This window comes from Amblyomma americanum, chromosome 1, assembly GCF_052857255.1.
Source record: "Amblyomma americanum isolate KBUSLIRL-KWMA chromosome 1, ASM5285725v1, whole genome shotgun sequence".
NCBI classification, from domain to species: domain Eukaryota; kingdom Metazoa; phylum Arthropoda; class Arachnida; order Ixodida; family Ixodidae; genus Amblyomma; species Amblyomma americanum.
In genome coordinates, this window is record NC_135497.1 from 62,700,846 (window position 1) to 62,772,686 (window position 71,841).

Genomic DNA, 71,841 nt, shown 5'->3' on the forward strand with positions numbered 1-71,841 from the left:
TCGCTCCTGAGATGACAAGTGGCAGCCGCCAAACCCACAGGCTTGTGTCGGCCTAATTTTCGCCTTTACCTTTGGTCGTCCTCGGCCTCCCGTATTAGGGAAGTCGGCGCCTGCTGCAAGTTCAAGAAAGGTCGACTCCACTTCAAGCTCGTGAGCGACACTTTTAATAATGCTAGTAAAAGTGCTGCGAGGCTAAGAAAAGTGGCATGGACCTTTGCTATGGAGCGATTCTGTTCCAACCACAAGAGGAGAGCTCGAATAAGTTATTCGTCGCCGCTGCAGATGAAAATCCAATTTATGCGCCAACACCTGCGTTACGGGGCTTTTGGTATAAGTCCAACAAAATACAGAGGCAGGGGAGGAGGGTGCTATAAAATTGAGTATTTCGGAGAGTAGATGTAAGTGCAAAATGAATTTGAAGAAATACTTGGTACAATCTGGGACGGCTCATAGATGGTGGAAGCCACACACAAGACTTTAGGAGCTTCCGTCACCAGCTACATTTCGGAGCCGCACTAGACTTTCGTAACCTCCATTAGCCACATTTCGCAGCTGCACAACACACATTAATTCGGCATCTTTCCCGCTTTTGTGGCGAGAGCTATATTACGCTAGCATTTCTAGCCTTTAATGTGGCTGCGCCGTGGCTGGTCACTAGGTTTGTCACGTGGAGCGGAGCCGCTGCCGCTGGCGCGGCGCGCCGGCCAGAACCGAGTGGGGGGGGGGGGGGGGGGATTTTTCTATCTGGCGCGCTTTTATTCTCTTCGGAACAAGTGGTCATTAGAGGCAGGCAGGGTTTAATAAACGGACGGAGTGTCGTGGGAAACAGTCTATTCCAGAGCAAGATAAAGAATGAGTACACAAATGGTAGACACGAGCCAAAACCATGATGGTACTGAAAGGCTCAATACAAAGATAACTGCGTTCCTTAAAAGCAGATATGAATAAATTTACAAAGGGAACACAAGACATAGTCAACACATCTCTTGTGCTTGCAGAAAAAAAAAAGCTGGACGTCCTGAAATGCTTCGCAGCTGGCGCGCAAAGTGAAAAATAAATGGGGCTCCAACGGTGGCAGGCCGATTGCCGCTTTTATGCACATCCTAGTCATAAGTTTAGAGCATAGTGTGGATTCTCAGCCGTCGTCAGTGGCCCAAATATCATGAAGGAGAAAGGAACTGCAGTCCTCACTCCTCCGTAAAGCCCTTTAAGGGTTTCAAATACGCGCCTGCGCAGCAACACGGCGTGCAGTGCGTTTCAACAAGAGAAAAACAATATATCCGCAACTGTCGGGCAATAAATAGGCCCAAGGTTTCCGTGAATGCGCAAGGCTTTGACCTGAAACTGAACCGTGCAATGAGTGCATGCTGTATTGATTCGTGCTCTGGCCCTCCATGCCCACCAATCAGCTACCACTTACTTTTGTAAACAAACCGCCCACACGGGCGCCGTACGCCATACGCCGTATGTTACCAGCTCACTGCGATGTGAAAACAACAATAGCTGTGCTGACTCTTTGGGTCTCTTATTTCAAAGAGCATTGCTTTAAAAGCGTCTCCCACCTGTTGTCCAAAGCGCATAATTTGTTTTGGTGCAAAAGTGCAGACGATTCGTGGTCTGGCTTGACCATGACATTGTATGGCTTCGAAAGGCTCGTCGATGGCAAAGATAGAGAGGCACCGGTATGTTTCACAATGCATTACATATTCATATACAGGGTGTCAAGGCTAACTTTAGCCAAGGGTTAAAAGATAAAATATTTGAGGTAGGTCGGGCAAACCACTTACATACAGCTACCAACCGGCTTGCGCATCATAGGCAATTTTTGTTTTGCAATTAATTAATCAGAAATTAAGATAATATTTCTAAATGCATAAATATTGACTTTAGACAGCACATGTGAAGAGCAAAGTTGTAGAGCGCCTTCATGAAGCCTCATTTTATTTATTTGCGATAAAGAAAGCCTCACCTATATCTTTTTTCCGAGCTCCAAAGAAAGCCCGTGAAATGCAAAAACAAACTAATCACGTGACTGGCGCATTAGCGCGCAACGATTGTGCTGCTCTCAATCCTGGCTTGAGTGAACAAAATCAGCTGCTGGTATGGCGCCGCGACCCGATTGCTCCGGCAGGCCGATATTTCGACGGTGGTTGCGACGCCCGAGCGCAATTTGCACCGTCGTACTAGCAGACTGGCTCGGGCAGGCGTTGCAACCACCGTCGACATATCGGCCTGTCGGAGCAATCGGGTCGTGGCGCCATACCCGCAGCCGACCTCGTTCACTCAAGTCAGGATTGAGAGCAGCACAATCGTAGCGCGCGATTGCGCTACTCACGTGATTTTTTTTTTGTATTTCGTGGGGGTTCTTTGGTGCTCAAAAAAAAGATATACTTGAGGCTTTCTTTATCGCAAAAAATGGAATGGGGGTTTCTAAAGGTGCCCCGCCGCGGTGGCTCAGTGGTTAGGGCGCTCGACTACTGATCCGGAGTACCCGGGTGCGAACCCGACCGCGGCGGCTGCGTTTTAATGGAGGAAAAACGCTAAGGCGCCCGTGTGCTGTGCGATGTCAGTGCATGTTAAAGATCCCCAGGTGGTCGAAATTATTCCGGAGCCCTCCACTACGGCACCTCTCTCTCCCTTTCTTCTTTCATTCCCTCCTTTACCCTTCCCTTACGGCGCGGTTCAGGTGTCCAACGATATATGAGACAGATACTGCGCCATTTCCTTTCCCCGCAAACCAATTATTATTATTATTATTTTTCTAAAGGTGCTCTCCAACTTTGCTATTCACATCTGCTGTCTAAAGTAGACATTTACGCTTTTAGAAAAATAACCTAATTAATACTTAATTAATAGCAACACAAAAAAATTCCTAGAAGGGCAAGCCTGCTGGTAGCTGTATGTAAATGCCTTCGCTGGCCTACCTCAAATATCTTATTTTTTTAACTCTTGGCTTAAGTTATCCTGGACACCCTGTATATTTCTTCCATCCGTTGAATTCGTTTGAGAAGTTACGTTAGGACTGCGACTACAAATCTTTCAGTGCACATCACGTGGTATATGCCGAAATAAATTATATAAAGAATCTTTCTTCTTTGGCCCTCCCAATTCATCTTTAGTTACAGTGTTGCAACTGAAACAAGCAGAAATAAATGCTGGCAACTAGGCTATGTGACTTCAAAATTCACCAGCTCCCGTCGGTATGAATTGGACATTATGCGGTTTGAGTAAACGCAACTCTCAGTCAATGCAGTCTGTGTAGCCCGACGCAGATCGAGCTTGATGCTTGTTTTGGCAGAGAACGCACGTACAGCCCTGCGGCTGAAGGCAATGAAAAAATGTGGCAAAGGTCGCATTGCATGGCATGGTGACGTTGCCACAACTCTGCGACGTGGTGAGTACACTTCCACACTTAAGCAATCTGCATAATGAAGTATTTGATGGAACACCGTCTGGCGAGGAGCCAAGATTGCTGAAGTAGCACATGTACGCCAGACAGCATTTGGGGAAAAGAAAACAAGATGTTTCGACGGCCGTACGGTTCCTTGAAAATTTGGGCAGTGTAAAGAGTCGATCACACTTGTCCACAGCGCTCGAGAGGTGCCGTCCAGGGGAAGTAAGGCGACATTCTAAAGCAGGTGTTCTCTTTCTCTTATCATGCTTACGCTCGAGAGCAGCCCAATAGACACGTGAACCGCACAGGCATCAGCGCCTTAAACGCTAGCAAAGCAGTTGCGAAAAGATTTCACTTCATTTGCTCCGCAGCACTCCGCCCGAGCACTCTAGACAAGAGTGATCGACTCTGTACGTTCAATATTTTTGAAACGCGTGCCGTCTGAGGAGCGCTACGGACGACGAGGTATGCCCGTAGCAAGCAAGCATCCTTTCATCAATATGTTAATTTCCTTCCACCAGTCATTATCGCCAATGAAGCATCAACGCCTCTGTAACGCGCGGTTTTAAAAGTCCGTATGTACGCGCGAACATATTGCGTTTCTTTTCTCTTACAACAGATGGCGCCACGATACAGAGAGTGAGTACACGCTTAACGGCCATATGCAAAAGGGCCCAGGATTGAGCTTGGGTATGGACCTCCTGCATGTTTGTAAACAAACGAGGTGGCGCTGCTAGCGAGCTCGTGGTAGGCAAAAGGTCGGGGAGTGGCTTCGCGGATAGGTGTTGAGCGCGGGTTTTCAAGGCTTGTAGGCGCGTTTCCAGTTTCTGCGAATCATAGCAATGGTCGATGCTTCCAACATAGTAATTTGTTGAAGTACACGAGCTCGCGTTGTCCACGTGCGGCCTATAAAGATAAATTGTTTACCACTCTGTATTGTATATATGGTTAGTAGTAAACATGTAGAAAGCGTTCCTGCCGTTTATTTATGCGCTAGGCATTGAATAAAACAAGTTTTGACACTCTGCACTAGCCGGAATGATTTTACTTCGGGACAGTAGTGAGGGGAAGTGCTGGCGTTGTTTCGTCGGAGCAGACATGCGCTCATCGTCTGCTGACATACGTACGTGTCGCGCTGCGCGAAAAGTGGGGACAGCGTCGTGTCCCCGGTCTCCTGTCTCGCTTAGCGCTGTTTTTAGCCGCATGACCACGCACCAGCCAGGCCGACTTGTCCTCTTGTTAAGCTGGTCGATTTGATGAAAATTTTTGATTTCTAGAAATATTTTCTTTCCTAGCCCTGAAGTCTAGTTTCGTGACGAAAAATTATAGCAAAATATTGAGTACAAATTTATAAATTACGCTTTTTAGAAGTGTGGTCGTCAAAAATTGTGAGGTAATTTCTTTGATTTCAGTGCCGCATTTCTTTGACCAAAGCGAAAGCGAAGATGCCATAAACGAGGGAATAAACTTTAAGGTTCGTTTTCTGACCTCTCACATTTTCTGCGACTGGATCACTCACCTTCGTAATTCGCATGAAAATCAAATGATTCCATTTGTCGCAAACTATTCCTGAGACGTTGAGGAGCCTAATAAATCTCTCGAATTTTTTCCCTACACGTGCAGTATTGTGTTAGTTATTTTTTGTAAGAAACGTTTTCATGTAACTATGCATGCATAAGTACTGATCATATAGAAAAAGAACTAATCGCGTCATCACACAGAACAGGGCTTTATGCACATGCTGGCATAAAAAAACTGCGCACTATCTACTCAATTATTTGAGAACTACCTTGGGGGGACTTGACGACGGTGTTAATTATAATTACCCAGAACAGCACCAGGTATAGCTATAAATAAAAGGAATGACTGAAACTAGCGTAGGAATTTCATATTTGCACCAAGTTTAATTACATATTGCATGCATGAATAATGAAAACACTTTTCATGCCGCGTCCCCTCTCAATCTCGCCACGTGTCTGTTAGTAGCACGCTTGCGGCTGCTTCTTTCCAAACAAGCTTCGCGATCATGTACTACCTCATGAAACATGACGCATGCATGATGCAATGAAAAAGCATATGGCGTTTAGCACACTTAAGGTACGTTATTCTAAGCACACCAACGCGACCGCGCAAGATTGACACAACTTACCAGACTTCTTTCTACTCGAATGAAATAATTACGTCGTCATATCAAGAAATAGTTTCAAGTAAATAATAAATGTCACAAAACGCGCCATTTAAACATGGTGTGCTATTAACAAAAAAACGCATTCCTTGGGGGCGAGTGAACCTGTCTGCGCCCCGTGCACTCCGGCTCAAGGTGATAAGTACGTGTGCAGCTACATATGTCTTTTTTTTTCCTTGAGCAATTATCAGCCTACTATCCTGAAGTTCAGGTGAATGAACGCAGTAACTTGCATGCTATTAAGTGCATTGAGTGGCAGTGCCTATCGACTCCCAGACTTCGCGCTTTACTACCGTGGCCCAATGCCTGTTAGCCAGTTTCCGAATGCGGCATTTATGCGCGAGAAACCGATCGAGGCTAATATAATATTATTTATGCTACTACGCGTATCCAGCAGTGACGTAGCTGGTCAATATATGCTGCTTCCGCAGTGCACAGGCTTGAAGCAGCCGCCGGTAACTGCGGCAGCTGCGGTAGGCACGCGCAAGCGGAACCTGTTTTGCCTACCATGCGAAAGTCGCTGCTAACATCAGCGCCACCGCATCTTCGTGACGTCGCGGGGTGAAGGAGGTCCATAAACGGAGTATGCGTAGTATGTAAAACAAAATATCGGGTATCGTGCTATTCAGATTTCAAGTAGCAAAAATCTTGCGTAGTTAGAATGAACGCATTCATAATCAGCTTGCTGTCTAGTAAGCATGTAGCTCCGCACGAACATCATACGTATTTTAGGCATGAGATACTTTTATCTCACTTTTTCGGAAAATTAATGCGAGCATCTTGGGGAAATAGCGGTGAACCTGAAGCCAAATATAAGGAAGAATTTATGCAAAATATACCGAAATTTTCCGTCCGAATAATACCAAGCAGAGAAAACTTCAGCGCCAAGCGGAATTAGAACCATCGGCGTAGCAAACAGAGCCGCTCTATTTAACCGTGTCTTTGACCAGCGGCCATCGCCGCTGCCTCTCGAGCTGAGTTTGAAAGTAGTTTAATGAAAAGAAAGGTGAAGAAGTCGGCCGGCGGTAAGGTGACCCTGGCCTGCTACTGCACACTGGGAAATGAGGAAAGGGAGAGTAAAATGAGATGTGAGGGTGCGAATGGAGGAAGATAAAGCCATAATACAATGAATTGCTTGGAGTGGTCTTGGTTACAGAGTAGCCCACACACACACACAGGGTTACACTCACCTCGCGAGAAGACATGCAACACATGGAGTGAACGTCTTCCTCATGCAGCATGTCTTGCCCGAACACACACACGCACATTAGCACGCACGCACACACACACGCACGCTCACACACACCCACGCACGGAGACACTGGGTGACACTCATCTCGCGAGACGACATGCAACACATGGAGCGCATGTCTTCCTCATGCAGCTAACGTCTTATCCGCGCAAACGCACACACACACACGCACGCACACACACACATGCACGCACGCGCGCGCACACACATACACGCGCGCGCAGACACACATGCACGCACGCATGCACACACACACACGCACACACACTGGAGGACACTCATCTCGCGAGACGACATGCAACACATGGAGCGCATTTGTTCCTCATGCAGCATATGTCTTATCCACGCACACACACACGCACGCACAAGAGCGCGCGCAGCTCTGCACATTCTCGCTTCACGGCACAAACGGGTGTGCACTGTCATCGCGCGCTGTTGCTCAGAAAGCTGGAAGTACAAAGACACATGTCCCTGTCTATAAGACACCTAAGGATTTGTAGTGGGTCGCAAATGGAGTGGCTTGACCCTCAATTGTGACAGGGTACCACGCCATCACCTTTCGTGTAAAAGCTAGCATGACGCATTTAGTTGGCGATAGCTCAAGCCCCTGACGATGCAAGTACGCAGACACATGGACACTGGACGGTAAAATCTCGCTTGCACTTTGGGATGCGTGACACTTGATGCCCATATGCAGATACTGTCTGCGTACGCGTATACCGAAACTGTGTTTGGCAGTTGTATGAGTAGGTCGATTAGAACGCGACGAAATAATGTTGGACTTAGCGCTACTCGCTGAGGGACACTGTGGATGAGAAGATGATCTGTCGTGTCACCTTGATCAGTCACCATGTAGGCTGCCCGGTTTCTAAGGTAACTTGCAATCCATTGATGTAGACGTCCGCCAATTCAGCATTTGTCGAGGCCGTCTACAGACCTGTAGCTCTCACAAGTTGCATTGGCAAAACAATGGAACGCATGATATTAACATGTCTCGAAAGGTTTCTGGGAAAATGCAACTTACCTCCAGGCGCAATGACATGATTTTGCAAAGGCCGCTAGGCTATCGAAAGTTTAATTGATCTGGTGTCGACGGTAGAACACGAGAAATGTCGCCACAGGCTGACTGCTGCTTTCTTCCTTGATATCAAGGGCACATTCGACATTGTTCAGCACGATGCAAACTTTCACGACTTCAAACTTTAAGCTTTCAGTGTGAGCCCTCTGTCCATTTGTCATAGTGGACGAAGGACTTGTGGAAAACTAATTTTGTTGCCGCTCCTTTTTTACTTCTTTTTTCCCTAGGAGAGAGCTCAAACGCATCACCTCCACGGGCGCTTGGACCGGGAGCTCGTACTACGCCAACGACGCCGCCAACGACGCTGCCAGCGACGCCATCCTGAGCACTTCTAACGCCACCTCGACGTCGGCTACCGGACCCATGCAACGCTGCATCAACACGGAACCGTGAGCACGAACGCCGACCGCTAACTGTAGAACGCTAGTAAGAGACCCTAGTAGCAGTGTTCCCGGGTAGTCTTTATTTATAGTATTTGGGTTAGTTTTGTTAGTTCTGTGTGGTAGTGTTTGTGTCACGTAGGGTGCGTCTGTGTGGGTGCACCTGTCGCCTAGACCATTTCTTCGGCCCGAGCGTTCTCCGGGGATCCGCGACAATGACGCACTCCAAGCTTTTCAACAATGCGTAAAATATTTTTTTTTGCTTTCGTTTGTTCATTTACACACCCGTGTACGCTTACCAGAAATATGTACCAGGCAGTGCTTTCCACGCGAGAAAAAGTTTCCATCTCACTTCGGCTACCAGTCGAGTCCGAGCTGTCATTTTCCAGTGTTTGTCGCTTCTGCGGGGAAGCTGGGGGCTCGAACGTATACGGAGAAGCGCAAAGATGTCTCAGAGAGCACAGAGATTCCATAGCCACCAATATCTGTCGATAATTAAACTGTACAGCTGCGAAAACCAGCGGCTTCTCCCAGCACATGAAACGACAACAGCCGAGATGGCAACTATGACATCCATCAGCTTTCGTCCAATCACGAGCGGAGACTGCCCGTTTGAAATAGCCTGCGGCGATTGCTGCTTATTTCTTGAATATAAATGTCCATGTCATTGTTTTAGGGCGATTTAAATACCATATTCAAATTCACAGGGCACAAATCTATAGAATACCGCTTGGAAATCATTTTTTAAACCACTTAACCTTCCCTTTAAGGAAAGGAAATGACGCCTGCATCACATATATCGGTGGACACCCGTACCAGGTCGTGAGAAAAGAAAAATGAAATGAAATATGGTTTTAAGGAAAGGGAAGGACGCCTAATAATAATAGTATCTGTCTCACATATCGTTGGACACCTGAACTGTTGGACACCTGAACCGCGCCGTAAGGGAAGGGATAAAGGAGGGAGTGAAAGAAGAAAGGAAGAGGGAGGTGCCATAGTGGAGGGCTCCGGAATAATTTCGACCACCTCTGAGACCGGCCTCATTTCCATTCCTTAAAACCATGTTTATTTTTCCTTCCCTTACGGCGGAATCGGTACCTTAAAAGCAATTTTCATTTCATTTTCGGGTTCTTCGGCGGGTGCTCGAAGCGAGCGGACGTGTTTTTTTTTGCTCTCCGCTCCTTCGGACGCTGGGCCTAACTCTTCGCGGCGCTGCGTCGTCTCCCCATAGAAGCGACAGACACCGTGAACGAGCGACGGCTTGTGTTCGGCTGTGACGATGAGCAACGGCAGGCCGCTCACGCTCACGATCAAGGAGACGAGCGCCATCCAGAGCAAGGTCGTCCAGCGCCATTCGGAGGATGCAGGCCGAGATCGCTGATCTGCGGGACACGGTGAGGTGCCTGACGGCGGCGCTCATCACCACCTCGAAGAACCGAGTCGTCATCGGGACCTTGGACGTGTCGCCGGCGGACCCACGCGTTCTTGCTTTGGGGGACGCCATGGCGCTTGCTCACCAGACGCAGGACTCAATGGCAGCTCCCTCTCCGCCATTTCTGGCCACCCCTGCGCCTCCCGCCGCCATTGCTACTTCTGGGGAACCGGCTGTGATACCCTCTATCCCTGATGATGATGGTGCTGCTGGCTCCCCGCAGACGCCTGCAGCCGATGAGAACATGTGCACCCCGATGGAGGAGTCTGTTCTCCGGAAACAGCGTCGCTCAACGGGGTCCGAGCAGGACAGGGACGCGGAAACCAACAGGGACATCGCGGTGGCCAAGCGGGAAGCTCGAAGCACCCCCCCCCCCTCCCCCACCGTCACTGTGCGGACGAGATGGTCACATGCGGACAAGACGGTTCCGAGAAATCCACCTTGGCTGTCGGGTTCCGATGCTTCAACGACGTCAACCCGGCGTGACATGCAGACAGACGCGTAGTGGCCCTTTTTGTGGCAGCCCCTGCATACCTGCGTCCACGCTGGGCAGAGTGAATGCGGGTTCCGCTGCCGCCAACAGCGGGCGACCCATACCAGGCAGCCAGAAGACGGCTGTGTGGAACCAGTTAACGCGGGTGTCGTTCTTTCCTACACAAAAGACACAATGACGAACGCTGTCAGCTGGACTCGGATGTGGCCTTGATTTAAAGTGCTCTCGACTAACGCTGACGTGAGTAGCGTTGGTAGGGTGCCTGACTGGCTTTTGCCTGATGCAACTTTGTTCACGGTCAGCGTTTCGGGGTGAAGACCTGCTTGCTGCTGACGAACGCTTTCGACCTGCCGGATATTCTCTAGCGCCTTCTGAAGAGCAAGTTCAGCGTCTAGTTGCAGTCTCGCTGACAATGTCTGGTCTTGAATGACGAATACCAGTATGTCTTGAACCAGTTCCTTTCGGAGGGTGCCGTACTCACAATGGTTGGAAAGCGTGTGAAGCGCAGTTACCAATTCTTCCATTGATTCGCCACCGTTTTGGACCCTCGCGTTGAAGCGTGCCCGTTTAAAAATGACGTTGCGCCGCGGTATGATGTAGCTGTCGAACTGATTTAGGACGGCTTCCAAGTTCTCAGCGTTCTCACCGGATTGTTTGAAGGTTCGGAAGACGTCGTCGGCCTGGTCGCTCATCAAGTAAAGGAGCGTGTCGACCGGTGTGTCCCTGATTTGTCGCAGAGACCAGAAGCCGTGTAGAAACGCTCGAACCGCTTCCTCCATTTCGGCCAGTCGGTAGGAGACGTGAAGCAGAAGTCCTCGGGCGGTTGAATGACAAAGCACGCCTTGTACTCGCCGCATAGTCCAGGCCATAGACGCTGCGGTGACGTGTGCCGCTGTCGATGAATATCACAGTGAGAGGACGCATCCCTGGCTGGGCTTACTGTGGGAATCCCGTTACTTCTGACACCATGTTGGGTTGAGGAAAACGAGAGCGTTGAGACGCCAATCGGACAGCTTTATTCCAGCCCTGCGAATGCCGGCACGAGTACGAGAAGCGCCAGCCGCCGCGAGCCTCACACGGTCGCGCCGACGCGTAGCCAAGCTAAGCCACGCAGACGGCCTAAGCACTGCATGTGGCTACTGCCTACAAAAGAGAGGACGTCACGAACGACGCTTCCTCGCCGAGGACACGATGCTACGGCGAAAGATTCCGAGGGACAATGCTGCTCCGCTTCCTCGCTGTTGCCACGAACCAAGCGGCGGACATTGGGGCTTCGCGTTCGGAAAGCAACCTGGCCTGCTCGTGAGCCTTACCTATATCTCCATCGGCACCGGCGGAAATTACAGGTAGGACGTCACCGCTGACGCTGCTCTGCCGAGGACGCAACGGTACGAGGGAGGATCGCTTGAGACAGCACAGCACCTTTTCCTCGCTAGTGCCACGAAGCAAGCAGTGGACTTCGGGGCTTCTGGGGTGGAAGACCAACCTTCGCCGATGAGCTGGTGACTCTGAGGGGAAGCCAACGCGCAAGTCTAGGGCAGGACATTGCAGGCTTCGGCTTGGCGTAGCTTTAAATTGTTTGTTTTTGTTCTTGAGCACGCTTCAGAACTTCGAACTGATAGCTCTGCTTTTCTTAGACTCTGGACAAGACTGCATGCGATCGTGACAGTGACTGCACAAGCCGAACAATTTGTGTGTGCGCGCGGACAGATAGCGCAATGTTTACTACCCTCGTGCTACCTGCCCACCGAAGACATTTTGTGGTTAGCACGTTTAGCCTTTGACTCGTGTTTTCGAAATTTTCTTACCTTTCTAGCTCTTGCGGTGATTTCATAGCTCATGCCCACCAACCCCCACCTTTCACTTTGAGTTGTGTTTTCTGTGCAATGAGTTTTCCGCAATTTTCTCGCACTACTACACGTACTCTTCTTGCGCAGGTGATGCCGGTGCAGCTGTCCTCAAGACGTTAAGTTTGGGATCCTATTTGGACAAAAGTATTGCTCTGTCATGCAAACGAGACCGCTGTGGCACACTTTAGCGCAGAACGTTCCCCGTATATACTGAGTTTTGCCCTTATCCCTATGAAGGTTGCGTAATTTTTCCACATTCTAACATTTCTACCTCTTTTTCTGAAGGCGCTGCCGACACGAGAGCTGTTTTCCCGACGTGATCGTGTCTTTTTTGAGGCATTATTTCGACATAGCTTTCACTGTACCATACTCACGAAAACGTTGCTGTTTGTTCTTGCAGGAGACTGGCCATGCGAAGAGCACTTGGTGCTTGCGGGACACTCCGAAAGCTTGATCTGCATCCGAATATTTTTGAAAGCTGAAGAGATTTTATCATTGAGTAGTCGCCGAGTACCGGAGCTGCTGTGTCGCACCGCGAGAACTCTAGATTGTGGCCAGTCATTTGTGCTTTGCATTCAGTGCAGTATCGAGTATGCCTTTACGAGCCAGAGATTTGCAGGGGGGGGGGGGGGGGTAAGACGGGGTTGTGAGAGTGCTTCCAACTATTTGACATCCCGAGTGTGTTTTCTCCGTTCTTAAAGCGAGCTAACGCCTCTCCAACATGAGTGTTGCGTGACGTTTCCCGTGTGGATAAGTGTGCATGCGTATGCCGTTCGCAGTGTGTGTTTATTCGAATTTCGCTATCTATTTTGTGTTTGTAAAATTATGCCGTTGCTCCACCCGCAGTGCTTGTGTTGAGTATAATCAGTGCCGATAACTGTTCCCAAATTTGCTTTTTGTTACCATTTACGCACCATTTATTAAGGTCTCGCTTATGTAAAAGAGAGCTAATGTGTCTTTGCTGTCGCTGGGTCTCAGATCCCAGGGCCTACATCCCGCCATACCCGCACTACCACCAGCCCCACCATCAGGTCAAGACCCTTCCGGTAGAGCCTTGTTTCGTGGGGCCCCCGAAGCCGGAGCCTCAAGGGGTTCCAGCGGCGGCGGCCGCCGGCCCTCCGGGTCTCGACGCGGGAACGGGCTTCTCGTGCGACCTGTGCGGCAAGGTGATCGTGCGTCGTCAGGCCCTGCTGTCGCACGGCCGCAGGAGCCACGGTATCCGCCGCTTCGTCTGCATCCACTGCGGCGCGGCCTTCCAGCAGAGGGGCCACCTCTCCAAGCACACGCGCACGCACACGGGCGAGAGACCGTTCCCGTGCCAGATCTGCCAGAGCCGCTTCACCCAGAAGGTGCACCTCGTCGAGCACATGCGGACCCACACAGGAGGGAGGCCGTACAGGTTCGTTCGCCACGAGCGTGTTTCTGTTCCTTCTTCCTCTATCCTATGGTTATACTTGGTCAGAAGGAGCGCAGCTATCATAAAATTTTCGGGGCAACGAACGGTCCTGCTTACACCAATTTATTGCTGCTCCACCCCAGCGCAACTTGGCAGATGCCGCCTTCCCTGCTTGCGAAGTCTGAACGCAGGTGCATAACTCTCAGCTAACGCCAGAAAGCGAAGTGAAGCAGCTGCGGGGGAATGTGACACGTTGGGAGGGAAGGCACGTTCCGATCACACAGGGGCTAGGAAGGTGAAGTTATGCAGCGCGTAGTAGTGCGAAGAGATGGAAACGCGTAGGGAAGACACCAACGAAGGCGCATGGAGGCCAGCCTTGTAGCGCGCGAAGGAAGTGCGTGCGCAGAGCTACATTGCCTGTAGTGAGCCCACTTGTTGGCGATGCAGCACTGCTGAGCATGAACGTATCTCAGCGCGCTGTGATGCTTCGCCAGCACTGCACTGTAGCGCGAGGCTAGCTGGGAAGTGCACAGAGTGTGTGGAGTGACTGTGTAGCGCACTCGGAAGAAGCGGGACAGCGAGAAAGAGAAGCAACGCGAGAAGCGCAGCGCCAAATGAGGGCCGCGAGGTAGTTGTAAGGTTGTGATGGCCTTTTGCCTAAAGTGCAAAGGTGGCTGCTGCCACTTTTCGTATCGGAATGCCATTAAGATGGACAGAACGTCACACCTTAAGCCCGAATTCTAAACACACTTCCGCCGCGCGTCACCGCGCCAGGCATCCCGCGCATCAGCCAGAACCAATCTGCGCATGCATGTGGCGCTAGACGCGAGCCTCCTGAGCCACTGAAACCGCCGAATCTACCAATTCTTCCCTACAGCGGATGGTAGAAAAGCTCTGGCGCCAAAATCAAATTCTTACCAGTAAAATTCAGGAACTAGAAAACAAGCACGCCGGGCCGTCTGAGCCCACGCAAAACACTGAGCCAGCAGGGAATGGCACTGACGAATCCTCCGTATAATCTTGCCTTACTAGCGTCTCGCGGCTGACCGCAAACACGGTGATCGATTCGACCTCCGTTGACGCTCGCCGCTTCGAGGCCCTGGAGCGTAGAACCGAACGGACGAAGGAGCGGGTGGCAGCCATTCCGGACCAAATCATGATTACGGTCCGTGAGTCCTTTCAGGATATGTTGAGGTCCGGATTTGCTGAAATGCTTCTAGACATTGCGGCCCAGGCGACTGACTCTGTCCTTAAGGCGGTGCAGTCCCAGGTTTCCTCTCAAATAAAAATACCCTCTGCTGCGACACCCTGCAGCTAAAGCGCAAAACAGCTGCCCGCCAGGCAGCGGAAGAAAGCGGTTCCGGCCTGGCGGCGGCGGCGTTGGTGCAGCCCTTGTCTAGGGCTGCGCCGGCCTCTGGTACGAGTGGGTACCTAGAACAATAAAAAAAATCAATATGGCTAGAAGATCTTCGCGGAAAGCTAACAGCTAGATTAGAACGATTCCAGATCATTCAATAGAACTGTAGGGGCTTCAGAGCCTGGACGAAACGGTCACACTTCCAGTTCTACCAGCACTCCCTCGGTGACATGCCGGCGCTTCCTGCTCTGTAGTAGTCCGGTAATGATGCTACATTTACTGGGTATAGTTCATTTCAGTGGGGGGGGGGGGGTGGGGGCTGGGCTCGACCTGAATCCTGGTGCATAAGACGTACATCGCGATCCAGGCCGATCTCGACCTAGAAACTGAGCAGGAATACACGATGATCAGGGTTCTGCCTCTCTGGCATTGCGACCCGTCAATACATGTACTGAGCGCATACTGCCCCCGGCATAAGCCACGCGTTACTTTCAGCGAAAATTTCTATCGCGGATTCAAATTGGCAAACAAGGAACCCCTGGTGATCGTTGAGGATTTCAACGCCCTCAGCCTTCACTGGTGCCGTCATTTCGAGAAAGCCAGGGGGCGCTAGCTGGCGGAGCTCATTTCCAGCCGTCGTCTTACGTTGCTTGCGGACCCGGCTTGTCCCTCACGTGTGGGCAACTCTGTTGCCCGTGACACGCGCCCTGACTTATCTCTTATAAGGAACACTAGAGACGCCACATGGGGAACATGGGGGATTCCCTGGGCAGTGGCCACTGCCTTCTCCGCATCACGCTTCTGGCGAAGGCAGCCCGAAAAAACTGGGGACAGGCCTAAATGACCAGTTGGCAGCAATTTAGAACTTAAGACATTCCTCCCGTAATATTTTCCGACGGCTATGCGGAGTGGGCAGCACAGGTCACCAACACAAAGAAACAACACACGCAAACACTTCACACCACCGACGAGATCCCCGCCTTGGACAATCACCTCCTGCATCTGTGGGAGGCGCGCCGGAGCTTAAGACGGTGGAAGAAGCAAAAGAATTGAAAGCTTAGAGCTCGCATTGCACAGCTTACGAAACAGGCTGTGGCTTAAGGCGGCCCTGGATAAACCGCACTGAGGTACGGCGCCGGGTCGTGATCGCATAACAGTGAAACTGTTGGCGAACCTGAGACCCTTCTCACTGACGTCACGTGTGGGAAATGTCATGGAGACGATGATACGGGATCGCCTCTCTTCATATAAGCAGGGCAAGGGCCTCTTTGCAGACACTATGCTCGTGTTCCACCTACACTTGTCTTCACAGCATGTCCTCCTCCATCTAGACAGGGATATAGTACGACCCACAGCCATGCAACAAATGACAAGGTCATACTCGCTCTCGATCTTAAGGGGGCCTTTGACAATGTTAAACATGGTAGCATACTGTCTAACGTGAACAGCTCCGACTGCGGGTCAAAAGTCTTCGCCTATGTTAGATACTTTCTCTACACACGTCATGCACTCCCCCAGATTGAGGAGGAGGAATACGGCCCGTATGCTATATGTACACGGGTTACACCATAGGGGGCGGTTGTATAGCCGCTCCTTTTCAACATCGCCTTGATGCATCTCCCCGGCCAACTGGCTCAGGTAGAGGCCATAAAATACGCGCTCTACGCAGACGATATTACAATCTCGACCCCCGAGGTGAGCCTTGGGGAGATAGAAAACTGCCTTCAGCGGGCCGTCTCCATAGCCGATGCGTATGCTGCCGACTATCGTTGGCCGACTGTGTGTGGGCCAGACTCTAGTTAGCGAAACTTGGGCTCATAGGCGAACAGGTAGGGCGCATGATCCTCCGAGTTTCCAACAAGTGGGGTGGCCTGCGGGGCAGGAATGCGCTATGGCTCACCCATGCCTTCGTGACCAGCCGATCCTCTGCGCCGTGCTGTACCTTCGCACCGCCATACAGGAAGACGAGCTCATTGGCGACATCATGAGGAAGGCGACAAAGCGATCACTGGACATCCCAGTGGCCACCTCAAACGCTAAACTTAAAGGAGCTGTGAAGGGGGCTCTAATAAAGTTGCCTCATGCCTAGAATATTGAAGCACGCCGTTTCACTAATAGTGTCCAGCAACGATTTTTTTAAGTGCGCTTTGCAGAAGCTGAGTTATCTGTAGTTAAAATTTGAATTCAGCGTCTTCGCGCCTTTCCCTCTCCTCTCGTCACTTTTTGCACGCTGGAAGGTAGGAGCTCCTTCGCCAACTCCCCTCTGGGAGCGGAGCTTCCCGACCCGCCGGAGCTATGCGGCTTATTGGCCGCGGCCACGGTAGCTGCGTGACGTCTGAAAGAATCTAACCAATGGCTACCTCTAACCTTGTCTACGCAGATGCGAGGGACGGAGGAGGGTGCGAACATGAACAAGTCGACGGGAAGGGCTCGCCAACTTTGACGCATGATTGTGGGTCGTCTGCTGCATGTAGAAGGGTATTATTTGGCTCTAGATTTCATGGCAACACAGTGCAGTGATTAAGTAAGTTCATGTCCTGTCCTCGGAAGGCGTTTCAGAGCGCCTTTAAGGCGTTAGGGGTGCTAAAATCCTATCAGGAATTGCACGAAGACCACCTATGAGCCAATATGCGCGGCGGGGGCATCACAGAGCTGTCACCTGCGGGATTCTACACGGCCGCCGTCGTCCACCGGGGAATGAATGTCGATGGGCCGTCATTTCGAACACCTAATTCAACGCGAGCGGAAGAAGTTTCCATATAGCTCTCGCTGCCGGGGATTGAAAATAGAGAAGGGTTATCCCACTCTTACCAGGCCTGTGAACACTATCTGGCAGGGGAAACATCACCTCTTGCCTCCCGAACTCTAATACGTACTGCTGCCGATCTCGAACGCAGATAATCTGAGCTTTTTGGCAGCCGGGTCTACGAGGCAATGAGGCTGCTGATGCGGCCGCCTGAGCGCTTACACGCCGGGTTCCTCATCCTAGCTGTCCTAGCTCAGAAGCTGATGAACCGCTTTTGCGATTGCGCTAAATGTTAGTCCATTACTGCGACAGCCAGCGCCTTTACCCGCCCCCTGCCGAGGGCTAAGTAAGGCGGAGGAGAGAACTATGCGGCGCCTGCAGACAGGAACTCTTTTCCGTCCTGCCGTAGTCAAACACTGATCCGAATATAGATGGGCGTTGCCCGCACTTTGGAGAGATCTGCGATATCTTTCACATGGCGTGGTAATAAACTAAGAATCCTCGCTTTCCGCATTGCCTACCCCTACCCGAGAGGCATCGGAAGCTGCCCTCCTCAACTGCTCCACACTGGAGTCTCAAAGGGCTCTGGTAAAGCGGGAGCGAGACGTGGCCTCGTCGTTCGGAGTCCCAAATTGAGGATACCGACAATGCAGCGGAGTTTTCTGACTCCACAACACTCTATTTGAACATTAAAAGAGTTTTTCACCACCAGCACCACCAACGTTGCTTCGAAGCTCCGATCTGCCCTCCAGATATCTGGCGCGCGCGCTGCACACGTAGTTTCCGGCGCAAAGACGGATCGTTAACTTCCAGAACGAGACCAAGCACGGTGTTCTGGTAACTTGCCCACTCATTTGGCTTGTTCTTCGCCAGTGTAGTTTAGCGAAGATGGAGGCGATGCTGGGCAAATAATTATTGATTTCTGAAGTGGAAAAGCGGCCGTCGCTATGACCACGGTGTAAGAATAGTTTAGGTGATGACACTGCAGCCGGCGTGCCGTCCTGGTTGTGTTCGCCGCCGGCGCTGTTTCCGTTTCCCGGCGACAGGTGGCGCTAGTAGGTGGAAACTCTCGGATTCGCGCTGCGTAGGTTATCGATGCTAAGCGTTGCTCGTTTGTCGCGCTCGATATCGGGGTATATAGAAAAGTATGCACAGGCATGAATACACCGGGATTCTGCATTAACAAGACTGATTTTCTAAATGAATGTGCAACTGATTTCTCGACGGCGTTTTTGTAATAGCTCTGATAGCTAGCATACGTTGAAGCCAGTATATCAATCGTATTTTCTAGTTGCGCCCGCCTATGTTAGCTAATTAAAGCAAAAATAAATAAATTGTAACAGGATTTTCGGGGAAATAGCCTAAGGACAGCTAGCCAAAATGCCGTTCCGAGCTTCGGTCGTCAACCCAGTGATCTCGCGCTGTGCGCTGGCGGTGCGGCTGCCGCCGCTGCTCATCTTCCTCTTTACAAAATAAACGTCCTCAAAGCACCTTGAACCATTGCACCTCTAGCTTACACATGTACTTGGTTACAAACTTCTCTCGACACGCGACCCCTACGCAGACTTCTGCTCAGTGCTAAGGCGATGGCGGTTATACTTTGCGCCAGTACAGCAAGCCGTGTGCAGTACAGCTTGATGAAGGGCATGTCACACGGTTAAATCCATCGCAACTCTCAAAGCAGTATAGCTTGTGCTAGTTGCCCATGAATGGGCATAATTTTTCTATCCTACTCTGTCATTTCAAGAGAACAATGCGCGCTCTTATATCAGAAAAAAAAATGTCCGACCTGAAGTAGGTCTGGTGGTGTGTACAGTGCTCTTACATTTGTGTAGAATATTAGGAATGGTATGCTGAAAGGGGACTGAACATATACTTTATTCTGTCACAAAACTATACATTACATGGCAAAAACTGTTTAAAACATACATTCACAAAAAATCTAACAAAAATTAGTACATTCTTTAAACTTGGCAACAGGATTCAGGATGAACAAAGTTTTGCAAGCTTTTTTTTCTCTTGAGCTTGTTTTTTCAAGTTCATGGTTGCAGCTTTGCAGTGCTGCCTCATTCTCATGGTTAAGAAATAGTGCAGAATTTGTGCGATGACCTCTTCTTTGTGCTGAGCACATTGAAAAGTCAAGGTCTTTGTGTCAAGCACATGCTCCATTGTTTCCCAGTATACAGACTGACTGTCGGCATTTTTTGCAAAGTGCTCGTCAGCTGCTCTCAACAGCTCAAAGAGATTCGCGTTGGGGTGCAACAGTCCACCCCTGCTCTTTGTGTTGGTCAGGGATGCTTCAGCAGAGCTGTTTTCCGGAATGGTAAAAGCAGACCGGCAACAATCGCACGTTCTGGCTTTCATCAACTTTCGGCTCAAGAATCCAACCACATAGTAAAGAATGCAGTCAATTGCAGTACGACTTGCGCTGTATCCTTTCCGTTTACTGTGATAACATCCTCACATTCCCAGTCCTCAACAAGAATCAGTTTATCAAGCTTTTCTTTTAGCTGATCAATGAAGCCAGGCGAAGAGTTGCTTGCACTGCGTAGTTCGATCAGGGCTCTGAAGTCTGATGCGTCTAGTAATGGCTTCTCATCGACCACGCAGCAATTCCCAAACTTGAGAGGCCTCAGAAGGCTGTAAATGGACATTGTATTGTACAGTTGCAAAAATGTTGGCATTGAAGGATGGTCATTCTGGCTTCCAGCAAGTCTTATCTTGCCAAAGAATCTTTCGATTGGATCTTGGTTCATTTTATTTGTAAGAACGTATCTGAACTCGTACTGATGCAAAAGAACCTCACAAAGCTCTTAAGTTGATCTCAAGGTAACTCGGAGCCCTTCAGTGGTGCTTTTTGTTAGGAACATATCTTTCGTGATATTTCCACTCTGCAGCTCTTTTTCCCAGTTATCCAACCATTCTACCCCACGTGACAGAATGCCTAGGTCAGAGCCCTGCTTTGTGACACCTTCATGAGGAAACCGCCGGTTCAAGGCATCGAAAAGATTATTAAGAAACAATGTGAATTCTTGCGTGGCTTCAGTGTCTCCCAGACTGCGCACACCACGGTTGCTGTAAAATTCAATACCTGCTGCCATCGAGCGACTGAACACTTGCGTGGCAAGCTTTACCCGCATCTTTTCACAGTTGCTTGGATAAATGTGGGAATGTGTTATTTTTGGACACACCTTCAGAGCTTCAACATTCGCTTGGTCTTCTTTATAAACTGCTGCATAGTCCTCCCACCTAATCCAACGTCCCTCCTTTTTCAGGTACCTTTGTTGCAAAAGACGGTTTCTGATGCATTTAAAGATGTGTGGAGCATCAGAAAATGCAAAAACTTTTCGTGTGGGGTCGCTTGGATGTGTGAAGGAGTTCTGGCAGGCTTCTAGTGACACACTTATACCCAGTGTTCGCCACATAGTCCTGTTTGTCGAAGCTCCATCACAAACAAAAACATGAATTTTTGCTCCAGCTTCCTCCATAAGTAAAATTGCCTGAAAGAGCAACTGTGCAAGAATAGTACCCCTCGTGGCACTTTTTGCTGCAAAAACACCTATTGGCTGAGCATAACTTTCACCAAAAGGGCAGAACATAAAAACAAGAGCATGGTCTGCAAGCTCTCTACTGTTTTCTGTCTCTGATGCCAGACCGACGTAGGTCATTGTCTTTGAGTTGACAGCCTTGCTTTTACGGACTTGCATCTCATCAAAGATGATAATACCGTGCCGCTTGAAGTCATCTTTCCTTTCAAGTTTCCTTTTTAAGGCTATGAAGAACTTACTATCAAAGCCTGTTTTAAAGACCACCAATGAGATGTAGCGGTGTAATGTTCGTACTGAAGGCAAGGCGAGAATTTCACTCTCCATCAAGAATCTGTATCCTGCAGGTGACCTAATATGGAGGAGAAGGCAGAGCAAGATCCAGTCATCTGAGTATCTGCTACCTTTTTTTGAGCGAGCTTTGCCTGCAGCTACACACTCTTTCAACACCAGCTTTTGCGCTTCAGGAAGGTTTGCTTCTCTGGAAAGGCGTTCGAGTGTTTCATTACTGATTTCTAGTAGTGTTGATTTGCAGTTAGCCAATTCTTGTTCAAGATTATGTTTTTGTTTTTGAAGCCGCAGTTTTGACTTGTAGCAGGCAATCCTGGCGCGCCGCAACATTTCAATGCGTGTTTTTTTCGATGGACTGGCCGGAATGCGAATGTGTTTCAGTTGAGAATTCTTTTTCTTTCGTGCAGCATGAATACGAAGTACATCTTTTAACTAAGCACATGCATTGCAACTTGTACTCTTTGTCACTAGTAGGCAACTGTTCTGCCGCCAGGTTCCACATTTGTCAATATATGCGCACTCGGGGCGTATATTATTGTACATTTCACCACTGGGACCACCTGCACACACATGCATTTCATGAAAGACCCGCACTGCACACTCTATATCAGCTAGGGAATTCATGGGCAAACCAGAACTTATGGTCTGTACGTTAACAATACGGCCATAAACAAAACATTTCACTGAGAAGGAGTCATTATGTGATGTGGTTACTACTAGTACTTTTCTATGAAAAGGCGCCTGGTTACTCTCTTTCGGCAATTCTAGCTCACTGAAAACAACATATTTAACTCCAAATCTGTCAGAAACTTGGGCTGCCCAGGCTTCACTTGGGAGTTTAAGGCTGGATGCACAGCATGACAGAGCGGAAATTGTCATTTGCTGTCCTCCGTCCTGGAGGAACAGGGACTCGGTGGGTCGCTGCTCTTGCGTTGGTCCATGACTTCTCTCTTGCTGCGTAGTTTTTTCAGATGAGGACGAAACTTGTTGCTGAATGAAAAGATATGATAGAATCAGGATTGTTTCTGCCGTCCCAACTAAGCCAAAGTTTCGTTTACGTCACCTATATTATGTCATTACTTCTCTTAAACAAGTCGGTGTTATATGTTTCTTGCTATTTTATTATTTCTTATTAATCTAAAATTTTCCTGTTACCAACCTCTTCTTTAACGCCTGAACGGCGCTGAAATTAAATAAATAAATGTTCACTTTCCGGATGCCACCTAATAGTGAGCAAAGCTTATGCGATTACTAGCACACTGTGCTATTAGATGTCCAATGAGATCCTGGCTAATTAATTATAATCAAATAAATATACTGAAGGGAAGAATCGTATCGTATTTACGATAATTTCCGCTCAGTAGTTATTGTAGAACAATATCATGATTTGTTGCGCCTAGAGAGCTTAGATGAGGCGGCTGGAGGAATGCCACCTGAATTTAAAACAGGAAATTACCTTTTGAGCTGTATGATTAGGTGCGTCGGCAGTGCATGTGCCACTCAATGTGTCAGTATCGTATTGAAAAGTATCCTCTTCTTCACGTGGAGGGGGCGCGACGCTGTTGAAATCCAAGCGTGGCCTCTTACAAGGCGCGTCTGTTGATTCGGCATCAGAATGTTTTGAACTCGTTGTGTCAACCAGCAATAAACTTGGTGTATTTTCAACGGCAAGGTGTAGCTCTTCAGAAGCATTCGACGCTTCTGGCTGTCCTTGCTTCTTAGGCTTGTGAGAAGTCGGCGGCAGAGCCTGCCGTTTCCGCGGAGGTTTTCTCGTTTTTTGCTGCACAGTCAAGTATCCTGGGCAGTTCGGGAAAATGCTAGGCACAGCGTCGGGTGAGAGCACCGGTTTTTTTTTGTGCGTGTAGAAGGACGTTCCCCTTGTATTCCGCGTGATATGTTGCAGAGATCACTTCATTCGGGAAGTGCTTTGCGCACACGTGGTCGGTAGGCTGCAAAACTCTATCTGCTCTCGGAATCGCCCGTCGCCACTTTTCTAAACGTTCGGGTTCACGCGGAGCCTTGAAAAGCGACACACGCTCCGTACAAGTCCGATACCCCGACTTGCAATTCGGTACAAAGCACTTCTTGCCCATTTTGAAGCGCAGCAAGGCTGAACGCAACTAATTGCACTCGGCGTCACATGCCGCGGCGTGGTATACGTTGAGTGAATCCCAGCAGAATACCAATCAGCCGAACAATGCACTCACTGGACTCACAGGCACAACCAAACACTTTTCGAGAACCCGGAGAAGCCTGCACACGCACGCACGCACGCACACACGCACGCACGCACGCACGCACACACACACACACACACACACACACACACACGCACACGCACACACGCACACACGCACGCACGCACGCACGCACACGCACACACACACACACACACACACACACACACACACACACACACTGTGACATTCCGTGTATGCTACGAGGATCCACGTTCGACGGCGCGGCGTAGACGGAGACCCGTGACAGCGGCATCATCAATTACCCAGCCATGCTCTTTGAGTGACGACCAGAAAAACCGGACCCGCCGCCGCCCCGGGGAAACAGGCTTTATCCTCCCCAATTTCCGGGCCACTGGGACAACATTCTTTCCCTCCCCCCCCCTTTGTCGTGGGCTATCGCCGGGAAGGCACCCACAGCTTCCCAGAAGGGCCGTGACGGACACCTGTCATGGCGGACAGGCAGTACTCGCCAAGAATGGGGAAAGACAGGCGCTAGTGAATTAGCTCCGAAGAGAGAGCCTGTGTATACTCTCACTTGAGAGAGAGTGGTGGCGTTTTTGTTGTTTATTTAGTTTGTATTGTTAACAGACTCTGGGTTCGAGGCTACGCCCAACCCAAGGGGGTTGTCCCCATCTCGCATGTTATTTTGGATTGGAGAATTGATGCTTTGGGCGGGCCACTGGAAATGACCGCCCTTAGTCCTTTGTTAATCAAGTGCTTAAAAGCACATGTAAACGGATGCAGTCCAGTCTGAGCTGGGGCTCCATGCTTAGCATGTAATGTGATGCTACTTAGGCACTAACCTGCCCGGTCGATGAGTAAAGAAGTGCAAAGTTTGTTCTGTTGTAAAATTATGCTCTGCTGTCATCATCTACAAGCTCGCCTCCTGTTCATCTTCCAAGCCGAACGACACTAGAGGAAGGGTTTGTGAACCATCCTCGAAGAAACGGACGACTATTGAAATTCTACTGCAAGCACGCTCAGGACGACATCGTTCGCCAAGAGGGCCTTCAGCGCCGAAGCCCGACGGCGTGCAGCTTCTGCCAGCAACCGCTCGAGCCCAACTCCGGAGCCACTCCATCGCCCCCATGAAGTCGTCGGCACGTAAGCTCGGACGCCCCAGCCTCTGATGTACAACCTTAATCATGTGTAATTATTGAATATACCTGTTTGTTTAAACTGAGCCATACGGTGTCTCTTTGCCTCTCCGTCCCGTGTGGACCTGCGCATTATGGGGGTCATCACACTGGTGTCAGAAGTGGGGTCTCAAAAGCAAATGTCCTCTGAATGCTGTGACATTCATGACTTCAAAATTGTAATCAAAAGGGAATCACGGGACTGCTTGTGGGACTTTTACCCCCATTTGAGAGGCTTGAGGCACTGGAGGGCTTGGAAAAAAAAATGACTGTATCTGAGGGAGCTCCCACTCCACAGCCGTCGCTCGGAGCAAGCATGCTGGCATTAGGAAGCGTCATTCCGACGTTTACGGGAGATAAGACAGGGGTTCCAATCTGCGATTTCTTTTCCATGCTAGAAGAGATTGGGAAAATGGGGGGGTGGTCCGATGCTCAAATGCTGGGAATGGCGAGGTGTAAGATGGCAGGAGCTGCTCATGATTTTGCATGGCGAGACGAAAAAGTAAAATCCACAAAATCATTTGCGGAATTTAAGAAGCTCGCGTTTGAGCATTTTGACACTGAACCACGTCACGTGCGAGTACAGAGGTTCCGTGACGCCGGACAGATGGTAGGGGAGGACGTGCGAACGTTTGCGTCGCGGCTTCAGCGCTTAGCGCGCGATACGTTAAGCAGGGAGGAGGAAGGAGACCAGCTTAAGAAGAAATACGCGGAGGATATACTTAAAGAGGAAATGACCGCTTTGTTCGTGGCTGGTCTGCAAGACCCCGTGCGCCGGTTCGTGCTCTCGCGCAAGCCGAGCAATTTCGACCAAGCCGTGGGGGCCGCATTGGATGAGGAACAAAATGAGGCGTTAACAACAGCCGCAGCGAGAGTACGCGTCATAGAGAGAGCGGTGCTCAACCCTGAGGTTGCTCTCTTGACAGAGCGGTTAGATCGCTTAGAACAGCTGCTATCTCAGCAGGTAGAATGCCAGGTTGAGGCGCGCGCTCAACAGCGCCCATTCGCTGGAAACCGGAGACCGCCACAAAGCTACAGGCGCGGTATGCGAGATTTTGAAGAAATCGTATGCTTCGCTTGCCAGGGTCGCGGACACATCGCCAGGTTCTGCCAAAACGTGCGCCGTGGGGAGCCACAAAGAGAAGCAGGCGAGACACGCCCTAAGCAAGCCTACAGCGGGGCTCCAGATACCGAGTCAAAAAACTAGTTAGTCCTCCCCAGCCTGAGGAGCGTGGGGAGGGAGCAGTAGATGATGAGGTGGTGGTAGTTTGTGTGGCCGACGAGGCATGCCCTGTTGTGCGTTGCAAGTTAAATGGTTGTTGTATGGAATTGTTGATAGATACGGGGTCAAAGGTGACATTGCTTAAGGAGAGCAGTTTTAACACGCTTCGAAGGAAGGGGGACCGCGAGGTGTTGGAAGCGTCTGGTGGTATGGCAACCAAATTTGTAGGCATAACGGGGGATCCTCTTGGCATAAGTGGACTCTATCGGTTACACTTCTCTCTCGGCGGAATTGCATTGGAGCACCCCTGCTACGTATGCCCGGACACGGTGTCTCTGCCAAACGGAGTGTCAGGTATATTAGGGCAGGATTTTTTGAGAAAAGGGAAGGTAGTAGTCTCATTCTCTGAGGAAGAGGTTAATGCGGGCGGCTCAAAAGTTCCGTTTTTGAACAGGAGAGGGGCTGAGATTCGCATTACCGATATTGACACCCGTCAAACAGTGGGATCATTGGAGAAGGTATATTCGCGGGTTGCCGTCCGGCTGGTCGAGGAGGCGGTCGTCCTTCCTTGGTCGGAGCACATTTTGTACGCGTTTGTGCCTTCAGATGTAGAGAGCGGCGCCGTGGGAGTGCTTGAGCCGGTCGACTCTCTCAGCAATGGCCTGAAGGCAGCCGCGTGCCTCGTGACAGTTAATGACGCCCACAGAGTGCCCCTACGGGTGGTTAACTGTAGCCAGCAGCCACTGAGCCTTCCCAAGAACAAAACATTGGCTTTCTTCACCTCTGCGATAGAGCAACGTGAGCCCACCGATACGGTACTCGCAACTGTAGAGCATGCTAGTCCTTCGGCTGCTCCAAAGGTGTCGTTCGATCTTTCTCACGTAAAATCCAGGGAGAGGGAGGCTCTGGCTGGTTTGCTGAACGACTACTCGGAGGTATTCGCCGCGTCCAACCTGGATTTGGGCTGCTGTGGCGTTATAAAGCACAGGATAGAAACCGGCACTTCATCGCCCGTTTACCAGCGTGCGTACAGGATTCCTTACTCCCAACGTGAGGAGATGGAGCGGCAGGTGCAGGACCTGATTGATCGCGGCATTGTCGAACACTCAAAGTCACCCTGGGGAGCACCAGCACTATTGGTGGAAAAGCCAGATGGCTCGTATCGATTGGTAGTGGACTACCGCAAACTAAATGCCGTAACTCGCATCGATCCATACCCCATCCCCAATATACAGGAGACGCTTTCTCAGCTGGGCTCTGCCAGGTACTTCACGGTAGTGGACATGGCGGCGGGATTCTGGCAGATAGCAATGGATCCGGCAGATGCCGAGAAAACGGCATTCAACACGCCCTCAGGGCACTATGAATGGAAAAGAATGCCGATGGGTCTGGCCAACAGCCCTGCTGTCTGGCAGAGAACCGCTGATGTTATCCTGGCAGGTCTTCTGGGGAGGCTGTGCTTCGTGTATATGGATGACATTATCATATACAGTGGCAGTTTTGATAACCATTTGCGCGATATTGAGCAGGTTTTGGTGCGACTAAGAGCAGCGGGTCTCAAACTGAAGCCCTCTAAGTGCCAATTCCTCAAAAACGAGGTGAAATACCTCGGGCACGTTGTTTCAGCTGACGGCGTGCGACCGGACCCTGAGAAACTAAGGTGTGTCTCGGATTTTCCATCCCCGACTAGCGTCCGCCAGGTCCGGCAGTTTCTCGGCCTGATCGGTTACTACCGAAGGCACATAGAGGAGTTCGCCAAGCTCGCTAAGCCGCTCACCGCCTTAACAGCCAAAAATGTCGCCTTTCGCTGGGACGAAAACGCGGAGAATGCTTTTGGGGCCCTGAAAGGGAAGCTAATGAGTGCACCGCTGTTGCGCCACCCGGATTTTAATTTGCCCTTCGTTATGGCCACAGATGCGTCAAAGTTCGCAGTGGGTGCCGTGCTATCTCAGGTTATTGAGGGCAAAGAACATCCCGTTGCTTTTGCTAGCCGACAGCTGAGCCCCACAGAGCAAAAGTACGGAGCTACGGAAAGGGAGTGCCTCGCCGTTGTCTGGGCAGTAAAGCACTTCAGATGCTACCTTTACGGCCGCAAATTCAAGCTAGTCACAGACTGCCATCCTCTGAAATGGGTGATGAGTGTCAGGGACCCTAGCTCGCGACTCGCTAGATGGAATCTACACCTGCAGGAATACTGCTTTGAAGTTGAGCACAAGTCAGGAAAGACGCATCTGAATGCTGATGCACTCAGCCGCACAGCTGCCGTGGCAGCTATAGATGAGTTTGTCCCCGTAGTCGACCCCGCAGAATTACGCACAGAGCAGTGCAAAGATCCGGACCTGAAGCGAATAATCGAAAGCTTAGAGGACGCACCGTCTCACCCCGAACAGCTAGGTTATTTCATTGGCAAAGACGGCACCCTGTGTCGGCGCACGAGGCCAACCAGGAAAGGGAGACCAGAGAAAACCGCTTGGGAGAGAGTCGTCATACCTCGGTCGTGGACAGAAAGGGTTCTTCGCGCGTTTCACGATGCGCCATGCGCCGGTCATTTTGGCGTAGCGAAGACACGCAGGCGTGTGGAGCGTTTGTACTTTTGGAGGGGCATGCGACAGGATGTTAGAGACTACTGTGCGAAGTGTCATTCCTGTCTCGAAAGAAAAACACCCAAGGGACGAAGACCAGCTCCAATTCAGCCGTTCCCTGAGGTTTCGGCTCCCTTCGAGCGGACAGGTATGGACATAATGGGCCCATTGCCCACGACCACTTCCGGAAACAAGTACATTTTATTATTTGTCGACCACCTTTCAAAATACGCGGAAGCGGTAGCACTCCCCGATCAGAAGGCAGACACGGTTGCAAGAGCATTTGTCGAACAGATCGTGCTCCGACATGGACCCCCGAGGCAACTCTTGACAGATCGGGGAACGAACTTCGTGTCGCAGCTAATGAGGAGAGTTTGCGAGCTGCTTAAGATCGCTAAGAAGCAGACAACACCGTACCATCCGGCTTGCAACGGCGCGGTGGAGCGACTGAACCAAACCGTGGCCGGGTTCCTGTCGCATTTTGTTTCGCGCGACCAGCGGGACTGGGACTTGTGGCTCCCGTATGCAATGTTTGCCTACAATTCCGCAGCACACGAGAGCACGGGCGAATCTCCATTCTTTCTTCTCTACGGCCGAGACCCGGACCAGCCTAGTGAAGTGCCAGAGGGCCCCCGTCGTGTCCCATACGCTTCACTGGACGACTATAAGGTTGAGCTAGAATCGCGCTTGCAAGTGGCGAGGGACATCGCAAAGGAGTCCTTAAAGAAAGCGGCGAAGCGCAGGAAGGAGGTGCACGATCGCAGTGCTAGAGACGCGCCGTTTGATGTGGGGGACAGCGTGTACATTGAAAACTGCCAAAGGCAGATTGGGCTAGCTCGTAAGTTCCAGACGAAGTGGAGAGGACCGTGCGAGGTTGTCGAGAAGCTTTCTCCGGTAAACTTCAGAGTCCGAGACGTGAACCGGCGTTTGATAAGGATACACGCAAATCGCCTCAAGTCGGCACCGATTCAGTATTCACGAAATGAGGAAAGGGAAAGCGCGGATTTTGATGGGGACAGAAGTGAAGCGGAGCGCGCAGATAGTTCGCAAGAAACGCCCTCTCCTGCATTTGTTCGGCAGGCGCCCGAGGTGACGGCCGGAATGCCACCGGATTTACTTCATGCATTGCTAGAAGAAGAAGCGCGCGAGGTTGCCGCGCAGATAACGCCAGGAGAGGCTCCTGCCACGAGCCCTCGCGAGTCCCAAAGCAGACAAAGGGGCACAGACTTACTTAGTATGACTCATGAAGGCCGATATCCGCTGCGAAATCGGAAAGCTAAGTCGGACTAATGGCGTAAACAGAGCGGAGTTGTGAACTGGTTAGAATTGTGTGATGCCGCAGCTCATAACATTGCTATGTGCTTATGTGTTAAGTTATCGGAGTTGGTAGTTAAACCTTTCTGTCATTAAGTAACACCTTCACAGGAGAGCATGCGGAGCGCATGCAGAACCTGCCCTATTTCTTTTCGTTATCTATATTTTTGTCTGTGCCGTGATCGTGCTAGAAGTGGGAGCTCCTTTGTAACTGTGGTAAATTTATTTCGTCCAGTTTGGACTAGAAAGGAGAGGCTTGGGTGCTGAGTTTCATGTTTATCTGTAAAAGATCAGTGCTGCCCCTGGAGACGCCAGTATTGACAGCGGAGGCATATGGTGTTGTGCAGTGGTGTTGAGTGCAGCGAAAAGTGTTTTGTCGGACGCACTGTGCGAGGCGATTCAGAAAGACAAGGGGAGCTGCGTGGACTCAAATGTTCGGAGAACATTCTTCTGGAGGGTGAGCGAGTGTGACATTCCGTGTATGCTACGAGGATCCACGTTCGACGGCGCGGCGTAGACGGAGACCCGTGACAGCGGCATCATCAATTACCCAGCCATGCTCTTTGAGTGACGACCAGAAAAACCGGACCCGCCGCCGCCCCGGGGAAACAGGCTTTATCCTCCCCAATTTCCGGGCCACTGGGACAACATTCTTTCCCTCCCCCCCCCCTTGGTCGTGGGCTATCGCCGGGAAGGCACCCACAGCTTCCCAGAAGGGCCGTGACGGACACCTGTCATGGCGGACAGGCAGTACTCGCCAAGAATGTGGAAAGACAGGCGCTAGTGAATTAGCTCCGAAGAGAGAGCCTGTGTATACTCTCACTTGAGAGAGAGTGGTGGCGTTTTTGTTGTTTATTTAGTTTGTATTGTTAACAGACTCTGGGTTCGAGGCTAAGCCCAACCCAAGGGGGTTGTCCCCATCTCGCATGTTATTTTGGATTGGAGAATTGATGCTTTGGGCGGGCCACTGGAAATGACCGCCCTTAGTCCTTTGTTAATCAAGTGCTTAAAAGCACATGTAAACGGATGCAGTCCAGTCTGAGCTGGGGCTCCATGCTTAGCATGTAATGTGATGCTACTTAGGCACTAACCTGCCCGGTCGATGAGTAAAGAAGTGCAAAGTTTGTTCTGTTGTAAAATTATGCTCTGCTGTCATCATCTACAAGCTCGCCTCCTGTTCATCTTCCAAGCCGAACGACACTAGAGGAAGGGTTTGTGAACCATCCTCGAAGAAACGGACGACTATTGAAATTCTACTGCAAGCACGCTCAGGACGACATCGTTCGCCAAGAGGGCCTTCAGCGCCGAAGCCCGACGGCGTGCAGCTTCTGCCAGCAACCGCTCGAGCCCAACTCCGGAGCCACTCCATCGCCCCCATGAAGTCGTCGGCACGTAAGCTCGGACGCCCCAGCCTCTGATGTGCAACCTTAATCATGTGTAATTATTGAATATACCTGTTTGTTTAAACTGAGCCATACGGTGTCTCTTTGCCTCTCCGTCCCGTGTGGACCTGCGCATTATGGGGGTCATCACAACACACACACACACACACACACACACACACACACACACACACACACACACACACACACACACACACACACACACACACACACACACACACACACACACACACACACACACACACACACACACACACACACACACACACACACACACACACACACACACACACACACACACACACACACACACACACACACACACACACACACACACACACACACACACACACACACACACACACACACACACACACACACACACACACACACACACACACACACACACACACACACACACACACACACACACACACACACACACACACACACACACACACACACACACACACACACACACACACACACACACACACACACACACACACACACACACACACACACACACACACACACACACACACACACACACACACACACACACACACACACACACACACACACACACACACACACACACACACACACACACACACACACACACACACACACACACACACACACACACACACACACACACACACACACACACACACACACACACACACACACACACACACACACACACACACACACACACACACACACACACACACACACACACACACACACACACACACACACACACACACACACACACACACACACACACACACACACACACACACACACACACACACACACACACACACACACACACACACACACACACACACACACACACACACACACACACACACACACACACACACACACACACACACACACACACACACACACACACACACACACACACACACACACACACACACACACACACACACACACACACACACACACACACACACACACACACACACACACACACACACACACACACACACACACACACACACACACACACGAGTTTCAGCAAGTACACCCCGCGCGTGGCGTGAAAATTTCCGAACGAACGCGAGCGGGCAGCGCGGGCCCCTGGGCTCCCATAGTACAGCGCCATCTGTACCCTTGCGGCGAAAACTACCGCTGATTCAAGGTCATCTGCGAACACAATCTGCCCGCGCCTTCTCTCTACGGGGAGCGGCGAGTGTCAGCACCTAAATTATTCTTTCACCGTGGCTATGACTGGCGAGCCATAATATGCGATACGAGGATGCGAGCACCAATGTTACTAGACCAGGTTAGTTTTCAAACTTCCCATTCGAGCCATGCATTGCAGATGGCACATTTTCCTTCTCCGTCGCCAGGTGGCAGTGGCGTCGTATCAGGCTCCAAGTCCCTCGCGTCATCTGCTCGCGGAGGCGTAGTTTCGCTGCGTGTGAGCCTAATTTTCCTCTCCGTTTCATAGAATAGATGCTATGAAACTAGACATTTTCGGCGGAAAAATTAACTACGCAGGTAAAGAGAATGGAGCGACACCCAATGCTTATCTCCCTGAGTAATTCCGCGAATATGTTGCGCTGGGCTCGCGTATCACACGCGCGTGATTTGTATGCCGCTTTCTCGAAATGCGGCCAGCAACGAAGCCCACCCGCGATCTCGGGTCTAGCAGCGCGACAGCAGTGGGTTGCGCATTATGTAGAGCTTTGAGCACCTTTAATGTGATTCAAGTTGTCAGCCACCAATAATAAAACAAGCGCAACAATTTTGAAGCCCTCAGCAAAGTTTCTAGAAATCTTTATAGCAAAGTTTTTAGTGATGCAGCTGCAAGGTATTTTCTGCTAGATGGGCCGATGCAGATAGTATATCAGACGTATAGAAATGATAAAAGCCAGGAGAAAGTAACGATGAGGGGTTCAGCGGCTCTCAGATTCCCTCCCGTTTTTTTTTGTGCGCTCAAGCGTTCTAGGGCGATATAGGACTACAGCCGATGGTTGCACATAGTACGCATTTGCCATAAAAGAAATCATGCATAACATGTGGTACAGACTCCAACAGCATAAGCTTTTGAAAATTCATCTTTTTATTAGGCTGCCTTCAGAGCACTTTCCAATTAGCGCTACAAGAGTTTGGCTCTCTTCCTGGCTTGCTTAACAGTCACACTAGAGCTTTGACGCTGGTGTAGAAACTTTGCATAAAAATACATGCGGGTGGTTAAATAAAATTTGATAACGCGAGCACTCAGCTCTTCATAATGAAGGCTGCATCCTACTCGAACTAGAGCGGTTTTTGAAAGCTCCTGTAGAATAGACCAAAACAAATCTCCGAAAACCTCATTGGTCTTCGTCTTTTTTTCAATGACACATTCAATGGCATTGATCATATCAGCCAAAGCACCTGGTGGGTGCTGCAGAGCGCCAGGCTTGAATGACCTCATCTCGGTCAGTACAGCTGCTGGCGGCACATGCTGCGCTGACACAGTCACAATTAGTGAACTTCTGGATTTTATTCACAACGTACCCTGCAAGATAATACAGGGCACTCTCTTTGGCAGTGGGGCGGCTGTAACTGTGCTGGAGCCTGTCGTCCATCGCTGGTTCACGCAAGTCAATCTGACTGAGGATCTTCTTCAGTTCTTCCTCACGGGCTTCCTTCTTGGAAAGTGCATCAAGCCTCATACTGTTCAAGTTTTCATCAACAGCCACAAGGACTGGGTCCACTTCACCTGTGCAGTTGCCTTTTATTGCCACCTTGAGAGGTGTGCAGAGGCTGAGAAGCCTAAAAATCTGCCCGAAGTGAGTGATTGTTGGGTGATCTTCGTGACCTCCGAAACATCTCACCACTCCAAAGAAGCGCTAGAAATCGAAAAACAAAAACACTTTTAGGCATGTTGCACAGTTCAAAGCAATTACCAAAGGTCAAAAACAGCACTGACAACATGGAAAGTGTACATGCAAACTTGTGAGGTTAAGAAGGCCATCTAATTGGTTTGGATGTCAGAGATTCTATATTATTAGCTTTTTCATGATATCAGTGACATCCAAATGGTTGTATGAAATACATTCACAACAAAGAAAAAGGCCCATACAACAAAGAAAAAAGTACACGTACCTCCAAAGGGTCCTGATTTAGTTTTGCAGTCAGAACATATGGAACACCTTGGTTATAGAGGAGAGCAATTATGTCTAAGACTGACAACAGTGTCACTCTGAGCGACTCCATAGTCATTTGTGAGGCAAACACTTTAGTATTTTGCACTATGCTGCTCCTCTCAGTGGAATCAAGCATCTCAAGGAAGTCTTTAGTCACCTGCAATAAATCAAAGTATGCTTGTCAGGATAATTTGGTCTTCTGTAAAATGTAAACAAGAAATTAAATTTGTCTCACCTTGATTTTGGCAGAACCTTTTCGGATACCTTCAGCTGGACACCTTGCATTAAGCGTATCAAACAAGTTGTTCATGCGGAGAGTAAAACTCTCAGTGCCCAGGGTGTCATGAAACTCTGGGTGTTGTTCTCGATAGAACTTCAGGCCAATGGCCACGCTCCTGCTGAACAACTGAAAGTAAAACATAAAGATGGATCTTTTTGGATGCATCAAAAGCTTAGTAAATAAAACTTTTTGCATACAGAAAAATACTTCACGACCCTTCACAGCTAGCATGAGATGCTGTAAGTTTGGGCACAATTTTCAGCTGCTGGTCCTTTTCCGTGTTGTGAAGCAGCCGATAATGGCCGAAGTTTATCAGATCTGAGCCAGCCTGAGAAAAATTAATAAAGCATTGAAACTTCCAGGGGCAACGGTACTAATGAATATACAGTAAAATAAAGAAGTGAATGAGAAGAAAGTATTTCATACCTTTGCAAATGTGTGACTCAGTAGGTTATTTCTCACACACTTCACAATGTGCGGCACATCACAGAGAAAGTGCAAAAAACGTCCATCTTCGAGGGAAGGGTGTGGAATTTTGTTGACCACTCTGTCTATTTTTCCGGACACTCCCACATGCGTCCACATTGACCTGTTGTTGCCAGCTCCGTCACTAACTACTGCAATAATTGAAGCACTATGACGCTCCAGCTACAGTACAGATTCTAAAACTAACTTTGCCAGAAAGAAGCCAAGAGCAGCCCCTCTAGTTGCAAAACATGCAATTGGGTGCACCCATTTATGAAATAGTGGCACGAACATGATCACCAGTGCATGGTCAGCTGCCAATGCGCTTCCTTCTTCTGTAGTTCCAAAATCAACAAAGCCGTCAAATTTATACGTTGACTTATTGAAATCAACTGACTGTCTCAGCTTGATTTCATCCAGGATAAGTGTACCAAGCCTCTCAACAGTTGATTTGTGTTTTAAGAAGGCTTGAATTGTTTTCAAGGCAACTTCATTTTAGCCGTAGTCACATGGCACTCCTGAAATAATCTGACTTAGTCGGCTGGAAGTAGGCAAGGAAAGCAGTTTCATATTTCTTATCATGTTGTATGCTTTTGGACTTGCTATCCGGAGGAGAAGGCAGTTCAGTGACCATGTTCTGGAGTATCTGACTCCTTTTGGACTTTTGGCTTGTAGCTGCTTCAGTGACATTTGAAATGCCAGTTGCTGAAGAGGAGGAAGAGAACTCACTGCTGTGGCAATCATGTTCGTCCTTTCATCTGTGAGCTGCGTTTTCAAAGCCTTGATGTTTTCCATGAATGAAGTTTTCCTGGCTGCAGCTCTCATAAGCTTTTTCTGCAGATTCTTTACTTTGTTATTCCTTCGGGCAGCTACATTTTTTTTTCCGCATTCCTTCTCTGAGCAGTTTCTTTTTGTGAACCCTGCAGGAGGTACAAATCTCTTGTGGTGAAAGCACTTTGCACTTTTCTGAATTCCAGTGGAGAGAATGGCCTTGACTTTCTTGGCAAGCATGAAGCTTGTCAACTTTTTTCAAGAAATCGGACAGGACATCCGGCGTGGGGACGGGCACATTCAGGAAAGCAGTCGCGCTACGACCGTAAGCGCTTGCTGTCGCCAGCCTGTCACAGCCTACGACTACACATTTTTCAATTGTCAAAGTTTTGTCAGAAAGCTTCAAAAAGAAAAATGCAACCTGCTCGTTGTCACCGCTGTGGAGCACTATCACGCGCCAGCGGAGAGGCAACTGCACATGTTTCAGTTCATCAATAGCAGGTGGGTCAACGCCCGAAGATTCTGGGAAAAAATGCTCATATCCACCTGGAGATTCTTGTCCTTCAGTGCATTCGACGTAGTGCTCTTCATGCACTTTAGGCGCAAGTTTTTCCCGCCTTTCTCTGCGCCTTTTTTCTGGCGGCTTAGATAAATATGACGGGAGATTGGGAAAAATCTCGGTACCGCATTTTTCGTGACGCTCCACTTCCCTCGCGGAATTTCCACGGTTTTGCCCTCAATTACGTGTGTGAACGTTTTCAGCACATCTTGCTCGTGGAAATGAAGGTCGCACACTCTCGACTTTGCTGAGAGGTCCTTGTCCGCACGTGGAATGGCTCTATTCCGCGCAGCCAGAGTTCCTTCGTCGCTCGGAGGTGAAAAGTAATGCCAGCCTGAACTGCTCTTGTCTTTTCGATAGCCACTCGTGCAGCCGTGCACGCAGCACGTCGGCATGGTTCCTCTTAACAGCACAGCCCACAAATCATCACACTTGCACCGAACAGACACGACACTTTCACAATGTGACGCCGCGGCCACGACGTCGGGAGCTCGGACTGCTTGGACGGCGGCAACGGCGAGTTGTTTTGCCTGGATTCCTGGAGCCTGATACGACTGCAGCGCCACTGACTCGCACGTGCGGTGGCAGTTCCGCGCACCACAACGGAGTTTGAAAACTAACCTGGTCTAGTAACATTGGCGAGCACAGAGTGAACGAGTGTCGATGGCGCTGCGGGTTGTGGAAGTGCTGAGATACATGATCACGGTGAAAAGGCGTGCTTAATTTTTTTGCGTACCAAATACATTCCACACGTTTTCACACCACTTTATTACGCTTATTACTACCTCTCGCCACTCTATGCAGTCGAACTGCTTCTAGCAAATCACCGTAGCGCGTCATTCTAAGCGTGCCCAGACGTGAGCCCGTTCCAGGAGAGTGGATATGCGTACCTCTCTCGACGCCCGACGCGGCACGGTGTTCAACGCGCCAGCGCGTGGGGCGACGGCGCGGACGTGCGAATGGAGTCGGGCCTTTAGTTCTGCTGTGGCGGATTGAGTTTATGGCACATAAGCAAGTAGGGCCATCATGCGCCAATCGCGTCTTATACCGCAGTGTGACATGTGTAACGTTAACCTAAGGCTATAGACTCAACTGGCCACGTTGGGTTCTATTATTTAGAGCAGCTTAGAATTACGTATATGTGATTGAGCGTTATCCTCGTGTTCGCTTTCTTTTGAATCTTAGCGTACAAATGAACAGGACAGAAAGCGGATTAATTTGAAGGTGACCCCGACTGAGTTGCAACTGAAAAGTGTCAGGTGCGACACATCACCATACAGACGGGGACGCAAGTAAACCGAGCACGCTATTCCGCTCTAAGTGCAATAATGCCTTCGCTGTCGAAAATGAAGGAGCATCACTACGCCATTCGCGAATGCTCTCTTACTCATCCGATATTCTTCCATCTCCCGCTTTCGGTGCATTTTCTGGCGGTCGTAAACGTAGACGCAGTTGTTTTTTTGCTTTTCGTGCTAGTACAGAGTGACCAGATCTCGCCACCGAAAGCTGAGAGACTTGGAGTTGCCTTCTAACACTACACTAGTATAGTTCAGCTTTAGACACGCTCCTGGCCTGCAGGTGCGATATCTGCCAGGCGACGTTCTCGCGGAAGGCTCACCTGGTCGGCCACACGAGAACGCACACCGGCGAGAGGCCGTTCCAGTGCCCTACCTGTCCCAAGGCGTTCGCAACCAGCAGCGCCCTCAACCAGCACCACCGTGTCCCAGCTCCCGGTGGCATGAATTGGACCTTATGCGGTTTGAGTAAACGCAACTCTCAGTCAATGCAGTCTGAGTAGCCCGACGAAGATCGAGCTTGATGCTTGTTTTGGCAGAGAACGCGCGTACAGCCCTGCGGCTGAAGGCAATAAAAAATGTGGCAAAGGTCGCATTGCATGGCATGGTGGCGTTGCCACAACTCTGCGACGTGGTGAGTACACTTCCACACTTAAGCAATCTGCATAATGAAGTATTTGATGGAACACCGTCTGGCGAGGAGCGAAGATTGCTGAAGTAGCACATGTACGCCAGACAGCATTTGGGGAAAAGAAAACAAGATGTTTCGACGCCCGTACGGTTCCTTGAAAATTTGGGCAGTGTAAAGAGTCGATCACACTTGTCCAGAGCGCTCGAGAGGTGCCGTCCGGGGGAAGTAAGGCGACATTCTAAAGCAGGTATTCACTTTCTCTTATGCTTACGCTCGAGAGCAGCCCAATAGACACGTGAACTGCACAGGCATCAGCGCCTTAAACGCTAGCAAAGCAGTTGCGAAAAGATTTCACTTCATTTGCTCCGCAGCACTCCGCCCGAGCGCTCTAGACAAGAGTGATCGACTCTGTACGTTCAATATTTCTGAAACGCGTGCCGTCTGTGGAGTTTGTTTAGCTTGTCGTCCTCTAGTCTTTGTTCGATATAAGGTTCGAGCGCTGACTGGACGTGTAAACACGTGCAGCGAGTAATAAATATACTGTCGAGCTCACTTATAACAGCCGCTTCTAACGAACGTTCGCTTATTGCGAATAATGTTGATGCCGCCGTCAAGACAAGTATTAGGCCAATGGCAGTGCGTCTCAGACACAACGAACAACCAAGGCCGCTCAACTCGGTTACAGCGGCCAAGGAGGATGCGCACACTCCCCCCCCGCGGTCGAAAAACGCGCCTCCCGCTTCCCGCAGAGCGTGGAGGTTGGCCACCAAGAAAAAGCTATAAAAAGAGGGGAGGCGTATTCAATACTCACGAAGCTATACACTGTTTTCAAGATACTGCCTCAAGAATGCACGCCGGCCTTGAAGAGCAGTACCTTCGCCGGAGGAAAGCGCAAAAATCTTCGTGTTACCGACCTACGCCCGAGCATCGACAGCAGCAAACGGCAGCTGCGCTTTATCGTCGGCAGGTCTCGCAGATATTGGTCTGTTCAGAGGTATATACGTTTTGCACGCTACCGGCGCAACACAAAGGCCTGCTCCTTCTGGTAGAATTTTCTTGCCACCATTGTCCTCTATACCGCCAGAATAGGGGCATGCTTGTTGAGGCGGCTAGTAACGTTCAGGAAGCCCCCTCATGTTTCCTTTATTAACTAAAAAAAAAGCAGCACATATTGCTCAGTTGATCCCAGCTATTGATATGGAATATTTGCATACTTTTCTGAGCCGAGGCGCCCATTAGACCACCCGGTTTTCATGATTTTGTTCTTCTCTGTATTTTTTTGCGCTACGGACGGACGAGGTATGCCCGTAGCAAGGAAGCATCCTTTCATCAATATGTTAATTTCCTTCCACCAGTCATTATCACCAATGAAGCATCAACGCCTCTATAACGCGCGGTTTTAACGCGAACATATTGCGTTTCTTTTCTCTTACGACAGATGGCGCCACGACACAAACAGAGAGAATGAGTACACGCTTAAAGCCCCAACTCGATGAACACTTCCGAGGCGTACACGCGAAGCGCCTACGCGCCTAGCGGCGCGCCGCGACGGACGTCGAAAGCGGTGCGAATCTACATGGCCAGTTGCTGGCGCGCGCTTGTGCTCGCGTATCGCTCGCGCTGCCGTATCGTTGCTAGACTGCATAGGCTAAAATCGGCCGAAACTTTTCGACTGCCACTTGAAACGTTTAGCTTTTTAAAGCGGCAGGAGAAGTAAATCTATTTTAAACTGAATTGTAGTTTGCACAATAGGTTTTTATGCAAACGCGCACACATCGCCTCGCAGTTTTCTTCGGTGTTTAGCGTAATCTGCAGCACCATCGACATAGCATAGGTTGGATCCCAGTTCAGCTCTTCGGTACTGCGCTCCCCTCCAAGCATCATTATTTGCAATAATGCCAGCGATGTGTGCACGAAGACGAGTTTTACTGCTTGTGATAAGAACAGCACTTCAGCTCATTGTGAGGAGGAGGCAGGAGCGTCGCCAGCGGAGGAGGCACCGCTGGTGGGTTCGGCCCGTGTTCGTGGCGCGCAGGCAAGAAGGCCGATATCACCCTACGGTATGTATCTTCGTTTCATCTGTAAGTGTAAAAGGTCGGTGTAGAGTATTGAAAAGACATTTAGCGCAACAGTTCGGCGGCTTAGTGGTTAAAACATCCGACCCCTATGCCGTAGGCGCGCAGTTCGGTCGCCAGTGCCGCCGGGTACCCACTATGATACACTGGGTACAGAGATCCTTTTCCCCCTGGTCTGGTGGTAGGCTTCTCTGCATTAATCTGCTTGGAAAATGTGCCTTTGACTGCACCTTGTGCAAAGAAGAATGCTTTGTCCCGTGGGGCTATATCATCAATGGTTTGATTGCGTCTACACTGTGCAGTCACTTATAGGTCCCGTAACGACAGCGGACGTGATCTAGCTAACAGGTTAAAGCCACGCAACAGCAAATATTGCTACATTTTGTGGTACTGTGCGATGGTACGTGCGGACGGAATTCCAGCAGCAGGTACATTGTCGGCTGTGCACTGTGAGAAAGAAAAGTTCGCCGCTGTTGTTGCTGTGTCCAAAATGAACAGCAACTGCCACTCTGTGACAACGAACCCAGACTGAAACAAACATAACTGCTTGGATTTGAGGTGTAATGGTTAAGAAAAAAAAGCCAGCTACCAATACACCATCATACATGTTTTAATGTTCTGTAGTGGTGTCCACACATACCGTTAACATAAGAAGTGACATTCAACAGCGGGAGTGGGTGGGAGGGGTTAGTGCCAAAAAGGAATGGAGGCTTTGGTACAGGTGGAACTGCAGTGTCGGTAGTTGCTGTTTGATGGGACTAAAATAGCAGTCATGTTCCATCTGAACTGAATGCTAGGCACTTAGTGCATATATATATATATATACTCCCTGTCTTTCCCTCCTCCTCTTTATCTATCTATCTGAAAGCATTGAGTTCCACTTGGAGGCCAACTATCATCCACCGTTGAAGATGTGAAGCAACTCGGATGAAGTACGCTCCAAAGTTCTTCGTTGCCAACAGAGATACATAAAAAAGGCAAAGGAGTTTCACGTCAGCGTATTCGAACATTGGCAACTGACGAATAAGCGCGGTCTTCGAAAGTTGGGCTCCTCTCGGTGGTCTCTGGGGCCCATCGCTATTGCAAAATAGTGTCAGGAGAACCAAGGGGCATGAAAAATTGGCTGCTTCTGCACTGCTCGGGCAGAAGTGTAGTGCCTGCATCGCAGAGATGCAACTTTGAAATAATAAAGCTAGTGAGGCAGAAGGGCAGCACTGACATTGACAAGATGCAGCTTTGAAAAAACTTCAATAACTCAGCTGCATAAATAGTATGCACACGCTGTCAGGTCGTCAGGCCACAACTTTCACTTGTGCAATCAATGTCCCTTGAATGCTTCTTGTAGTGAAGAATTCAAGAAGTAAGCTCTCTCCAATCAGAAGAAACCTAGCATTTCAAGGCCCTTTGGACTTTAATAGCATCGTGATATCTCCACTGTGCGGCTGAAATGAAAATCTTTGACCCTGAAGACTTTTCACAGACACTGTACACAACAAGGCTGCTTCATTCAGTCACAGAAATCACCCACAATAGTTGTGCTGTAATAGCGCATCACCGTGTATTGCAGTCATGCTGTCTGGTTTTTACTTGTTCGCATAACAAACCACATATTTTCCCTCTACAGATGCGTCGCATGCGTGAAGGTGACCATGAATTTTTCCGAAAGTTTTTCCGGATGACTCCAGTGCTGTTTGACGAAGTGCTGGGATTTGTTTTGCCAGACCTCACACGGCAGCATGTTGTGAGAGAGCCCCTGGAGCCAGGCGAGCGACTGGCAATAGCATTGAGGTTTGTAAAGCTTGAGTTCTACATTCTGAGAAGAAGCATTTCGACACATAGTTGTGTGATAGTTTGGCGAAATGCACATGCTACCCTTTAAGCCTTGTAATGGTCCTCTCAAAAAATAAAAAATGAAAGGGCGAGAGAGACCGGAGAAGCTGTTGCTTACAGAGCTGAAACCAATTAAGGCAAACGAAACAGTGCTAAATGCTCAAAAACATTGTGAAAAATGCGAATAAAAAAAAAGAAGTCAGATAAAAGCAATAAGTCACAACTGGAGAAACCAGAACAAAAACAAAATGGTTAAGACGTGGCCAAAAGAGTAGGGAACCCCTAGCAATGCAGGTGCACAGCACAGGAAGGCCGGGTTGTAGCACCCGAGGACTTAAAAAGAAAAGAAAGCAAGCAAATGCAGCCAAGGACAGTCCGAATTTGATGAAAGTCAATAAAGCTAGTGAAAGCGATTTTGTGAGGCTTGCGCAACAGATTGACGCCTCATTACGCATAATATGCTTAGGCAATCAAAAGCACGGCCTCTGTTCTTTCTTTGGGGTAAAGGAATTGCCTATACTCATGAATCCCATAGCCTGTGTCAGGCACATAATCAAGCATATTGTCACGTAGTGGTGACGGCAGTCGAAGCAGCGATGAAGACGGACGAAAGGGTCTTCTAAAAGAACTGTTTATTGGGGCTGACTTGCACCCAAAATGGACTGAATCACTCGGCGGCGGAGAAGCGACAAGCGCGCTCGGCGGTCGTCGAACAGAATGCCCGCCGCAGTCGGCCGTGCTCAATTTAAAGCTGATAGCGAACATTCGAGATAAAGGGCGCAAAGTTACTAGAACAATCAGGAACAACGTAGAATCAGCTTTGCCTGGCTGCGATCAATCGAGATAAATCTAGTCGCGTCTTGCGTCGCAAACAAAGCGATAAGGTGGTCTCGCGGCAGATTTGAAAAACGAACAAACACTGCAAATATTGGCGGCATTACTCCCCTCTCAAAGAAGCATCGACCCGATGCATTAAAACAAATAATGCGACTAGTAAGGGGAAAAAACAGATCTTGCGAAAATAGAGCATGGAAATGCAGCGGCCTTTAGCGCGCATAATACGGCTTCAGACGGACTACATGGACAACTTCTGGTCGTACGCGGCGTCGCTGGGATGCAGTCATTGCGTCAGGGATGACTTCATAATCCAGTTCACCCAGCCGACGAAGAACCTTGTACGGGCCGAAATAGCGGCGCAAAAGCTTTTCACTCAATCCACGGCGGCGAATGGGCGTCCACACCCAGACTTGGTCTCCTGGCTTGTATTCCGCGTTGCGTCTTCGTAGGTTGTAGCGTCTGGCGTCGGACCGCTGCTGATCTTTGATCCGTAATCGGGCAAGCCTTCGAGCTTCTTCTGCGCGTTGAAGGTAGGCGGCAACGTCGACGTTCTCTTCTTCTGTTACGTTGGGCAGCATGGCGTCTAGCGTGGTCGTGGCATCCCTGCCATGGACGAGCCTAAAAGGCGTCATCTGGGTGGTCTCCTGCACTGCGGTGTTGTAGGCGAAGACGACGTAAGGCAGGATGACATCCCAGGTTTTATGTTCGGCATCGACATACATAGCGAGCATATCGGCGATGGTTTTGTTCAGGCGCTCGGTCAGTCCGTTGGTCTGCGGATGGTATGCAGTTGTCCTCCGGTGGCTGGTTTGGCTGTAGCGCAGGATGGCTTGCGTGAGTTCCGCCGTAAATGCTGTTCCTCTGTCCGTGATGAGCACATCGGGGGCGCCGTGTCGAAGAAGAATGCACTCCACGAAAAATTTGGCCACTTCTGCTGCTGTTCCGTTCGGTAGGGCTTTCGCCTCGGCGTAGCGGGTCAGGTAGTCGGTCGCTATGATGATCCACTTATTTCCAGATGTTGACGTTGGAAAAGGGCCAAGCAAGTCCATGCCAATCTGCTGAAAGGGTCTTGAGGGAGGTTCAATGGGGTTCAGAAATCCTGCTGGTCGTGTGGGAGGAGTCTTTCGTCGCTGACAATCTCGGCATGTTTTCACATAGTGTGCGACATCGGCAGACAGTCGGGGCCAGTAATACTTGTCTTGAATGCGGCGGAGGGTGCGAGTAAGCCCGAGATGTCCAGCTGTCGGCTCGTCGTGTGAAGCCTGTAGAACTTCGCGGAGACAAGTAGGTACAACAAGGAGGTAGGCTGTTTTGTTCGCTGTAAAGTTCTTCTTCACAAGGACCTCATTCTGCACACAGAAAGAAGACAGTCCTCGTTTGAATGAAGCGGGGGGTGAAGAAACCTTGCCTTCCAGGTACTCGATGAGGCCTTTTAGGTTGGGGTCCGAGCGTTGCTGCTGAGCAAAAGAGCTTGCGCTGATGGGTCCCAGGAAGGCGTCCTCATCGTCGTCCAGCGGCGGTGCATCTACAGGGGCTCGTGAGAGGCAATCGGCGTCAGTGTGCTTGCGTCCGGACTTGTAAACGACGGTGACGTCAAACTCCTGGAGACGCAGACTCCATCGAGCGAGTCGGCCAGAGGGATCCTTAAATTGGCAAGCCAGCTGAGCGCGTGGTGGTCGCTGACCACCTTGAACGGCCGTCCGTAGAGGTAGGGGCGGAATTTCGACGTAGCCCAGATGATGGCAAGGCACTCCTTCTCAGTGGTCGAATAGTTAGCCTCGGCCTTGGAAAGGGAACGGCTAGCGTATGCGATGACCTTCTCCAGCCCGTCACTTTTTTGAACGAGAACGGCGCCTAGTCCCACGCTGCTTGCGTCGGTATGAACTTCAGTATCGGCGTTTTCATCAAAATGCGCAAGGATCGATGGGGACTGTAAACGACGCTGAAGTTCCTTGAAGGCTTCTGCTTGCGGCGCTTCCCATTTAAACGGCACGTCTGCCTTCGTCAGTTGGGTCAGGGGCTCGGCGATGCGCGAAAAGGTTTTCACAAATCGTCGGTAATATGCGCATAGTCCGAGAAATCTGCGCACTGCTTTCTTATCGGCCGGCGGTTGAAACTGTTCAATAGCAGCTGTTTTCTGCGGGTCTGGGCGTACTTCTTCCTTGCTAACGATGTGGCCTAGAAACAGCAGCTCTTCGTAGGAAAAGTGGCATTTCTCTGCTTTCAAGGTTAGGCCAGACGACTTGATTGCGTCTAGTACTGTTCGAAGTCTTTTGAGGTGCTCTTCAAAGTTCGAGGCGAAGACAACGACGTCATCTAAATATACCAGACAAATTTGCCACTTCAGGCCTGCCAGCACTGTATCCATTACTCGCTGAAACGTCGCTGGTGCGGAGCAGAGACCAAACGGCATCACCTTGAACTCAAACAGCCCATCCGGAGTTATGAATGCTGTCTTCTCGCGATCTCTTTCGTCGACCTCAATTTGCCAGTAGCCGCTCTTGAGGTCCATCGATGATATATTCGGCAATATATTCCTGACCAAAATCTCTCGCGCATCGTAATTTCACACTGTGGCATAAATGTTACTATTTTGGTGTCACATTTTAAGCATATTCTAGAGCCAAAAGAAAGATGCCAAACAGTGCAACTTCATTCAAAAGTAAATTCATTAAAAACTTAAAGCAGCTTGACGCGCAGGTCAATCTGCTGATTCTTGTTCACGCGCTTCATCATTTTGGCCATTGAAAGACAAAATTGGTCGCACTTGTCATGTCCGTCACAGGTCTGCAGTGCATCTGCGAGTTTTCCGATGTGTTCAACCAGAGCATCATCAGCACATTCTCTTCTCCTCTTTCGCTTGTTCTGTCTAGGCGCTGATGACTGCAGCACTGATGCCTCTTGTTCCAGCAAGCCAACAGGTGCCTGGAGGGATGGCACCGACTGGCTCGACGCAGGTGACTCGTGGCGTGACGGCAGCGACTCGTGGCGTGATGGCAGTGGCTCGTCAGTCACCACCTCGTGCACGAGTGACGCCTGCGATGCGCAGACCAGGCGCCACTCCTCCAACTCAATGATGGTCTCTGATGGCTCTGGGGCACTGTTGTGCTGGTACGCCGGCGTACTGCTTGCCCCTGGCACTACATTTGGACCTGGCTCCCTTAATTGCTGCCTGTAGTTTCCTGACGTCCTGTATATGAGAGTGTACATGTATATATGCACCATGAAGTTGCGTGTTTCAAGTCACTTTTTGCAAGAATGTTTCGATATACGTTTAACGAGTGTTTTTACATTCATTCATCATTTTCAAGTCATGCAATGATATTTACAGAACGGACTTACTCTATTCTGGCTCATGACAGCTGTACATACTGTGGCATCCTCATATGCTGTTCCCTCGTGTGTCTTGCATACCATTTTTTGAGCATACTGTCTTGTATATCCTAGCTTTTTTGCATTTTTATCTTGTAAAGTCCTGTATACATTATTGTAAAATTTTTAAACTGCTCTAAGCCATTTGCCTACTTATGTGCCCAAATTTTTTGTTTCGTGCACTGCACCACTTCATCTTTTGGCTGCTTTTGCTACGCATTACTACTACTGACCTCTTCATGAAGACTACCATAATAGTAGTATAAAGGTGACAGTGTTTGTGCTACCCTCTGAGGTTTTGGTGAGCAGTTAATGCAACAAAAGTGCTGCCATTTTTCAACTGCTTGGTTGCAGGAAGACGTTCCTGTCAACTGGAAGTTATATGAAACAAAATCTGATAAATGTGAGCTACATATGCATAGTGGTGACCCAAAGAACTATGTGTGTGGAGTTGGTGCACATTGTATGGAAAATAAAATATGCAGGTTCATTGATTGCACTCAGTAGTTGTCTTACACATTAAGCATATTATGCAGCTCCTTGGCTTGTCTATACAGTATCTGTATAGCTGCAGGAAATCTGCACTTTAACGTGGCACTCCTGTCTGATTCATTAAGCAGTGAGTGTTTGAGTGAATAATGATGAACCACTGGTAACATTGCCTATGATCCTTAGCTTAGAAGTGTGAGGGTTCAGGCTAGTGGGTAATTCACGTGCCGTTCCATAGCGCGAAACAAGGAAGTAAAGAGCACTTGTGCCTTGGTCTCTTGTTTGGTGCCACGGAATCTCGCGTAGATCTTAGCTGTGACAGTGCACATGATAAAAAAACACATTTTATCTGCAATGCACAAAGCACATTGCAAACAGTGGTGTTCCTTTTGTACAAATAACGCGTCGAATTTTCCTACATGAATATGCATAAACATGGAACCTTCATGAGGCCTTTTGGGTGCACACGGTATGTTGAGCATTTGTGTTGGAGTCGCATAATAGATGTGCTAAATGCTTCCAGTCAGTGTAAAGCGGTGTTTTCTTTCAATGTGCAATATATTTTGTATGTTACGGTGCCATTTGCTGTGTTTCTTGGTCTTAACTCATATGCTAGTTCTTCATTTTAACAGTATTTCACTGTGAGGGCTTTGTATTTGAAGTGTACAGGCAAGTAAGGCTGAAGGTGTTGATCTTATTTCTGGTCATGCTGCTTTGTGATATTTTGAACATGATCTACACTTACTGCTTAAGCAGCCAAGAGTCAAGCTGTGATCATTGCATCATAAATGTGTTGTTGTGGATTCCCAATTGTCACATTTTCTTCATTAATAATGGAGCTGATATGCCCTCAAACATATTTTCAGCACTTCTGTTTGGCTGAACGTATCCACACGGCCTGCCACGTGCATTTCATGGCGAGGGAACAGTTTCAATACAATTGGTTGGCATGTTAATTCGCACAACCACATAATAGCTACAAATAAAAAATGAAATCTGTGCATTTATTTCCGCCACCTGACATTCCTGATCATGAACTGGAATCTGAGCAACAGGGTATCCTTTCAAATAGAATAGCATGAGCTGCAGGTATGTCTTTACAAGCATCTACAAGTGTGAGATAGGATTGCAGTGAAAATGTCCAAATGGGATTCTTTATTGTCCCAGTTCAAATGGTTTATTGGTCCATTCCCTGTAGCTGCTGGAACCAGTAACTGCTGAGAGCGAACATTTACTTGGATAAACCATCAGTGTATTATGTCCTTAGATTTCATCCCTTTCTGACAAGTTACAAAATGTTTTAAAGAGTTGCTCAATGACAATAAACACACACCAAGAATTCAGGACAACAGAAGCAACCTACACTAAAATGTGTTGCCCTGCAGGACCACGCACATCTGCCTATAGTGAGAACACGCAGCTTTAATCATAACAATTGAGTGCCAACAAGGCCAACAACAAAGCGCGGCAATACACATAACTTATAGTCACATTGGTTGAAACTTGCTATGTGCTTATGCTTATATACACCCTCATTAAGGGCATCCCACAGGTGTTAGCAGGGAGCAGCTAGTTAATAAAAATAGTTTTCTCATTAAACTTCAGCACTATTTATGCCATGTATAGCAGAAAACCTCGAAGAGATTTTGATGAAAAATTTTGTGCGTTGAGGAACACCATTACAACATATACAACAGAAAAAAGTTGTAAATCCGACAACAAAACGTTCAGTAGTAGCCAGTAGATCTCACTTCAGAACCAGAAGCCCCCAGCAGGGACCATTTAAACCAGCAGCAAACCAGATGCTTCCTTTCGGGACCAGTAGATTAAAGCCAAAAAATATTTTGTGCCCTACAGGGGCTATTTCAACCAGCAGCAACCAGAAGGCTTCCTTCTGGAACCAGATGAAATCATTAGAAAACAATCAAATTAACAGATTTTCAACCTCCCCAGTAGCACAAATGGGGCTCTGAACTGCGGGCCCTTGTGGGCCCGGCACGGGCTGCCCATAGGGGCCCGACGTGGGATATGTGCGGGATTTGCAACTCGGCATCAGGGGGGACCCTCAAGGGCTGCCCAGTTGGCTTACTGCATAGCCCCACAAGGCTCCGCGCTGGATCCCCTTGGGCAGGCCCGTGCCGGGCCTCCGTGGGCTAGCCCGTGCCGGGCCTCTGTGGGCTAGCCCGTGCCGGGCCTTTGTGGGCTGGCCCGTGTCGGGCCTTTGTGGGCTGGCCCTTGTCGGGCCTCCGTGGGCTAGCCCGTACTGGGCACCCGTGGGCAAGCCCGTACTGGGCCCCTGTGGTTTAGCCGTTCTGGTCCCAGTGGGCTTCTTAGGTGATAACTTGCGGGAAGTGAACAAAGGTAACCCATATAAAACCATTAGCTGTATGCCTTTGGGCCCACCGACCCAATTAGACTTAAGGCCCACCTTGCCAACCCAGAGAGGCTTTCTTCACTTCATCAGTATTTTTTGTGTACATGTTACTACTGAAATTGCAATGCAAGTAAGAATGCTTCTTATTTATTTGTTTTTGCAAGACATTTTGGGCATTCTTGCATACAAAGCCCCAATTACTGGGGTGAAGGGTCCGCCCCTTCATCCGAACTTTCCGACCACCATCCCAGTCTCTCGCCCCCAGCCCGAACGCAGCCACTCTGTTGTTGCCTTCCATGGTGGCTGTTGGGATTCTGCGCTGCATAGCAGATGTAAAAGTGAAAAATAAACACACACATCAAATTGATATTCAGTATGGTGGATAAAAATCACTTTCCAAATTATTATAGTCACATCTTCCAGGAAATGCTTCAAAGCCGTATGCAATGCTACAATGTGCAATGCTTGAAATATCAGCAAATTTCGTTTGCTGTTAATATCCGTAACCATAATAAACATAAATATCCATAATAAGAATAACCGAAAGGTGCATGAGCCATTAAAGGAATATAGACACCTAAATTTATTGCGTGCTTTCTTCTGTCCAATGATGCGTTAGATAATAAAATACATGGATTACCAGGTAGTACTTGCCTACAACCCCGCTAAACAAGTTATAATCGAATTTCTTCTCTCATGCTGTTTTGGTTTCATCGACCGAACGCCGACTGTCGTCAAGTTGATGTTTTGGTCACATGATGCAACTGGAAAAACTAATACAATCACTGATATGTAGCTTTAATTGACTACGACATTTAATCTAGCGTCTTCCAAGACCTGGAATGACAAAAATGACCTGTCGGCAATAATATAACCGATTTTTTATGCCTCATGTGAATTAAACACCATCTACATGTCACAGTCATCGTTCGACTGATGAAACCGAAACAGCGTCAAGAAGAAATTAAATTGCAGAAAAACTGCACATTGCGCTAGTTGGTGTTGATCCATACAAAAGCGCCAACACACACGGACAATGTAAGAGACGAGACAGACAAACCAGCGCTGAACTTACTACAGATTTTTTATTAGGAAGAAGCACGTCATATATACACACACGAAAAAACAGCGCACATGCGCAGTGTCAACAAGACTCCTAGTGCTAGTACAAGGAAAAAACTGCTTTAAAAGCACGTGAATATCTGTAGAACCACTACCCACTAAGTAGCATATTGATTTCTCGAAGCGATAATGTAACAGATGCATACTTACGCATCCATTACTTTTTCTGATAATATGAAACGCCTCAGCTACTTCTCTAGTGAGCTGGTCAGAATGAGCGAACAAGACATCAGTATCGTCAAAAAATGGCGTACGTTTGCACGTGAAACAATGCTTAGCTAGGTTAGTTTCTTTCCTAAAGAATTAGCGTGCTCCATGAGCCGCACGTTAACGCAGCGGCCAATTCGACCTATGTAGGTAAGGCCACAGGACTGAGGGATTTGATATGCTACGCCAGTCTTCTCTTCTACGCCATCTATTTTCATGATTTATGTTGCAAGCATTTCTTCTGCGCCCTTCATGCTTTCTTTGAACTGCCGCCCCCACTCTCTAGCTTGTTATGTGCAGGGAACAGAACCTTTGCCCCATGCTTGCTTCCCACTCTTTTTAATCCGGTGCGATAGCGTGTGGACATATGGCATAACCCACTACCTTTCTTCTCCCTTCTTCCGAACCCTTTTCCAGCCCCGAGGTACTTGCAGACGATTTCAGCTCATGGAGGACTGTCTGCACTTGAAACGAGAACTGAGTCCCAGAAACCAGCTTACCTACATCTGTCTATTTGGGCTAAGAGACAGGACATCATTTTATGATAAGATTTCTTTACTGCCATGCCTAAGCATCCCGTAACGATGCCACTTTTTGCAAGCTTTGAATGAAAGGACCTGTAATTCGAAAGGGACTTTTCACTTCTAGGGGAATACTGCCAACAGACATGGTTGGGTTCGAAAGAGAATTTTAATTAAGGAACTGCAGGACTCTTTCTTGAGGGACTTCATGTGTGAACCTCAGCTCCAACCAATTACATGCAAAACTATGAACATTTGACACAAATTCGGGATTCACGGACCTAGCCAGCACCAGGTAATCATCCACATAACAGAAAATGCATATGCAATAACCGGCTAGATCAGTCTCAACTTTCATATCAACCCTGCTTAGATAAATGTTACTGAGAATGGGAGCTACCTTGGCACCTATGCACACACCCGATTTTTGCATATAAAGACGGCCATCCCACTCAACAAACGTGTTACTCAGGTAGTAAGATAAGAGTTAAAGAAAGAATCTCATTGTGATTCTGCACTCATTTTGGAACACGCATTCATCGCTCTCATCCGTATTACAATGCTGAACATACTGGATTAGTTCAAAGTGTGGAAGAGAATAAAACAAATCAACCACATCTACACTAAAACCATCACATAGTGCCCGCCTCTGATTTCAGAGGAAATCCGCTACTGCCTCAGAATTACAGTGGACGCCCAATAAACGAAACTCGGTTAAATGAAACTTACGGATAAAAAACATTAAGCAGGGTTACTTGGTTGGTTTCGTATATCTGCAGCAGTAAAATTCTTCGGATAATTGGAACACCACTAGCGTCTTACCCTCGGCTAAACGGCACAAAAGTTAAAAATTTGGAATCCTCCCGAGCGTATTTGTGCTCGCATATGTCAGCGGCAGTCTCGCAACCATGAACAAATTCTTCGCAGCCAACGCTATAGCCGGGACAAGCCAATCCAGTAAGTCGCTTGATAATCTTGTTTTTGTTGTCGTTCTGCGTTAGGCCTACGTGCGACCGGTGTTGTCGGTGCGTCGACGTGATGGAAAGCGTTAAGAAGCGGCCGCACAAAGCGCTCTTGCTTGAAAAGAAGTTACAAATTCTGCAGGAGCTTGCGCGAAGTTCCCTTTCAAGAACAGAAGTTGCGAAGAAGTTCGACATCCCGAAGTCGACGCTTTTGCAGATCATGAAAAACAAAGACGTCATTCAAGGAGCTGTCAAGTCTGGGACCTTCGCTTCCAACCGGATGCGTATGAGGACGACACCGTATGAAGAACTTGAAAAGGTTCTTTTTCTGTGGTTTAAGCGTGCGCGGAGTGCCAGTTTTCCCATAAGTGGACCAATTTTGGAGCAAAAGGCGCGGGAGATAGCCCTGCAAATGGGGTTGAGAATTCCTGCGTCAGCGACGGATGGCTTAGCAGATTTAAAAAGCGCCACGGTCTAGTCTTCAAAACCATCTCAGGAGAAAGTAATGCAGTGAATAGAGAAGTCTGCGCTGACTGGCAACGCGGACGGCTGCAGGAGATTTTAAACAGCTATGAGCCACGAGACGTATTCAACGTCGACGAGATGGGCCTCTTCTACAAGGAGCTTCCATCGAAGACTCTCGCCTACAGAGGCGAAGCCTGTACAGGTGGGAAGCGCAGCAAAGAGCGCATTACCGTGCTGGTGGGCGCTAATATGGCAGGCGATGAAAAGTTAAAGCTGCTGGTGGTAGGAAAATCGAGACACCCACGTTGCTTCAAGGGCATTTGAAATCTACCTATGGCCTACACTGCAAATGGGAGAGCGTGGATTACAACAGCAATTTTCGAAAATTGGCTGCGGGAGGAGGACGCAAGGTTTACGAGACAGGGCAGGAAAGTTGTCTTCATCGTAGATAATTGCCCTGCCCATGGCCAGGTGGAAGGGCTGAAGTCCATCAGCCTTGAATTCCTCCCTGCCAATGCAACTGCTGTCATCCAACCAATGGACCAAGGAGTCATCCAGAACGTCAAGGTTCACTACCGCCGCCAACTGCTTCACCGCATGCTGCTTTGTGCTGACAGTGGAAAGGATTATGTCATTGACTTGCTGTCTGCTATCCACATATTGGCCCGTGCCTGGGAAAAAAGTTCAGGCAACAACAGTGCAGAAGTGCTTCCACCATGCAGGCTTCGAAGCACACGATCCAATAGCCCATGAAGAGGCAGGTACTGCTGATGAAGAAGCAGACACTATACTTAATCAAATAGTGCCCTCTGCCCCTTTCTCACGACAAGACTATGAGGACATAGATGCAAATGTATGCACCTGTCGCGAGGAAAGCCTTGAAGAAATTATTGGAGAAGTGCAAGCCGAGGACCACTCTTCCTCCAGTGATGAGTGCGAGGACCCTGTGCCCAGTGCGGTGCCAGACAGCGCAGCTAGGAATGCAGTTGCACTTTTGGTACAGTACTTTGAACGTGAAGGGAGCGCAGAATTTTCGCAAAGCCTTTCAAATATGCACAGTTACTTTGTTAAAAAGCAACTGAAGAATGTAAAACAGACCACAACTGATTCCTTTTTTTCTTCACGCCCAGATCAGTAAGGGCTGGTGCAGTGTAAATAAATATTTCTACATGAAATATGTGTGCTTTGCTTAAACAAAACTTCTGATAAATAGAACACTTTGAATCCCCTTCAAGTTCCGTTTAAGAGGAGTCCACTGTAGGTACGAGAAACGGATCCTTTACGCGAAGTGACGACAAATGTTTGCGAAGATAGATAGACACAAACAACTGCCAAGAATTGTGCTCAGATACGCTTGCCCGGAAACGAACTTTAAGCTTGTGCATCTTAGCACTAAAGAAAATTTCTAGCACCGATACTGATGTCTTGTTCGCTCATTCTGACCAGCCCACTAGAGAAGTAGCTGAGGCGTTTCATATTATCAGAAAAAGTAATGGGTGCGTGAGTACATCATCTGTTACATTATCGCTTCGAGAAGTCAATATGCTACATAGTGGGTAGCGGTTCTGCAGATACACACATGCTTTTAAAGCGGTTTTTGCCTTTTACTAGCACTAGGAGTCCTGTTGACATCGCACATGTGCGCTGTTTTTCCGTGTGTATATATATGACGTGCTTCTTCCTAATAAAAAAAATCAGTTGTAAGATCAGTGCTGATTTTTGTGTCTCGTCTCTTCGTCCGTGTGTGTTGGCACTTTTGAACCACCACTATGCAATTAAATAATAAATTATTTAGTGGTCGTACATGTATAGAATGTCTAACGCATGGTTTGAAAGAAAAAACGCACAAGCAAAAATTTGGTACCTATAGTCCTTTATATTTGGATGGCTACTCAGTAATTGATAACGGAAGTGCTGAAAACCACACCAGGCAGATTGAAAGTAGCTTTTTCCTGCAATTAGATGGTGTGTTCACAAAGTGTCTATAACCTTCAGAAGATTCACATGTACTCACCAAAAATTGCGCTGTACAGCCGTAGGTTCTTAAATGCTTCTTTTTCGCCCCGCCCCTTCAATGTGTACATAAGGGCCACAGGAGTCTTCACTAGTCTTCATAATAAGTTTTGTAGCCTCATCAGCTGGCTCACTCCCAATGAGTGCTAGCTTTTTGATCTGAAATAGATTATACAGATTATACAAAGTGAACTATGCCATGAAAACCATACATTGAACCATTCATAAGACTTCCTCTTCGAGGAACCATGTGCAAGTCAACAAAAAATCAGAAGGATGTAGAACAGGATAATACAGAGGACTCAGAGACCTATGATCACAGTGGTGTGACTCAGTTTAATGATAACAGAATTCTCTGTTGTCTTCTAAACGCCCATCTTTGCATCATCATATTAACTTCCTTTTATGCACGACTCAATGGCATACACTTCCCAAACAATAAGACAAGGGGGAAAAAGTGAAGCCATTACTTTAAGGCCACCTTGAACCATGGCAAAATTGTAGTCTGGAGCTAAATGAGTGATGTAAGAACATAACCGTCAGCTGCCACTATGAACAGCAAGGCTAATGCTTGTGCTAATTTCTTGTAGTAGGCTAGATATTATATACAGCAAATCCTCTTTCAGATACACTTGTACAAAATGAAGCTTTCAGGTCTACAAATCCAAATGCAACATATGGCAATTTCGAAGTCCCAACTTAATCTGAAGTGGACTCACCCTATGTAGAGGGCTCAAATTAACCTACAGCTGAACAAAACAATATGCATCAAAATTATATTGAAAGGAATCAATACGTTGCCAGTAGTTCATAGGCACAATTGAAAGAAATGCCATATACCCTGTCGAAAAAAAACACCAGCCTGTTTCTGGTGTTTACACCAAACTGGCTTTTTTAGACACGGGTTCTGGTGTGACCGTGTCTGGTGTTCCGACCAGACCAGGATTGTCAGACACGGGTCCTGATGTGGCGTAGTGTGGTGTGCTTTAGTGTGTTCTGGTCTGGTTTTCTGTGCTGTGACCCGGTTGTCTAATACCGGCTCTGGTGTGGTTTCGTTTGGTGTTTCCTGGTGTGGTCGATGTACCATTCGATTTGGTGTGGTTGGTATACCGTAGAATGTCTTGATTGAGATGCTGTGAGTTTGGACATACTATCGTGAGAAAAATTAAGAGATCCAAGCGAATGCATACCAAATGGTGTAAAACAGCAAGCACTCCTGATGTCGAGTCAGGTGCACTAACATCCATCAATCTCGCTGCGCCGGCCTTGATGGCACGAGAATTTCATCAGATGGCACCTGCACGCAGTTAGGCATAGTATGGCACACACTCGCAGCGTCATAATTTTCCACATGATTGTACACTGGAGCATGCACATACCCACATCATTTCTGTTCTTGCCGAAGAGCAAGCACGTATCGTAAAGAAAGAAAAAATGCTCACATTTGCACAAAAGCGTCCTTAGCTTCATTGGTAGACAAAATTGGCAGTATAGTCAAGATGGAGGCCCCAAGCATCATAGCGTGCGTCTTTTCTGGCAAAGTCGAATAGGTTGAATTTCCCTGATAGCAGCTTGACTCCAGCTGTGTAGCCACAATGCCTGAAGAACAACAGAACAAAATCACGAATTTGTGTGAAATACACTATAATAATCACGGTGCAAAGAAAACCAGCAAATACTGCTATTAAATTTAGCTCAGTGGTGCAATTATACAGTACACATTCAATACGACTCGCAATGCCTCTACAGTAAATCAACTGACTTCTGCTTTATAGTAAATCAATGCTACTCACATAAAGCAGCCCACTTGCATTAATTTGCTTGAAATCAATATCTGGATGAGCAAATATTTCACACTTTCATTCACACAGTACAACGATGAACATGGACAAGGGGGAAGACACCGAAAAACACTTTGAGGTCCCTCCTCCCTTGCCCCTGTTCATCATCATGCTGTGTGAAAGAAAATGTGAATTATTGCGTTGTGTTTTTCTTTTGTATTCATAGCTAACTGCATATATTTACAATACAGTTGGGTACGCCTGCATCATATTCTGAATTCGTCATATTTTGGCATTGCAGCTGATATTGAGCATGGCAGTCCTTCCAACACAGTCAGGCTTTCTGAGACAATCAACAGCACTCTAGCATCTCCGGTAATTTGATTCATTACCAGGCTCAGAGATACTAATACTTGGTAGCCTAGAGAAATAAATTGATATGAAAATTTTACTGCTGCAGAAAACAAAAATAAGAGAAATTAAGGAATTACAGCAATGATTACAAGATGCCCATAAAGATGGGCACAAGAAGGAGACAAGATGTAGTTCGACTAAAAAAAATATCTGATGCGAGTATATTTCAGGGTGACAAAATCCATGTATTGAGACTATGCGCACAGGGTGCAGAACTGTAAAGCACTGCATGGCTGGCTGCATCTATTTAGAAGACCATACCTCTTAATTTCTTCCAAAAAAGTGGCAGCAAATCATAAAAAGCCGACTGCGGAAATTTATTTTCAGCTGAATGCCACATACAAAATGACAAGGGTGGAATGTTAATGATTCGAAAGGAAATCTTAAACAAGATGCGATGAACTCTGGCACTGGTAAAACCCCAACAGAAGCGCAAAAAAAAGCTGCCAGATTATTTTTCCTGCTGAATGTATTAAAACCAAAGCTGCCTGAGCGCACGAGTTTTGTTTAGGTATAGCTTGCTACGCACATCCTGAGCCTCTGGTGCAGTTGACTGCAGAGTACCTGCAGACACTTGCACACATACAAAACCCACACTAGATTATGCGTACTGTGCATTGCCCACTATAGTGCCTAGCACGCCCTGTCTTCCAGTGAGATGCACTTCTTTTGGTGCATCCAAGCGTTAAGGTTCCAGTTATAAAAAATGTCTGAGTTGATTATGAGTTAAGTGAATAAGCTTAACAAGTTGACTGGTTCTAAGCAGGCAGATCACTTGCAAGATCCGCTTCTCACAGCAAGGCAGAAAACAATAATGGCTTCAGGACACTGTAGTGCAGGGCTCCAAATTAGTTTAGACCAAGTGGGGTTCGTTAAGCTTCGCTGACATTGTATGGCAGACCGGCACCTTTTCCAAAGTAGCAATGTTTACTGCCACACATATACGTAACTCACTAGTCACATGATTCCTCCCAACATGTATGCAACAAAATATTGCAACCGCTTCGAGCCATCTCTACAGGCCCCGCTGGGCCGTCCCTACTAAGTGTGAAAAAAAGTGGCTAAGATATGCTTTGTCATATTCAATGCTACAAAGTATTTTTACAAAGCATGCAGCAAAGCTAGCGAAAGAGTTCTCAAGCACACCTATGCTTGAGTAAAAAGTAGCCAAAATCTTTTTACATGTAAACTGAAGTAGCCGAAGTTAGAACGTGATTTGTAAAACTGTATGCATAACAGCTAGACAAGAGAGCAGAGAAGGTAAGGGCAAACAGGGGCTCATTATGGGCTACATGATGGACTCTAACAGTCACTTCCATCATGGCATCTGACAGTTAAAGAATAGGCCAGCTAGCATTCAATTCAAGCTTATTTTCATGCAAAATGCTTTCAGTGATGGCTACAAGTTATAACATACAAATTTTCGTTGTGAAGTAGAGGCAACCAGAGGATTCATGATGGCAAATGTGGCGGCACCCACGTATGCCTATACTGAATCAGCATCACTTAGGCCTCAGTAGCTAAAATCCAAGCTTCAGGGCAAATGACTGCTAAGTACCGTCCATCTTCTGTTTCCATGGCATGAGAAGTACATATTCACTACAAGTTGTTCATTATGAGTAATTTCACTGATTATGCACTGCCGCACTGAACATAGAGCCTAGGCTTTTAAGCTGCTTTTATCCTCACGCGAGCTAACTGAACCCATCAATTAACCTCCTGTAAATAAACTTTCACATGAAGACATCTACAATTATTTGATCACGTCTTGTATGTCTGGCATTATCCTTTGTTTGGCGCTTTCATATTATAAACCACTAACAAACCTGAGTCGTAATTCTCACATACACTGATGGAGTGAGTATATGCCCCAGAGATAAATCCAGCTACAGCTAGCAATTACCTCTCAGTGCATCCATTTTTCACACTCCAGCGCACAAAAATACACGAAGAGGATAGACACCACGGACACCGGACATAATTTTTGTGCGCTGGAATGATGCCTCATAATTCTTCCCAGAACCGACTATCCCAGCCCTCTATTCTGAGCCTTGTGGAGAACCTTTTCCTTGCCTTCCGCTGTCACCTCCTGAGCACTTGCCACTGGAACTGCATAGTACAACTGCTTCTGTTGACCAGATGGGAATGGCAGTTCTCTTGTGAAATACTGCATCCATTGGGATTCCCTTCACGGTGTCATACATTGCCTTCTCTACCTTGAATTCAGATGCACCTATAGGAAAAAGAACACGCATATAAAAATTCTTAGCCATATTTGCAGCCAGGAATATGATAATAATTGTATTTGTATGCTTCACACCAACAACAGCAGTATGCTTCAACGCCTGTTGAAACAAGAAAGTAGAAACCATTTCGTTTATTACCAACACAAGGCTTGCACCTTGATGTTGATGGTGTCATGCAATAGTGGTGAGTTCTGATAGGAGTGTGAAGTACAAAAGGCAACTGCTTGCTTCGAATTTTAGAACATGCAACTTTAACTGCACAATTATTGAAAAGGAATTGACTTCATCCTTGAAAATTGCAGATTAGTATGTGTGGTAGCAAATACTGAAAATAAAAATAGTAGGAGCACTGCCAGTGTTTAAATCAACAAGCAGTGACTGGTTTGGTTTATATGGGTTTAACGTCCCAAAGCGACTCAGGCTATGAGAGACACCGTAATGAAGGGCTCCAGAAGTATCGACCACCTGGGGTTCTTTAGAGTGCTCTGACACCGCACAGTACACGGGCCTCAAGAATTTCGCCTTCATCGAAATTTGACCGCTGCGGCCGGGATTGAATTCGCGTCTTTCGGGCCAGCAGCCGAGTGCCATAACCACTCAGCCACCGCGGCGGCTTCGCAGTGACTGCTAAGAGCAATTTTCTAATTGCAGTTCTTGCCCATGCCCTTGTCAAGCAAGGCACTAATGCCGGTTGACCTGCAGTAAATCTAATGTATCCTCAACATGCTGCCTAGTTAGCAAAGTTCTTGTAGTCAAAATTGAACGAAACATTACTTAATTTTTCAGCTAGAAGCGCATTAACTATTGAGTCCAAGGCAAACAATTTAGTGCCTTAGAATAGTGTTCAACGAGGGGCCCACACGCAGACTCTTGACTTGCCACTCTTTCCTTATACAAAGTAATACAGGAGTGCATGGCCTGTGCTGTTCATGGTAAGAAATACAAAATATAAATAGAAACAAAACTGAAGTGCAAAGAAAAATTAGAGACAAGTTCTGTCATTACACCTTATGTGACACTAGAGAGTACATATTCATAAAGAAGTAGTAAAATGGTCATTTTGAAATTTTGCACAATCATGAAATTGTCATGAGCACAGTCATTATGCCTTTTCTTCACACAAAAGGTTTCCAGCGGCTCCAGTGCACTTCAGTTTCTTTTTAGTACAGTGCCTTTAAAAGACAGAAATTGGTCAAGGGCCACAAAATGGTAATAACTGTGTATCATCATTTTCATATCTATGCTTCATTACTTTTTGACACAACCTCCAATATGACCCACATGATTTGCTGCAGGAGCAGGATTCCAGTGTGCACCACTCACATTCAATAAAGGACCTGGCTGCCTTTTCCAAGTGTTATACTAATTTTCACAATGAAAGTGCCGTTGAGCGAGTTTGACAGCAAGCAAAAACATGATTTGAACCTAATAGCATAAGGAAATTTTAAAGTGGTCCGTAACATTATGCTTGTAACAAGACAACTTCAGGTGTAAATACTCATCAAAGTTGCCATCAGATCTCAGCTTTGGTGTGCTCATAAAGGGAAGGTGCGGTGCTTAGTTATAATGACCAATTGTCACGGCTGGTACATTGTGCTACCTACTTCAATGATGAAGGATGTGACAAACTATCCTCCAAAATCTGACATCTGGCATAAAGGCTGAAAAGCAAAAGAAAATGAAGGACCACTAAGACCTGAAATTATTTCCTACTTGAACAGTTATGCACATCATAAAGGAAGCTGACAAACGGCACGAAGTTATACTGGTATTTTGGTCTCAGATGCTCGCTCATTTGAGCCTCAGTATCCTAACTAAAGCAATAAAAAAGACATGACTGTTGAAGGCATCATAAGCTCCTGTAAAGCTCATCAGCAGTGAGAAAAACAAATTCTAACCTTCATAATAATATAAAAGCCAACCAATGAGGCCACTGTGTCAGTCACCAACTAAGAGACAATGTACAAGCTATACACTGTAAATGCACAAACTCTGCATGAGAGCAAAGCATGCCCTGCACTTGTGAAACAAATTTGTGTCAATGTAAGATTCTTGGCAACAGTAGGCATCACCATTAATGGCATGTGCTAAAAAGGAAGAGGGCACCTTAATGATGTTGTACAATTTAGAATTCAGCCTTTCAGTAAACTATATTTTGTCTAGTACCATGAGCACCCTCAGAGGAGAAGGCAAAAATGAAAGGAAAGCTGCCAGCTGTCATGAGGCCTGCCACAAAAAAAAAACTGAACAGAAGTGGTGCACAAACAAAAAAGAAGGGATGCACTATGCGATTACACAACACAGAATAACACAGGAAAACAGGGCCCAACCAATGAATGAAAAGAGAACAACAAAAAGAAGGTAAGCAGTACTGAACACTGCTACCTCTGCAAATTGAGAACAGTGAAATAGAAAACACCTAAAAAATAAGTTTCAAGGACTATAAAAATGCAACTTTGGTCACATATTTTTTTAAACGCTGCATTAGACATTAGAATACACGAATCCCCAAATGGTATTTGCCTATCATTAAATAATTTATAATTCCATTTCCTTCTCTGATGTTGTTTAGGCTTGATCAGCCAAATGATGGCTGTGATGCCTAGTTGGCCTTTAGGTCTGCTGAGGCATGGAAAAGGCTACAATATAAATGTTGATATGCAGTTTTAATTCCCTACAACACCTAAAACAGCCTGTTTCAAAAGCTGGAATGACAACAAATGCCATAGCAGCAGTTATATTACCAGTTTTCTTGCTTTTGCCATGACCTGAAAACCAACTACACGTCGCAGCCATCGTTCGGTTGATAATACTGAAACAACAAAGAGAAAGCCAATTATAAATTATTTACCAGTCATAGAGCAAATATCACGGGGTGGTCCATGTACAGGTGCGGACAGAAGTAAACAGAGCGTGCCACACAAGAACTGCGTGTCAGCGCCGCCTAGCCAAACCAGACGAGAGCTGGAAATCGCCACGCGCATGTGCAGGCCCGCTTCCGGCGCGACCCTCTCAATGCTCCGCTTGCCTCGCATTCGTCCGGCGTCTGTGTCGTGCTGATGATGATCATGATTGGATGGTCGTGCTCTGTGTAGCTAGCGAACATTTCGGAAAACAAAGACCGCTGTCTTGATAATTCAAATTGCGCGGGGACAGCTCTACTATTAAGCCGCTTCGTTTGAGACAGCTGGAGGCATGTTTGCGCCGCAAACAACCCGCATGTTTCGAACTTTTGCTGCCACTGGGACTCTGCTGCGTGTCACTCGCAAGCAAACGCGCTCGAAACACTCGGCATACTGCCGCAGTTTTGTGTTAATTTTCTACAGTTATCACTGATGATTCGCATTGTTCCTACCAGGCGCTGACGCAGCGCTAGTGTATGCACCCTGCCTGTCTCCCCCGAAACAAACTGCCCCTATAATGGATCCTGCTCTTATCACCACTGAGACAGTGCGCTGCGTATCGCGCTGTCATGTGCGGAGCAGAGCTCATGGTAATCACTTTGCATGCACCTTTGGATCTTAGGATGACTACAAGCACCCGCTGTCTCACCCACATGAATGCCGCGGCAGCAGTGCGTCACTGTTGCGTGCCCCGCGTGCGAAATTCGGCATGTAAGTATCCGTGATCGCCCACTAATCAGAGTATGAGCCACGACAGAACCCAGCAAGTGATCCAAACTCTTCTGTACGAGCTGTATTACTTCACAGCTACCGGTTACATATAGACATTGGTCTGTTTGAGAATATAGGTGTGAAAACCCAACAGCTGCATCCAGCACATTTGGAAGCAGTCACTATCCTTGAGACGCTGGATCGCGCTGCAAAAAGCGCCAAGAGCGGCGGTTTCATCTCCTTTTAAGCTGACCTCCTAGGCGAGGTTCCAATGCAGGAGCACTGTGGTGCAGTACAGACACACAGGGCGCATGCTTTGCCGCTCCGTCGGTTCCTCGTAGGAGCAAGCCGAAAATGAACGGTAACTGTATAAAAGATCCCGAAATTGTGGTGGTGGATCGAGTGCTTTTGAGTTTATTTGGTCTATAGCGAGATGGAAATGAATCCCAGAAGCAACTAAAGTTCGAAGGACGCGCGCTATTTGCAATGGAAACGCGCCACAGCTGTCACAGATGAAACGACATAATGATAGCGTCGCCCCCGCGGGATTTTTGGCTTCAAGGCAGCGGTCTGTGCGCTCCGAAATGCCCGCTCGCTACTAAGGGCGCAACCATCTGATCATAACCATCATCAGCGTGACCCTGACTACGGCCGAATGAGAGGCGAGCGGAGCAATGAGAGTTGCGCTGGTAGGGGGCCTGCATATGCGTGTCGCGATTTTGAGCTTACGTGTGGTTTTGCTAGGCGGCGCTGAAAAGCAGTTCTTTCTTGTGCGGCGCTCTTCGTTTACTTCTGTCCCCGCTCGCTACTAAGGGCGCAACCATCTGATCATAACCATCATCAGCGTGACCCTGACTACGGCCGAATGAGAGGCGAGCGGAGCAATGAGAGTTGCGCTGGTAGGGGGCCTGCATATGCGTGTCGCGATTTTGAGCTTACGTGTGGTTTTGCTAGGCGGCGCTGAAAAGCAGTTCTTTCTTGTGCGGCGCTCTTCGTTTACTTCTGTCCGCGCCTGCACATTAATGTCTAAGGCATTTGAAAAAAGACGCAAGCAAACATCTGGTGTCCATAGTATATGCAGTTTCTTTCAAGCTTTGTTGAACTATGATATCAGGTAGCATGCTGAAAGGCTGAGTCAAACAGCTCACTACAAGCTCCTAATTTCCTGTAAGTGTAACAGAGCAAGTATATTCACTGAACTTGCACAGTGTCATCACCAAGCAAGTGAAATGGCAAAAAAAAAATCAGAACTGACCAAGATAATCACAGAGGTAACAATTTATGGTGAACATTCACCTTTTTTCATTTAGCACTTTTAGCTTTTTTGTGCACAGGCTATAATTCAACAGACCTTGAAGTAGTTTGCAGTAGACGGTGCTTATTTTCCACTCAGATCTAGAGGCAGTAAAAATATTGCAACTACAGTGAAAAGTTCATTTAACAGTACCTCTTGCTGGACTAGTTGGTGTAACATTGTGTAACAAAAGTAAAAACAGCGCTAATGTTTACATAAACAACACAGAAAGAACAGACAGGACGGGCGCTGTCCTGTCTGTTCTTTCTGTGTGGTTTGTGTAAAAATTAGCGCTGTTTTTACTTTCGTTATACAGTGAGAGGCCACAGAAGAGAAGCTGCCAAGCTTCAAGTCCAATTAATGTTTCTCATCTTTGAGGTGCATTCATAGCTGCACAATATAACACCATTCATATTCATTTCATCAAGTGAAATAAAACGTATTTGCTGGACCAGTCTCTGAGGAGTGCCATGTGACACCGGCATTACTGTAGAAGCTTGACATGGTTATCCTTCTACTATGAGTGTCTATGAGGAGTGCCATGGGAGATGGATACTAGAGGAAAAAAGAATAAAAGCATTGTTCTCATGCTGTAATATCACCTTAGAATGCTGCCCTGTAGCCCATTACTTCATATTGGCATTTCTTAAAGCCTGGCTGCATTGAAGGGGGTCTCTAGTGACTCGAGAACGGGTGGGGAGGGAACTAGAGAGGGAGAGAGAGAAAGCGGCTGAGCTGAGGCTATGCCATTGTGCTCGCTGTTGCTTTGTAGCCTTGGAGCTGAGCGGCCAGCTCTGGACTCAATCGTGGTATGAGGGTGCGGGTTTCCCTTTTTCTTCCACCCTGTGTGTTGTGCTGTCAACGTTGCATTTTTTGCGTTTTGGCTATAAGAAAACGTGTTAATGATTCTTGCTAAAAATCACCACGAAATTTTAGAAATGACAGGAGAAATGTTCCAACCACCACTAACAAGAAAAAGAAAATTGGTTGATTGCTTCGGATTCATACGCTCCTTATAAGCATTCTAGTACAGGAAGTCTCAGATTCCTCGCTAGTTCTGTAAGGGTTCCGAGGCCAGCCGAGACACCCCTGTATATAAGCACTGCTTCTTTCTGAGCATGAAACTGGCACTATCTGATGATGACCTATTGAGAAGAGACACACACGTTATTTTGAATAGGGGAATGCCAATACATGCCATCAACGTTCTGGTCCAAAGCAGACATTGCAACACACTGATCTCAATGCAGAGGTGAAAAAAAACAGATCTGAGAAAACTCCACACATACTTGTGCTCTGCAATGTATGCTGAACAGGCACAGACAAGAACAGCCCCAAATCTCGACAGTGGAGACATCTTCTCCGATGAAGCTCTTTTCAGACCTCTTCATTACTGAAGAGAAGGCACTTCACCTGCATAACAATTTCCAGTGTATTTTGCACCCACAATGCCTGGCACTTCCTGATAATTATTTGTATTGCTGGCATTTCACACAACCACAAGAAAATGTTTAAACAGCCAAACTTCAAATACATAACGCCACTTGCCCACACTAGTTTTTATGATCAGCTCTGTACTACTTAGGTTATACAAAACAACTTAATTTGAAAGGGTTACAAAGCGCTCTTTTTCTATGGCTACTTCTTCGTCATCATTTAGCAATGACTTTCATTCACGGCCGCCAGCAACTAAAAGAACTTTACAGCTGCAGGCAACGGTACCAATGTTACAAAAGTGATCGAGCAGGCAGCTACCTGTTGTGGTATCGCAGTGACACGTCGCTTCAATTCACTCAGTCGCTTGCATGCCTTGACGCGTCACACCCCTCCCACTCTGAGCTTGACAGCTGGTGTAATCGGCTCGTAGAGGTGTGTTCTAACCTTAAGACGCCACATCAGATTACTATAAAGACGCACATACGCGTAGCGAATAACAGAACGCTAAACAGACCGAGCGGCGCACGCTATCGGCAGTTCGCAACGGGCCGATACTGGCGTCAAAAACACGCGTGCAGGCAGTGCACGATCACGCCCCACGTCGAATAATGAACAGGAAGTCGGGCAACCACCTTAACGAAAGCCCAAAACATAGTCACGCGCCTTGCTGGGCGGTATACAATTGCCACATTTACATTTAGGACTCCTACGCGCGCCTGCCATTCAGCAAACGCATCTATGCATACACCTCGGCGCTCGCGTCGCAACGCATACACTGTGAACACTGACGGACCAAGGCGGATTTAAAGTGGTGGCGAAGGCTGGGCCGAAAAGTGGTTTAGCGCGACTGCAGCACAACCAGAGGATGGGGGGCAAAACACTCATATAAAGAAATGATAAAGCTACAAAATTGGAATGTAATCTGCCAATAGAAAAGAAAAAATATATTAGCACCTTGTTTTATGAAAGAGGTAAGTCATTTTATTAAAACCTGGCAAATTTTGTATTTTTGCAACACTCTTGACCTGCCCCTATTCATGAGTGTGCGGTGCATTACAGCGCGTCTTTGCAAGCCTTGTTTCGATACCCGGCTAACCCGGCCACAGTGGCGATTTCTTATCGCCCGCTGTCTGCGATGGCGCGCCTGGTAAAGCGTATAAATTTAGCTCGCCGGTCTCAAAATGCTCCTTTTGCTAAGTTTTCGTCGTCCTTGCACGTCGCTTCTTTGTCACCGTTCGGTAAGATTTGCACCCCGCTGCACCGCTGCGGCAGTTTTCTCGGTTTTGTCGTTTCCTTCGGCGTGCGGCCAGTGCGAAGTCTTTTTCCGTCTTTGCACGCTTCGCGCTCTTGTTTTGAAGCGCTTAGCGCTTCATTTCAAGATGAGCTTGCGGCATGTGAAGAAACGATGCTCCGTGGTACACTGCGACAGCGTGGATAGTACCATTGGTGTCACGCTACACCGATTCCCGCTGGACTTTCACAGGTGTGTCGTCTGCTCTAGGTATGCGCGATAGCTTCGATATGGTTTCGCCGGGCTGTTCGCTCGTGTTTCATAGCTGTAACCCGTTCGTGCGTACTTGGCTTCATGTCTTTTTCAATGTATGGTATTTGCTCCTACGTTGAGCACGTTTGAGGGTGCTAAAGCTGGCTTTAACATTGCCTTGCAGATGTAAACGCACCTGCTATATTCTTTCAGCTGAAGAAATTAAATGTGAAGAATAATCCCAGTGTGCTCTATGGTCTGTGTTGATGCGCCTACTTATGTCATGTTATGTTTGCTTCAATTGAAGCTGTCGTAGCATTGTTTTCTATACTTTTCAATTTCCTAACTGACAACGTTCGTGGCACTTCAGGGCTTTTTCCTTCTGCACTGTGACTATTGAGATGATTAGCCAACTTAAACAATACTGCTTGTGCTGCCTGTGACATGTATTTTTTGTTTGTGTGCCAAGGGTGTGCTTTGTGACTGTATTTGTTTGGTTGCTGCAATAAACAATGAATATGAAACTATGAAAACCATACTTGCCGTACACTCTATTGCGAACTGTGCACTTGAGCCAGTGCTTTGTGCATCATACCTTGCATCATACCTTGCTGTACTCAAAAGCTCTCAAAAGTACTAGCACCAGTATTTGCACTACGAATCATGCATGCTTCGCCAGTGTCTGGAAGTGTTGCTGCCTTTCTATGCTGCCCCTCCTTTACCAGTCACTTTCATTGCGTTCCCAATTGCACATTAACAAGGCCATAACTAGCAGGAACTCGAGCACATTTGACTGGCAAAGGTTGGGGCGCGCTGAAAGGCAGCAACCTTCGAGAGTTACGGGCTCGAAAACGCGGATTCTACAGAAAGACCGCTTTATAATTCGCGCCAAAAGCATACGTATGCGTGACGTCATTCTACGTCACGTTTGCGTAGTTTGCCCCCAAAATCCAGGGGGCGCTGGAGTGCCCACGAGCCGCCATTTTTTGGACCAATGGGCGTCTATGGAGCCTTCGCTACCAGTGTACATCTACCTTGGACGGACCAGCAGTTTGATGATTCAATGTGGAATGCACTTTGCTGCCGCGGAAACAACCAGTGACTCACGCGCAATGCCGAAGGGAAACGAACAGGACAGAGCTGACAGAGCCTCGTCCCTTCCGCTCCTTCTCGCCTTTGCGCTCGCTCGTTTATTTTCGCGGTCACAAATTGCACGCACTCTTGCGCTACAATATGGGTCTCACCTGGAAACGAAGACTCTACGAATTCCAGTAACCGCTTTCTTCTCTTGCTTTGCGGCTGCTATGGTTGAAGTCGAACGTGTTGTGGAAACGAGGACTCGACGCATTCCAGTAACCGCTTTCTTCTCTTGCTTCGCGGTTGCTACGGTTGAAGCCGAACGTGTTGTCAATATGAAACGGCTCCATGCTTCTCGGCGTGGTCACTTTTCACAAAGTACGCGAACGGCTGCATTGCTGACACGCGGCGCAAGCTACTATAAGCAAAAAATCCAAACGGAAGTTTGAAGGAAGGATTTTGAAATCAGACACAAACAGCACACGAACAGCAGCAGCACGGAGCACGGCACGGCGCGGCGTAAGGCCTAGCCGGATATCACCCCGGAAATGCACCGAGGGAGAGGAAGGGAGGAGGGTGTGCTGCGTCCTGCCACGTGACCTGGCAGCAGCGCGCTGGATTTGAACGGCGTTGGGAAGCACGCTAGGCGCTGGCGCGTGGCTATTAGCGTGGCGTCATGGTAAATATATACTGCAAACTGTTACAAAATTGCAGCTAGACTAATCATTGCCGTGCAGTTTACATGTCAAAAGCAGGCGACAATGTTTCAGCTCCTTGCAGAACAACTTTACAAATTGTTTTCTTAGCTTTTCTCTTTTCTTTCTGGTCTTTTGCCGACCGGATTAAAGAGCTTTCACTGCATATTTTTTAGCACAGCACTAAGTTTCTCGTAAACCACATTTCGCCTTATGCTACAAAGATATGATCTGCAGAACAAGTCTGCTTTACTCAACTTCAAAAAAAAAAGGTTAATCTCAAAGGTGCTATTGTAGATTTCAACAAAATGTGTATTACTGCAAAATCTCATTAAATCGAACACCAAGGGACCATAAAAAGTTCAAATTATCAAATGACCTCCAACAAAACTGACAAGAACCATTTGTACCAGGGTATAGGTCGGAAGAGGGCACCGCCTCAGTTATTGCTGGCAGCCGGAATTCGTCTACCTATATGCTCTGCCATTTTGAAGCGCATATAACTTAAATTACATGCTTAATTGCATATTCTATGCAGAATATATTTAGCTTGAAGGCGGGAATGCAAGCTATTTGCCCACATTCGTCTGGCTTCATCAACGTGCTGAGTGGCAGCCCATATACTGAGTGTGTATATATATATATATATATATATATATATATATATATATATATATATATATATATATATATATATATATATATATATATATATGCCTGCACTTCACCCATGCGCCCATGCTCCATCGCTGTGGTACCCATGCAGCCCTTTTACATGTAATGTAGGATATGCAGCCAGGCTAATGTAAGTGGAACTACATGTCCATAGGTGTCGCCGGGCAACGATCGGTAACATTACGCGTGATGTTTCTGCACCGCAAACACCAGAATAATCGACGCAGGACTTACGAAGGCTACAGGCTGAAATATACTCCTGCTTCCACACACAGTGTCGTCAGAGTGATGCACGGCAAGCCCCCATCGCGGTTGCCCGCAATTCACCGTCGTATAGCCCAGGTTCACGCACACACATTTTGCCACTGCCTAGTCCACACATAGCCCTTTTCTACCAGATATGTAAGGAATGTGTGGGAATGGCTGATATAGGCCCATGCGCCGTCCACGTATTTTCTACGCAGTGCCTTTGTAGGCTGTAGGAGGGAATATTGTATGTTTGCCCACACGCAGCTAGCCTCCTTGGATCATTGAGGGTGCTGCAGGGGCCACCTCTATTGGGTTTGCCCGCACTTCACCGTTATGTAACCCCATATTTTATGCACACGAACTGCATGCAGCCCATGCTTAGCCCTTCCATACCCTGGTTAGGATAAAGGCGGGGAAGATGCGGAAATGACAAACGTGCCCACGCCTAGCCCATGCGGGACCAACGTAGGCGTTGCTCAGACCGCCCAAACTGCATGCCTACAACGCTTCGCCGCTGTGCAGCCCAAAGTTTAGCCCCTGTATTTTCCACACAGGACCCATTTAGGCCGAAGGCGGTAATACTACTCTCTGCCCACACAAAGCCACCGTGGCTCCCTCAAGGCGCTGCACGGGCAGCCCCAAGAGGGGCTGCCCACACTGAACCATGATAGAGACCGCACTGTTGCCCGCATGTATCTGTGGTGGCATGCATACAGCCCATACTTAGCCCTTTCATACCCTGTTTAGGATAGAGGCGCGGGGAATATGCGGAAATGACAAATGTGCCCACGACTAGCCCATGCGGGACCAATGTAGGCATTGCTCAGACAGCCCAAAGTGCATGCCTACAACGCTTCGCCGCTGTGCAGCCCAAAGTTTAGCCCCTGTATTTTCCACACAGGACCCATGTAGGGCGAAGGCGGGAATACTATCTCTCTGCCCACACAAAACCACCGTGGTTCCCTCAAGGCGCTGCAGGGGCAGCCCCAAGAGGGGATGCCCACACTTCGCCATGATAGAGCCCGCACTGTTGCCCGCATGTTTCTGTGGTAGGACCCAGGTGGGCTGGCCGCTCTTTTTTAGCCCATGCGTAGCTGACGAGGGGCCCACTCAGGCATAAAATGGGCAACCCAAAACTTTTTTGCCAGCATTGAGCCCACGAGGGACCCATGTAGGTTTACTGCGGGCAGCCACCAGCCCTCATTGCCCATGTCGGGCCCGCATGGGCCCGCCACCTTGTGCTACTGGGGCTGGGGATGAAAATAATACCTCATATATGTTATAAAAAAAACACGGAAAGGAAGAATTCAATAACAGTAGCAAAGATTCCACCTGTTATGTTGTAAACTTACAACACTCTCGTGGCTGAAATAAATGCCGAGATTTCACTTTTAATGTGTGGACGTCAGTGGCATTCAAGTTGCATGAAAAGCCCAGTAAGCAACACAAGATGCCTGCTTAAGAATACACAATACTGAGCAATTAAGACAGCATATGAAGACTGCGTACTTTTAAAGTGCCTGATTTTCATACACCTATCGTTAGCTCCCGCCAGTGTGACGGCGGCTCGGCGTTCTGCTTGCTCAGCGGCGCAAGCAGCAACAGGGTGGTTGTGTCGGGTGCATTTGCACACTTTGCGTTGGATTTATGACCTGGAGCAATTGCCAACACCACGCGCAGCTGCAGCTTCGCCACAGAATATGCCGCATTTTCTTGCAACAAGTCCTGCATCAAAAAACACGTTTGCTTCGGATGTAATCGCATCACGTCAAATAGCGCTTGCTTCACGCATGCAACGTTCCCACCACGGCAAACGACGGCACTGCTTGTGTTCCTTAAAGCGAACAGCTCGTTATGGGAATAAAAATATTGATGAACTTACGGCCTGGTGACCATCGTGTCTCTGAGCAACAACAGCTGTTCGTAATGTGCCCACACGAAGTCCATGGGCTCGATGTCGTCCGCGCCAGCGCCGCTCTTCCGCCCCAACTGACGTGCCGTGTACAGGCGGCGGAATTTGTCGCGCAGCGATTTCCAGCGCTTTTGTACAAGGTCCACGCTTTCTGCACAATTGTAGCGCGAAAAGTTTCAAGCACATTGCAACCATGAAGTGCTCATCATGAGCGAAGTGTATGCCTA

The 71,841-nt window shown here is 48.1% G+C and overlaps 2 protein-coding genes across 11 annotated transcripts; one reads left to right on the forward strand and one right to left on the reverse strand.

Moving 5' to 3' along the window:
* The first annotated feature begins 40,320 nt into the window (after positions 1 to 40,320).
* Positions 40,321 to 47,064, forward strand: LOC144133101 (uncharacterized). Of its 2 annotated transcripts, XM_077665964.1 has the most exons (4): positions 40,321 to 40,530; positions 42,170 to 42,188; positions 42,267 to 42,333; positions 46,123 to 47,064. In XM_077665964.1, the coding sequence occupies exons 1-4, from the start codon at positions 40,366 to 40,368 to the stop codon at positions 46,388 to 46,390; spliced, it is 519 nt and encodes a 172-aa protein (XP_077522090.1). In that variant the 5' UTR covers positions 40,321 to 40,365; the 3' UTR covers positions 46,391 to 47,064. The 2 variants fall into 2 exon arrangements, with proteins under 2 accessions (XP_077522090.1, XP_077522085.1); XM_077665959.1 differs by having other exon boundaries at positions 42,170 to 42,333.
* Positions 47,065 to 49,578: 2,514 nt separating this feature from the next.
* LOC144112878 (uncharacterized) lies at positions 49,579 to 68,600 on the reverse strand. 9 transcript variants are annotated; one of them, XR_013310515.1, is made up of 7 exons: positions 68,251 to 68,599; positions 61,923 to 61,990; positions 58,995 to 59,165; positions 56,180 to 56,336; positions 55,928 to 56,034; positions 54,739 to 54,896; positions 49,579 to 49,761 (listed from the first exon to the last, which is right to left on the reverse strand). XR_013310515.1 is itself a non-coding variant. In XM_077645701.1 (6 exons), exons 2-6 carry the CDS (start codon positions 65,441 to 65,443, stop codon positions 49,670 to 49,672), a joined length of 561 nt encoding a protein of 186 aa, XP_077501827.1. In that variant the 5' UTR covers positions 65,444 to 65,499; positions 68,251 to 68,596; the 3' UTR covers positions 49,579 to 49,669. The 9 variants fall into 9 exon arrangements, 3 of the variants coding, with proteins under 3 accessions (XP_077501827.1, XP_077501826.1, XP_077501828.1); XR_013310514.1 differs by having other exon boundaries at positions 49,579 to 49,766; XR_013310518.1 differs by having other exon boundaries at positions 49,579 to 49,766; positions 59,006 to 59,165; positions 68,251 to 68,563.
* Between the last annotated feature and the right edge of the window lie 3,241 nt (positions 68,601 to 71,841).

What these genes read in the sequence shown, in the direction of transcription:
- LOC144133101 (XM_077665959.1), top strand. Translation starts at nt 40,366, where the DNA reads ATGCCAGCGATGTGTGCACGAAGACGAGTTTTACTGCTTGTGATAAGA. An exon ending in AAGGCCGATATCACCCTACG is followed by an intron (nt 40,531 to 42,169) that starts GTATGTATCTTC and finishes TTCCCTCTACAG; the next exon opens with ATGCGTCGCATGCGTGAAGG. An exon ending in CGACTGGCAATAGCATTGAG is followed by an intron (nt 42,334 to 46,122) that starts GTTTGTAAAGCT and finishes CTCTTGTTCCAG; the next exon opens with CAAGCCAACAGGTGCCTGGA.
- LOC144112878 (XM_077645700.1), bottom strand. Translation starts at nt 68,354, where the DNA reads ATGCGTCGAGTCCTCGTTTCCACAACACGTTCGACTTCAACCATAGCA. An exon ending in CGTAGAGTCTTCGTTTCCAG is followed by an intron (nt 61,991 to 68,250) that starts GTGAGACCCATA and finishes TTGTTGTTTCAG; the next exon opens with TATTATCAACCGAACGATGG. An exon ending in CAGCGGAAGGCAAGGAAAAG is followed by an intron (nt 56,337 to 58,994) that starts GTTCTCCACAAG and finishes GTTGTTCTTCAG; the next exon opens with GCATTGTGGCTACACAGCTG.